Consider the following 55,235-nt stretch of genomic DNA (forward strand, 5'->3'; position numbering starts at 1 on the left):
CTTGATGGGATTTCCCCGAGGAGCTCGTAGAGACGAGTTTCTTCCGGGGATATCTCTAGGTGAGGAGAATTTCGAGACTTCACCAAAGCGTTGGGATAGTCTTCGAATGATTTTCCAATAAAAGATTACCGACTCCATCATTTAAAAAAAACAAGTCACGACATCATTCTACACTTGCATCATATGCATACGTAAGACCAAGTGAAAAACTCAGTCTGACAATTCAATAAAAATTTAATTAATAAAAATAGGGATTAAACTAAGAAAAGGCTATATTAAGATAACTTAAGATTAAATGGTACCGTTCGTAGAAAGGGCGTCACGGAGGTGCTAACCCTTTTCCGTGCGTAATCGCACTCCCGAACCCATCTCTAAAAAAACGTGGACCAGTTCTCGTTCTTTCGACGGACCTAAAATTAATTTAGGGCTTCGTCGATTAAGAATCGAGTTAATAGGGGACCAATCACACCTAGATAAAAAATATTGGTGCGACCCCCACACCTTGCGATTTTAATTTTCGCCCGCGTCTGGCGGACGGGTTCCCGGACCCGCACGTCACGACAACAACCATTAGTGAACTCAATGGATGTACTTTATCTATACGAAATTTTTTTCGTTGGAAATACAATGATTTTTTGTAGTGATTTTTTTATATTTTTTTGTTTTCGGCATCTATTGTGCTTTGCTTGTTTTACATAATTTTTATAGTTTAAGTTCTTGGTATGGTGATAAATGGTTCAAGAAGTTGAATTTTTTTGGTTGAGGATCGTATTGGAATTACTGCTTTTGGTATTTTCTATTTAGTTCTATGTTGGGTTGGTTTTATTTTTTTTTTAGTTAGATTTTTTTGGAGTTTGAATGTTGTTTATTATGGCTAAGATTGTTTTGTGTTTGGTGTTCAAGGTAAATGTGCTTAAAGGGCAATTATGTTTTAATGTATTGTGATATAGGATTGCTTTATTCTTAGTTTTTGGCTCGAAAATGGATCTGGGGTTGGTTCCTTCAACAACTTGATAGCTATTTCTATCATAGTTTCTTTTCTTTCTTTCTTTCTTTTTCTTTTTTTTTTTTTGGTTGGTATGGGTTGCTTTCTTAGAATTGTTAAGTATTTTCCTATTTTTTCTAATCTTCGTCTTGAATAAATGTAGTATCGAAGATCGGAGCATATTTAGAATTTCGTTTTCTTTTTATTTTTTTCTATCATCGGAGCATATGCTGCAATGGCCTATGGTTTGTGGTGGGGGTGGAAAAATTATTTATTAGCATTAGTCATTGGCTATATTCAAGTCTTAATTGCTTTGTTTTCTTAATTCATAGAGGCATATACTTGTGTCAATTTGGATAGTGATGATATAAGATTTATTGCTTTATACTCTTTGTTACAGTTTATAGATAGCCAAGAAATGCCTCCACCTAATTATGAAATTTCAAAAAAATCAAAACATAATGCAAGGTGGGATTTGGTTACAACTAAAATGTTACTTCAAGTTTGTATGGATGAGATTCGTAAGTGTGGAAAACCAAGAATTTCATTTAGAACTAAAAAATGGGAAGTTGTAGTAGAGGAATTTAATACTCGTGCTAATAAAAACTATACCCAAAAGCAATTGAAAAATAGATTGGGTAGTTTAAGAAATGAATGGACTTTATGGAAACAATTAAAAGGCAAAGAAACAAGTTTGGGTTGGAACCATAACACAAGAACCATCGAAGCTGATGCCACATGGTGGAAAGCCAAAATAAAAGTAGGTATTTTAAATTTTATATATTTCAGCTACTGTAAATTATTTTATATATGCAGATCGTTTAAAAGTTTCTTTGATGTTTGTGTAGGCCAATTCAAAATATGCCAAATTTCGGTATCATGGGTTAGAACATGCTGATGAATTAGAATTTATATTTGAGGATACAGTAGCCACCAGTCAAAATGCATGGACACCAACAATGGGTATACCAATTGAAGATATTGTCAAATCTGTAAATATAACTTTGCTATAAGACAATGTTGAATTTGATGCTGAAGAATTCACTTATGATGAAGATGACAGTGCTATGGTAAACACGTAAATCAAGAGCAAAAGAATGGTGCCAAAAAAAAATGGGAAAAAAATGGCAAAGGGTAAGTCAAAAACTAGGACTGGAGCAAGCTTGCAAAGAACATTGGAATGATTGTGTGAGGCAACAGAAAGTCATAACACAGCTTAAAGTGCTAAAATTTCAATTTCGTCACAAGCCATAGAACAATATAGTATTTCAGAGTGCGTTTGAGCAATAAAATCTCTACAAAGTAAGGGGAGATTGAGTGCAAATAAATTTAATTTTGCACTACAATTGATTAAAAAGGAAGAAAATAGACTTATTTTTATTTGTTTGCCAGATTTAAGTGATAAGCTAAATTGGATTCAATATGAGCATAATCTATCAAAAAACTCTCATGGTAGTAATTGATTAGTTTAGGATTTGATTATTTATTTTAGGTTGATATTGAACTTTAAACTACTTTTTCTTTGTATTTGTGTTTCTTGTTATATGTAATTGAATTGGTGTATGAAAGAATTTCCTATTTTTTATGTTATATTTGTTTGAACTATTATTTGTACTATTTGATTTATTTGAAATAATATTTGGTTTTAATTGATATATTTGGATTTCTACTTATGTATTTTGATATTTTCAAACAGATGTCTTCTAATGAAATCAAAACACCAATACAAGTTACAAAAAGAAGAAAATGTGTAAAGTTTTATCAAAACATGTATAGAGAAGCTGCTACTATAATTGTATATCACATAAAATACTTAATGAAATAAGGAAACAAATTCAATTATTCTTATAGATAGAATTGGGTACGTGAAACTTTCAAACTTCGAGTGAAAGTTTAGAATGTTTGGTATGGAACCACATGTCGTATCCCAACTTACAGATACATTGATGAGTCAGGGATGGTTACATCCATCTAAAGACATGACAGAATTGAAGGCGGTCGTTATGTTTCTTTGGACTTGTGCACATAGCAAAATAAATCGTAATGTCCAAAATAAATTTGAAAAATCGGGAGAAACTGTAAGTAGGAAGTTCAGTGAAGTGTTATAGATAGTTTATTAGCCAATGAAAGAGCCAAGGCTCTAGATTTTTAATTTGCAGAAGTTCCATCCAAAATTAGAAATGATCATAGATTTTAGCCTTATTTTCAAGGGTGCATTAGTGTTATAGATGGATTACATGTTCTTGTTATTCCTCCTGCAAATGATCAAATTTGTTTTATTGGTCGCAAGGGATATCAACACACAATGTCATGTTAGTGTGTAATTTTGACATGTTATTCGCTTTTGTGGTTGTTGGTTAGCCTAGCACTACACATGACACCTGTATCTTTTCAACTGTGCTTGAAAAAATGAAAAACGTGTTCCCTCACCCTCTGAAAGGTACAACTTATAATTTTTATGATATAAAGTTTATCATTCTATATATTTATCTCTTAATTTTTTTAATGAACTCGTATTGAAACTTTTTAACTTTTTTTTTAGGTAAATATTATGTAGTGGATGCTGGTTATCTTAATATGAAAGAGTATCTAGCTCTTTATAAAGGTGAAAGATATCACATTCCTGATTTTAGAGGTTTTAGTTAGCCAAGAGGTTTTAGTTAGCTAAGAGGTTTTAGTTAGCCAGAAGGTGTAGAACAAACATTCAACCATGGACATTCTTTATTAAGAAATGTCATTGAACGAACAATTAGAGTTTGAAAGAATATGTGGCATATTTTACGTGATATGAAGCCATTTCCGTTGATAAAATAGGGAAAGATTATTGTTGCAACAACAACATTTCATATATAACTACATTAGACAGTATGGTGTTATAGATGAGGAATTTGACAGATGTAATCGTAATTCCAATTATATTCTTGAGAGTCAAGAAGGAAGAAGTAATGATGAATAAATGAGTTTTTATATTTATAGAAGAGCATTCGATGATAGTTATATGAGTAGAGTTTGCATTCAAATAACTGTTGCATTGATGGAAAATATAAATTGTTGATTTATGAGTTATCTATAAATTATTTGTGAAACTATATTTTTATTATTTATTATTAATTATAAACTTTAGATTATATAAAAATACTTTTTATATTTCCAAAAACTTGTTTTAAATAAATAAAGAAATAAAGTTAACTTTTTTTATTTTGAACAAAAGAATTCGTGATTAATAGAAATTTATTTATTAATACTTTTTAGGGTAATTTTAATCAAAATTAGAGTTTATGTAAGTTGTTTTGCCAAACAACTTATATATAAAAAAGATATTATAAAAAGTAAATTTATAAAATAATTTTATTTTAATTTTATTATTTTTCATAAAAACTTCATAATAACTTTTAAGTTAAAAAAAAAAAACCAATAAGCCCATGGATGTTAATTCAATCAAATCTACATCCATATTTATAATCAAATATAAGAGTTCAAATCAAATTGTATTTTTATTTCTGATCTGTTGGGTTATTTGGTCTATTTTAATTATTTGATTTGATTTGAACTCTTAAATTATAACACAATAGACCTTCACATATGTATTCCTAATATAACATATATATATATATGTATAACCTAAAATATCTACAGGTACGTGGCCCTACATAATTTCTGCCATGGGCGTTCATTCAACGAATAATACATTCCGCTGGTCGGGTTTCTTTCTGTTGCTTCTATTGTAGTGGCTTGATGGCGGACTAATAATGTTATTCACAGTCGTAACTATCTGCCAAGTTCAGCTGGCATACTTCGTAATCAAAGCCAATACGGAAACAGGTCGGCGATGACAAAAACAAATGCAAAACAATGACGCGGAGTCCCCATTTTTTTTGCCAATATTTCCTCTCCCATTTCGGAACTCTTCCATTAAGACAACTCATGTTCCCACCGGTCAATATCCGACTAGTTTGGCATATTGAAAGCAAGCGATGTCTGCCTGTCTTATCTTGCTAATGCACGTAATGTTGGAAGCCCTGTCTCATCTTCATCTATAGTTCAGTGCACCCAATGCTGCACACCTGAAACCGTATACCTGAACCCTCAGCTAGTATACGGTTTCTCTTGCTATCCCATAGACAGTTCAGCCACGTTCTCTTACAGGCCGACAGTTTCCATTAGATTTAGGCTTTTAACTTGACAATTAAGTATTTTTAAGGGTCATTTCGGATTTTATCTAATACATTAAATATGTGAAATTTTTTTGACTTTGTAAACAAATTTGATTGGCTGGTATTCATTTGCATATTGAATTGAGAGTTATCGTACAAGTACAGGCCAGTCAAACCTTTATGTGGCTAAAAATATCAAATGGGGCCGAGACGATGATGACTTCCTCGACAAATCAAACCAACTCCCATTATAAACATTAAATACAGAATCTTGCACATTGGTTAGCACATATGGAGAAGGGCATGATGGTCTGGACACTAATTTTCATTACATTACTTTCCAAAGATAATTGGAAAACGGCTTGAGACAGGAAAGTTTGAACTTTGAATGTTAAGTAAGCCTTTGCTTTTACAACGAAGTGTCAAAACGAAGAGTAAGGGTGATAGCAACTGGCACCAGCCTTCTCAAAGGCAGCTACTCGACTCCATAACTAAAAATATAATCCATTCACTATATATTTCCTGCATTTGGGGTCTTTCGATTCCAACCCATCTTTTGCTCAGTTTTGTTTGCTAGCTATTCTAAGAGGGAAAGAGAAAGAGAGAGATGGGTACTTTGCCACCAAGGTCTGTAGCAGTGCATGAAGGAGAAGATCATGTCAAGGTTTCTCAAGAACAACAACAAAAGGAGCTTGATGCCGGTGCTCTCTTTGTCCTTAAATCCAAAGGTACAAATATAGTATACTATATACACTGTAACCCTTTTATAGCTCTGTTTCTTTCTTTATTAACTCCTTCGCAATGATTTTCTTCGTCCTCCTTTCATCTTAAACATGATCATTGCTGTGCAAGAAACTCTTAAGCATGATCATGTTGGTCTTTTTCTGGCCCTCTTCTCCTTCTCCCTTATCTTTTGCATAAATCAAGGAAATCCATAACAAGATCATCTTCTTCATTTAGCTTTCTCTTAAAACTCCAACGACTCTCTTCTTTTTGTCTTGTATATATGTCAGTGTATCTGACTTTTTTTTTGTTTTCCTTTTCAACATAAATGTGTGATTCAGAGTTTTATCTTGATATCTTATCACAGAGTCCAAGAATTCTCATTTCTTATTGGTAATACTTTTTCTTTGGGTGTAATAGATCCATTTATATTGGCTGATGTTGACCAAACATACACCATGAACATGAACTTAAATGCTTACAGCAAACTCTTGATTATTATAGGACATTTTATTTTTTATAAAGGTTTTTTTTTTGGCAAGTGGATAAAGAAAACACCATGTGAATTTTATAAAGCGATTTTAATAATACTCTCTCTTTGCACTACCTTGCACCTATATTGTACCCTTCACAATTCCACAGGATATGAGATAATGAAAATACTTTTTTTCTTTTTCTTTTTCTTTTGACTTGAGAAAATGGGAAATTAAATATGACACTTTGAATATAAAGAACTGTTGTTGTCTAGCATCAACTAGAGTACCATCCTGTCAATATTATCATTTTCCTCATCCCATATTAATTGCTAAAATTCAAATTTTCAAAACTTTCTTGTGTAAAATAAATTAAAAAAATGGCTTTCAATTTATTGTTTTTATGATAAAATTAAAAAAAAATAGCTCATAGTTTCATATTGTACTGTTATTACTTAACATAAAAACAATTCTATAGACATAGTATACTGATTTGTCAAAATGGATAGTAACATAACTTATTGATATAATATGATGAAGTGGTTACATGATAATTTTACCTTTCACTATGATAATCAGCATGTCATGTTACTACTAAGTGGAAGTAAAATGATAAATGTTATTTTAATTAACAATAATCAGTCAATCGTTAATTATAAAATAATTTATTTTATTTAAAATAAAAATATAAAAATTTAATTAGATATAATTTAAAAAATAAAATTTTATTTAATCACATTTTTCTTACGGGGTTTTATATCTTTGACCGAAGATTTGGCCTTACCCTTCGGGCAATGTCTTGAGCATTATTGGCACACTTCCATTAATCTTAATCTTTACGCATGCTTATCAGCTACGTGGTGAAATCACTGCCTCTATTTTCTATTTTGTTTTCTCTTTCATCTTTAACCAAACTTAGAACTGTGACAAATATGATTTTGTCAAAGAACAAAAAAGCAAAGGAAAGGTGGCGTATTGGCAATAGCCAACAAAACCGCAAAGTTTGAATTGTCTTACTGTTGTTTGGCGTGTTGGTAAATTGAACAGGATCATGGCTGCACTGTGGTTACCACTTGTCGACATCAATAGTTGCACCGCCGCTGCTCAGTCTCCCATTCGCTTTCACCTTCCTCGGATGGGCTGCCGGAATTTTCTGTCTGGTGATCGGAGCTCTGGTCACTTTCTATTCCTACAATCTGCTGTCTCTTGTCCTTGAACACCATGCTCAATTGGGTCGTCGACATCTTCGTTTCAGAGACATGGCCAATGACATCTTGGGTAAGCACTTGAAAATTAATAATCTAATCTATTCTTTGAATAATATTATTTATTAAATTATATGAAAAGAAAAAACAAGAAGCTATATACGAAAGAAATTGCTTCTTCATTTGCATTATTGAGACAATCGCCCTTCTCAATGTCAGTTGTACTAAGTAACTCAATAAACACACATAAATGCCTGTAACCAAGTCTGACCATAGACCCCTCCTCCCTTGCCATAATTTCATGTGTCATATATGTAGTACCCCATTAAATACCATTACACCTGCGAAATGGTGAATGGTGCAAATTTAAGGGGTACACTTTCCAATTTTTCTCAAAATTGACCGATTGATGAAAGTGGTGGACACCAGAAATCCACCAAATCCATGGAGCATGCCAATGCCAATAGGAGGCCTCTATCTTATCTAGGCAAACATGTATGATTGCGGTATACAATATTGTTGTATAGTTGTATAGTAATTAGAATTTTGATGCTTGCTGCTAGTAATTTTTTTATTTAAATGCTTTTTAATTTTAAAAATTATTTGTATTTTTTGTGTATTAATATATATGTTATTGTATAAAATAAGTAAACATTTCAAATGTATTATTTGACCTTATTTTATTTCATTTTAATACAGTACATTATATTTTGTTACAAATTTTCCACTTTCATTTCTTTCTTTTTGAAAATTATAAAAATAATAGTATGACATAAAATTTTTTTATAAAACATATAATCTATTTAAATAAATAATATAATTAATCATATTACACTTACCATATAAAAATAAAATAATTAGCTTTTAGAATAAAATAAAAAAATTGAAAATTCAATTTTAACATTTACTTTATAATTAGAATAATAAATTAAAATCAACTTTAATACTCTACATTATGATTAATTAGCATTAATTATATCTTTTTAATGTTTATTACCATAAAATTAATAGTCGATTGATATATTTTTTATCTAAAAATCCTATATGATTTTTCCAATATTATACAATAATATAGAACAACTTTAAAAAATTAGAAAAAGCTCTCTTTCTTCTTTAATCTTTTAAGTTTTTTTCTTTTTTTTTCTTTTTCTTCCCTCACCTTGTTCTTTTTTAATAAAAGAAAAAGAAATTGTGTTGGAATTGTAATTTCCTTGCTTGACAATTGTAAAGCAATTACAACCTCAGGGTAATTGATGACCGGTGTATCTTTGGTATGGTGGAGTTAGGTATCTCTCTTTGCAGCCTGGGGTCAACCTCTTGTTCACACATTGACTCATTCTACAGCCATTTTCCGTCTTTCAGTTTGTCTATTTGCTCAGCCTCCTTTCATAGCCAAGTAGGCCTTTAAAGTCCTCATTGCACGAGCAAAGAAATAGTTAGAATTAAACTTCGGCAGACGACCTTTTTGACTTTTTGTCCAATTTTATGAACAATCACGTACTTTATTTATTTATTAAAAATAAATACGCTTTATTGATTCGAACCATAAATGCACACATGACACTTCCATACAAGGAGATGAACATTATGCTATACTGACTGCTTGGTAATGATCTAACTAATGTGAAGGGCCAAGATGGGGTCGTTACTATGTTGGACCAATTCAATTCATGGTCTGCTTTGGTGCTGTTATTGCCTGCACTCTTCTAGGTGGACAATGTATGAAGGTCAGCTTCAAGTCTCATCCTTTTTCCTTTTTTAGAATTTCTAGTTCTTCAAGTTGGTGCTATTAACTATATAAATAAGTTGTTGAGTTTTCGAAATTCTTTTTTCCAATATCTGGCAGGCAATTTACTTGTTATCAGACCCAAATGGGAGTATGAAGCTTTACGAATTTGTGATTATATTTGGTGTCCTGATGCTGATATTAGCTCAAATCCCATCTTTTCACTCATTAAGGCATATTAACTTGATATCCTTGATTCTATGCCTAGCCTATAGCGCCTGTGCTACTGCTGGTTCCATATATATAGGTAATTCTGCAGACTACTAACTCATTGCATTATCAGTTTGATGAAATAATTATACGTAATAGTATGTTTTACTCTTTCCAGGGAATTCATCCAAGGGGCCAAAAAAAGATTATAGCCTGAAAGGTGACACAGAAAGCCGGATTTTCGGGATCTTCAATGCCATTGCCATTATTGCCACAACTTATGGCAATGGTATCATTCCAGAAATTCAGGTTCCCCATAATTTTTCCAAACAGTTTCGGTTTCAGATTGTTAAATGCTGCAATACTGTCTGTATAAACGTAATTGTAATGATTAAATGCTGTTATAAAGGTAACAAACTTTTGTGTATGAATTTGATTTCAGGCAACGATCGCACCACCAGTGAAAGGGAAGATGTTCAAAGGATTATGTGTTTGCTATACAGTGCTTACAGTGACTTTCTTCAGTGTTGCAATATCTGGTTATTGGGCGTTTGGCAGCGAATCTGAAGGCCTTCTACTCAGCAATTTCTTGGATGATGGGAGACCTTTGGTGCCGAAATGGTTCATCTTGATGACTAACATCTTCACCATTTTCCAACTATCAGCAGTTGGTGTGGTGAGAACCTACCTTCCCTTCGGCCCCTTCTTTTTCATTGTTCATATATTTGGTAAATTCGTTCAAAAATGCGGTTGTCTGTCACAGGTCTACTTGCAGCCAACAAACGAAGTGCTTGAAAGAACTCTTGCAGATCCAAGTAGCAAAGAATTCTCTGCCCGTAATGTTATCCCAAGGGTAGTTTCTAGATCATTGTCTGTTGTTATAGCAACAACAATTGCAGCAATGCTTCCATTTTTCGGAGACATCAATTCTGTCATTGGAGCTTTTGGTTTCATGCCTCTCGACTTCATCTTACCTGTTGTTTTCTTCAACTTGACATTTAAGCCATCGAAGCGGAGTCCCATTTTTTGGTTGAATATTACCATTGCAGTGGTGTTCTCTGCACTGGGAGTCATAGCAGCAGTTGCAGCAGTAAGACAAATTGCTCTTGATGCCAAAACTTATCGGTTATTTGCTAATGTGTGATGATCAAAGCCAAGTTTATCACTGGCTCGCCCTGTATCTAGTATAATGCCAGCTTCATTAAAGAAGGGAGAACCGGCTCTGCCATCACATATTATCATCAATGGTTATTGTTCTTTAACCAATGAACAAAAGCAATCTCCCAATGCCCCAAATCTAAAGAATGAATTCAATGAAGCTGCAGAAAGATTCAAATTGAAGTAATAAAGAATTGAAAACCACAGTTTGCTTGCCATTGAATTCTTCACAAGTTTAAAGCAGAAGATTATCGGTGAATCATCTGCTCCTTGCTCGTCAATATACAAACTGGTTAATCTAATTCTCATACAACATAATTGTAAAAAGTTCCTGTATCTCTTCATGTCAAGTTCCGAAACAACAGGATCTTATGAAATGGGCCTAAATTAGCCTGTGTGTTTTACACTAAATATTACAGAAACAACAACAATATATAAATCCCAAATTTAATATATTAAGAACCAGAGTCAATGGCAAAAGTCTTGCATTGCTGCTGTAGAACTACAATACGCTGCTCATTACTTCCTGAAGAAGCCTACGTCACTATGCAACACCTAAAAATAAACAAAAACAGAAAGAAAGATAAAGGCAGAATTTTACTTGACCTCGCTGTCCAACCCAAATTGATGCTGGATAAAATGCATAGACTATATTCACAAAGAGCGAAAGAGGGGGACGAGAGGTTGAGGAAAACAGAGATGATGTACCTTGGTCCTTTTATTGCATCTCAGGGACATTGAGATCAGTTTCTGGAGTTATCATCTCATCAGATTTGGGCTGTGAGGCTGGCAAGGTCTGCAAGTAGTCTGGACTAACACTTTGTGGAGAGGTAGGGTTGAAGTCCTGGTTTTCAGCAATCACAGTACCTGCTCTCACGGGATCGTCTTTCTGCGAGTTGTTTGGATCAACACGTTTTAGAGAAGCAGAGTTGAGGATGTGGTTTTCGGCAACAACCTTATCTGATTCCATGGGACGTGCTCTCACAGGAACCGGTGCTGGGTTACAGTTCTCATCATCATCATCTGCCATTCCAGTAACTTGAATGGGGAGATTCACCATTTTTGAACTGGCAGAATCGTTGAATGATGTCGAACGTCCTGCTGAATACTTCCTTTTGATTCCACGACAGATGGTTTGCTTGAAACTGCCAACAACAAGCTGATGAACCCAGGGGAACACAAAATGAGTGCAAAAGTTACTATGAATTGAATGAGTGTTAGATCTGCTTAAAATGATCAATCCAGGAAACAATTAATTTAAGTTAATAACACCGAGAGCTGCAATGATTAAAAGTAAGTAGCATCTGCACATTAACTACAAGTAAAGTTAATAAGTTATATCCAATGATCAAGTGAATGAACAGTATATTGCTCCAATCACAAACATGGAATCGGTCTTTTATGTCCACTTCTGTTGCTTCCAACAAAGGCATTTTGATTATCATTTGATTCCTGATATAGCAGATGGCACGCTATTCTTGGCTTATGTTAATATGTAGATTGGCAGGAAAGGTTTTACTTGGATAGCCCCAGGGCCAGCTGCTACCAGTGGACCTGCAACAGTTCCACCGAAAACTTGTCCATGATTATTAGCCAATGAAACACTCAGCAGACCATTTCTGCGACGAGTGCCCAGTTCACCAGACACAACGGAAGAACCAGCGAGAGTAAGAATTTCAAACCATCCCTGCAATAAGGGGTGCAAATTAGTGTTCAACCCTTGTTGAATGGTACTGGTTCTGAAACAGCAAATTTTCACACTGAAACCATAAGGCAGAAATCAATGTAATGTATTAAAACATTAAAATCAACAGATGCTACAAATTTCTACACAGGAATATTCTTTGTTGCAAACTTTTTGTTTCCAATTATATAACAATGATCTCTTTGCACATCAAACATTTCTAAAAAAAAAAACTCGGGATTTTAATGTGAAAGAAGCAATGTTTGGATGAATATAAATAGACATAATGAATAAAAGGTAGCCGAACTATGTTAAACAAAAAAAAAGGGCTATTCAAATGTTATAATCTTATTGAACTAAGCTCTCTATATTGCATAATCTAGTAGCCAATGCTCAATATAGAATATATTAAAAACATAATGAACCCAGACAATTAGCTGCATGCAGAAATAAGAGCCACCAAAGTTCTTTTACAGCATTGACAATGAAGGCACTCTATCTTTCTAACCTTTCTTTTATCAAATATATAACCTGAGAAACACTACACTAAAAACTTCCAAGTTCACAGTTACGAGATAATGAAAATAATTATACAACTTGTGAACACTACATATCTTTTCTGCTTAGGATGTACCCATGTATTGCAATTAGCTATGTCCATGATGAATTGTGCAGCCATACCTCATATGTCACACTTCCAACAGGTGTACCAGGCTTGTGCAGGGTAACACTGGAGACTGCACCACTAGCAGTAAGAACACAAACTGAACGAGGACCGGTTACACAAAATGATCCTATCTTACTAACAAGATCCTGTGAAGTAAAAACAAAACTCAGAACAAGTTCTTCCATGGTAGGTTAACTAAAAACTTTAAAGTTATGAGACAGAAATAGAATGTAGAAAGACTAAGCAATAACTTAATTTTCACTTCATATATATATATTTATATAACATTACCTCTCCTGGGAACACCGACAGTACATGAGGGGTAAAGCTTGCTCCAGCTGTGTCCATATATTCACCTTAACGAAAGAAGTTCAAGCGTGATAGTAAGACATTTGATTAATTGAAGTGCATCAAGCCCCAAAGGATCTAAATTCTAGATTGAAAATGTGTCTTAAATGAAGCAAGCTCATTTATACTTACACCATATACACAAGTAAAGGAATGGGTTAGTCAAGGGGTGCACTATATCCACATTTTGTCCTTGCTTTGTTTCATTAATTTACCTTAATTATGAACTTCAGAACGCAGTAGCTGCCCATAAAGGAGCAAAACTGAGGCCCTATTCACCTGATAATTAATTAGCAGAGACATAAAGCTATAGAGGTTGACTTCGTTGAGCCTCTCTGCTTGAATAAATTGCAGCATTACCACATGTGGAACCTGCTTGTAGCTAGCTATGGCAACCGATCGAGATTCAAAAAGTTTGTCGACTAATATTCCTAATCAACTTCTCACACATTCTAAAAGAATATTAGCCTTGCTACGATGATGCCCAAATCTTGCATTTCAAACTTGTTATATATTCAAAATGATATAACAGATGTATAGAATAAATAATTATTTTTAGTTCAATCAAACAAAACTGGAAAAGGTAAAACACAGAAGCTCTATAATATTGTGGGAAAAAAATGCCCCCACTAATAAAATGCTATGATTTACCTCAGCCATCCCATATATTATTCAGTATCATCCACAAGAAATAAAACAACCCACTATTTATATGTGTAATTTTGATAAGTTATAAGAAACTTCTCACTAGTAAATCTGAGTACATGCAGTACTATTATTTATAGGTATCATTTCAATTGAACTCAAGAAATATTTATATATATATATATACATAAGTAGCCAATTAGTCAGCAACCCTCTCAACTCCATATCCGCTGTGAAAAGTTTAAGATTTTGCCATTGTCAACAGATTTACGAAACTGTGTATGGGTTTTACAAATGATCAACTGAATTAAACCAATAAACTAACATAATAATCGATAAAATATTGTAATTATGACATGCCAAACATATATAAATCCAACGTTACAAAAGCAAAACCATAAAGCAAGATTAAAAGAAAAGATACGAAATCAAAGTGTAGACATTAAAACTTTTAAGTAATTCAAATTGTTGGCAACAATATCTCACCATGAGAAGCCAAAGTCTGAAGCTTCCCAGTACCCTTAGGCCTTCCCCGAGCCCGTTTTGACGAAGAACTCGGCATGGAAGAAGGCGGCGAAGACGCCGTTGGTGGTGGGAGAGGTTCCAAAGATCCAATGTTCGACACACCGTCAGTTGTCTCGGGCCTCCCCTTCCCTTTCTTCTTTTTGTTAATATTTTCTTTGCCAGTTGCACCACCACCTGACCCTTCTCCAGGCTCCGAAGCCCCTGTTTCATCAGCTGCAACTTGAAGCTCTCCTTGAACCTCCTGGCTCTCTGCGGAATTAACCTTTTCGGCGTTAACCTGAGACTCTTTCCCGTCATCAGAAGCAGAGTCATGGGATGGCGTTGTAGTTTTGTCCTCCATGAACACTTTTCAATGCAAAACCTGAAGAAACAAGGAGGAAAAAAAAGAACGTAAAAGATATGATATTGCAAAGGATTTTACTGCAAGAAAGAAGGCTAAAGAGGCTTGAAAAGCCAACGTTGGAATGAACAGTAAGCGCCAGAAAATAGATCTTAGTGAAGCCTGGACAATACAACAGAAAAGATGGGAGTGAATGTAATATTTTTGTTCATCTTTATATTTGGAGGAGCCCTTTTTCTTATATTCCAATAATACCCATTTAGAATTTTTTTTTTATTTATTAATTTGTAGGGTTTTATAAGAGAGAATGACAAAATTAAATTGTTAAAATAAAATTTATTTTTTTACTAATTAATGGAAAGGGGATCTTTCGATTTATGAAATTAAAAATAAATCTCATTTATTAAGCAACTTTTTATGATTATTATTGATTTTTTTATTATAATTATGAGATATCATTTCCAAATATATTAACTAAATATTGGAAATATATTTATTATTATTCGCGTTAGTTATATTTAGGAATTTGTTTTGAATTTTTAAGAAATAATTTGTTACAGTTGTAATGACCACAAAACTAAAACCACGTGGAAAATTTTCGCTGTCAATGATTAAAATTATGATATTGTACAACGAAGATACTAAACATTTGAATCAACTTTGTCAAGTTATGATTTTACATGAGCATACAATGAATAAGATAAGCTCAGAAAAAAAAAAAAAAATTTACCTGTAATGATAAATTCGACTACATTTTTTTTCAATTCAATTTTACTCTTTGAGATACATGAGTTTTTACCATTCAAGTTCTAATGCTTCACTGTCACGTAATTATCCTAAAATTACATATCACGGATGAGGTAAGATTTATCGAGTCGGAGAAAATTATCTTTCATTACATAACTCAATATCATATGTATCAAAAAAATATAATTATCTTAAAACCCCAGCTATAGAACCATATATAAAATATAGTCTATAAAAGCTGGTTTTAAAATTTTAATATGTAACTCTTTGTCTTGTACATGTAAATATTAAAAGAATTACAATTATGGGTGTGAGAGGTGGATGATTGTATTACGAATTTTACATTAGTAAAATATTGAATAAATCTTAAATTTATAAATAAATATCTTTTTTTTACTTAATAGACATTTTTTTAATTGAAAACATAAATTATAACAAGTAGTATTAAAACAAACTCAAATCTTTACTTATATGAAACTAGGGTAAGAATTCCTCTGCCCTGAAGACTTGGGGTAAAGAGAAGTGTAAGGATTCCTCTACCCATAGACCCGGAGACAAGGGTAAAGACGGAGATAAGGGTAAAGAGAAGTGTAAGGATCCCTATACCAGACCAAACCAGGGGTAAAAAGAAGTGTAAGGATTCCTCTACCCATAGTCTCAGAGACCAGGGGTAAAGAGAAGTGTAAGGATCCCTCTACCCATACCTAGGAAAACCCATAGACCCGTGTAAGGATTGCTTTACCCATAGACCCTTTGGAAGGATCCCTCTACCTATAGACGCGCTGAAGAATTCCTCTACCCATAAGCCTGGACCAAGGGTAAAAAGAGCTAGTGAACATCTCTAAGAGTTAAAGATGACCAGTGTAAGGATCCTTTTACCCATAAACCGACTAGTGAACATCTCTAAGAAAATATTGCCCTACCCATAAACCCAAACCAGCTAGTAAACACCTCTAAAAGTTAGGGTGAATCTTGAATTTATAAATAAAAATCTTTTTTTCATTAATAAACACATCTTTTGAATTAAAAACGTAAATCCGTGACATTTGATTGACTAAGAGCTAGCATTTGTTATTCTTGTTAGGCTATTTAATGTTGATCGTTCCTTTTGGGCTTCTGATTTTTTGTATGTCTACAAGGCCCTTTTCGAATTTTATTGAATAGCTGTAGCTGTAAAGCATTTATGTTAAGACTGGGCTGCACATTTGGACCTCTAGCGGGCTTTCGGGGAGAAGAGTTTGTGATCATTTTCAATTTAGTCAGTAAAAATACTAAAATTGGATAAAATTGTAGTATCCATAGCCTACATTCATATATTCCTCATTCTTGCCAAAAAAGAGTCATATATTCTTAACTCCGGTAACAATAGAAGCTTAAGGGAAAAAAAAAAAAAAGAACAACTCAGCTGCGAAGGGCAAGCTTAGTTTCAGTTTATTTCAGATCTGTCATACAAAATTGGAGATGGAGCAATGAAGATATAATACTGCTAACAGCATTCAAAAGAAAGCTGTAAAATATTCCACATTTGTCAATCCATATCATCTAAATGTCCAAATTGCTGCTTCCAGTGAGACTGTGCTTCTTCAGGTGTCCGAAATGTCCAGATGTGAGACTTGGCTCTCTCACGAGTTTCCAGAATTTCCTGTATTCAGTAGGGTCCAGTTTGTTACCTTTGAACAGAGCACAAGGAAAAATGCAAAGTGTAATTTGAAGTTTTCTCTAGGTGGAAAAACCAAATACTTGAGCAGGCACTACACCTGTGCACAGCACCTTGAGTCATCCGTTCCATTCACCCGGATGTTATCATATTAAGCATTCACAATAAAAACGCTAAATTTTCTTATTCCCCCAGGAGATAAATTCTTTAGTTTAAACTCTATCATATAGTATTAGATATAAACAGGTAAGCTTAGGCCTTAGGACTTCTTTTTGCCATCTCACAAACTTTCTTCACCGTCACATGTATCAAGGGGCTTCGGTTTTTCCACTTAACAAGGCACAATATTGGTGTCTTACCTCTCCATCTAGAAAATAATTGTACTCCCTCCGACCCATTTTCTTCACTCATCTTTCCTTTGTTGAATATCCCAAAATTATGTACTTTCCTTTTTTAAAAACTCAATTCTCTTACTTTTTTATATTATAAAATTATTCTTTTATGATACTCTTTTTTTTACATTTTGTAATTAAAAATTATGTTACATCAATTTTATAAACAAATATTTAAACTCTTAATATAAATTACACTAAAATCGAATTTTTTTATTATACTTCGTGAAGGTCAAATAGGGACAAGCAAAATGTGACGGGGAGTATTTATTTATTTTTACTCTTACCATTATTATCTATTCAAATGTCTCAAAAAACAAATACGCAATAGAATTTCCACACTCCTTACATCCTGTGTACCCAAATTATTTGAACCACTAGAGCATCTAAAAGAACACAATCACTTTTTTAACTAAGATGTCATGATGATCCTCTCCACTCTTACAACTTCCCCCGTCATACCAAGCTCAGCCATTAAATCATTATTCATCTTTCGTTTTCCACTTTATGCTTTAAACAGAAGGTTTTAATTGTCACTGAGGATAAGGTTAAATCCTTTTAACCTTGTTAAACATTTCAAAACTTTATTCATTATTAAAGAGATAAATTTGCAGCATATGAAGAGTAACTCTAAGTTATCAGTTGACACCTGACATATCTGTATCTTTTTCACTATGCATCTTTGTTCTACGGCATTATTTACAATTTCTAATTATCCAGGAGTTAGGATCTTACACCAAGTACTTTTACTTCTTATTCCTAATGTGAATTGATCGAATAAATTCTGATACATGTCTAATTACTTATAGTTTATTTTTCAAGGACCCTGTAATGAATTGTTTAGCTAATGCAGCACAATTCAAGCATAAAGCAACTAGTTTCCAGAATAAAATTCAAAGCATACAGAGCACCTTCAACCTTAATGAGCAAACTTCTAAGCGGCTGAGATTTCGAAAAAGTGCAATCAGAACTGAACTTCATAAGCATTTTTTGCATTCAAACATCAAATCAGCTGAAATGGCATTCATTAACAAATAACATGAAAATATGGATCGCTGACCAGATTAAGCCTTCATTTTTCTTTCTTAATATCTTTGCAATTTTGATTCTTGTAGAGGCATATTAGAACAATTGTTTCTTTAATCTTTTCCATCATTAAGTAATTAACTCCTATTTCCACCGCGTCTTTAAGCAAAGGAGAAAGGTTGCAAAGAAATTCAAATAAAAAGGAAATAATTATAAAAAAAATTAACAAGAGAGAGAAAAGGAAAGCTACCTGGAGTTGAGAAGAGGGCTTGGTTTTCAAAGACAAACAATCCCAAAGAGCATTCCATTTTCCAGAACAATTGTCAAGCACTCCCAGCCTATAATATTGCTGCATTTGATGAACCGGAGCTGCCCAATGGATTTTAATAAATCAGATTTTCCAAAAAGAAAAAGAAAAAAGGAGCATCTACAAATAAATAAATTGAATGGAAAATCGAAATTCAAGATTCCATAATTAAGGAAAGCAGAGGAGGGCGTACAATAGCAGAACCAAAGAGCGTCGAAGCATTTGGAGCAGGATAGACGACGATGCGAAGTGGAGGATTCCTTCTCTACACTCATCTCCACCAAGCTTACCCGCTACGCTGACCTGGGCACTCCTCGTACCTTTCTTTGTTCTTGTTTCCCTTTCCAAAAGTGAAGGGAATATTACGGAAAACAAAAAAGGTCCATTAAGGCGTCTATGGATGGGGCTTTTGGGCATTTTTGACAAATTGGGCTCCATCAAAGTCAAGTTTTGGACAGAGTTGGGCTTCGGATATCAAACCCGAGACCAACCTTGCTTGACTAAGAAACGATTTTTATGATGATGGCATAAGAAGTTCTCAAGGACCCAAGAAAGATGGTTGTGTTCATGGTAGGGTATCAAAGGACTCCCATGACCAGGAATTCTGATAAGCAACAGGTCAGTAGTGAATATTTGGTAGATAATGTTCCTTCTTGCCTTGATTTATGTAGAATCCCAAAGAGTTTACGTGCGCTTTCTGTTGAAATTGCCAGTTTAAGTTTCTGTTAAGAATTAAAACAGCTAAACAGCGCCTCAAATTGAGGATCCCAAATCCAAATATGTAAAAAGTCTGATTTTCTAGCTTGTGAATGAGACGTAAAGAAAAGCAAAGAAACATTGATGCAATCGATGATCAGAGAGTAATAATAATACACTAGTGGCTACATTGAATCAACATTATAATGAACCTGAACTTATAATGTACTCTTTTCATCTTTTACATGCCAGAGGTCGCCTTCTGCTATATACAAAGCACTTACTGGCCCATGATAGGCCACTAATCCCTAAATTTTAACGTCCAGATTATAAAGAAATTAGTAACCCTGACTAACACATGTTTCGCATCTTTATGGCTTAAGCTCTGATCAGCCCTCAATCTTGGCTAACAACTTTAATCACCTTGAACCATTATCCTCCAAGGTCCACCTGCTTCCCCAGTGCCATCCAAGATTGCGAGGTCCCAAAATACTTGATTTCAAGAATTACAAAAGCTACGGGAATATCCATGCAAGAGAAGTGCAACAAAGATCTGCATCTTCTTAAATGGTTTTAAGTGAAAAGCATTTTCAGTTCCTCAATACGGGCTGTTCGTACTTCTTGATCAGTTAAGGCACCAGATATCATCCTTTGCTTGCGTGCTTGCACTGCCTCCATTCTTTCCTCCACTGTTCCCTGCTATCACATCCGTCAAAGAAAAGCAGAATCGAAACAAAATAAAAAATGTGAGAACAATGCAAATGCTAGGTTCCAATGTTCAATGTTTGTGACATGGCATGATGATTTAAATTCAAAGTTTCAGCTGAATTCTAAGTTTAACCTGTCAAGTACCTAAGGCACAAAAAACAGGGCAGCACACAAATGGCAATTTCAATTCAGTTGAACAAGGTTCTAGCGTATTTATGGTTTCTTTCAAATGGACAAATATATACCTTGACAATGAACCTTTTGATCGCCACCCTTTTAGTCTGCCCAATGCGATGGATGCGCATCACAGCTTGTTCCTCTACAGCTGGATTCCACCATGGATCCTGCGTAAAGGCGAATCTTTACTAGTCAATCATCAACAAGCAAATTACCCAAGCACAACACAGAAAATAAGTCAGCTATATTATTTTTTATTACTATGCTTAAAATTTGCTGAATGATACCGAATCTAGATGTGACTCTTGATCAAATATCAAATAATAAAAAGCACCAAAAATGATTGCACGTATTTAATAAGAAGCAGAGTACAATACTTATGTGTTCTACATACCAAGACAAAGGCATTGGAAGCTGCAGTTAGGTTAATTCCAACCCCACCAGCCTTCAATGACATCAACAACACCTGATCCAACAATGAAGCTAAAGATAAAAGTCAAGCTATCTAAAGAACCAGTAAATCAAACTTCATCCAGGAAAGTTTTGTCACCGACCAGGATGTTGCTATCTTCTGAAAATTGTTTTATTACTTTTTCACGCTGCTGTTGATTCAAAGTCCCATCCAGTCGAAGAAAGGGAATGTTACTCCTGGACATTAATAAGAATTATACTAATATGAGCAACAAATGTGAAAGATGAGTAGATTAGTTACAAGAAAGACAACTACATCACTGTCTATTCATGATGAACAAGGTCAAAACACTTGCTAGGACATAACAACAGAAGTGGGGAGGCGAGGAAGAAAGGAGCTGAGAAAAGCATGCAATGCCAGTATGCCATCTTTAACTATATTTTGACCTAGTTAAACATTGTTTGCATCAAATCAACTTGAACAAGATTCAGACAATTCAAATTCTGTTATATGTGCCCTTACATCACTTGAATTAGTAATAAAACCAAGTTCAATGACATTTTGACTTCAGGTTTGTCAATTTTGATAAATGAATTGTTTATATGCTCCTCCAAATCATAAAAATATAGACAATGCATAGTTCTGCTTTTTATGAAAGAAATACTAATTTGAGACAATTGATGAGCTTCAACCAGATATTACCTACTAATGTTAAATTAGGTAGAAACAATTACCGAGTAAGAGGAACCTGCAAGAGGTCCAAAAATGCAGTCCACTGGCTGAAGAGGATGCTCTTAGAGCCTGACGAACGAAGATTTTCAAGTTCTTGCAACAGAACAACAACCTTAGTTGACTCCACCCAATTTTTCTCGATATCAATCTGGAACCGACTCTCAGTTGGGGCTGTAATAAGATCTTGCCTAGCAACAGTTTTCCTGTATGGTATAAAAAATAACACTCTAAGAATACAGATTTCATAGATTCATCTTAAACTTAACCAGAGGCCATAAAAAAAGTAAAAAAAAAAAAACTGACTTCAAGATACCTACAAACAGGACATAAACCAGAATTTGGATTTCGCCAACTTGCCAAGAGGCACTCACGGCATAAGCGGTGAGCACATGGAGTCAATACAGCATCTTCAAAAGCTTCGAGACATATTGGACACTCTGCTTGTTCCCCCTTGCGCAGCTCTTCAACCACCTCTTGAACAAATGCCCTCGAAGGCAAAACTTTGGCTTCCCCTTCCAGGGTATTCTGCCCACCTCTAAGGAATCGTTTAGCTAGCTTATTCAGATCTGAGTATTCTTGTGTATCTCCCCGGCTAGACACATCAAAATTACCCATTACCATTCAAAGACAATGTTTGCTTATTTTATAAAAGATGCAATTAATGTTACTCATAAGAATGAAGAAGCAGTTGCATTTTGCTCCTGTTTCAGCTATTGACTTTTACGCCAATATAGAAATTTGTAAAATAAATAATCCAAGAAACCACAATCCTCAAAGTATTGCCTAAATAATGACAAAAATATCAAAGACAATAACGATAATAAGGACGACCACAAAATCAAATCAACTCAGAAACAAAATCCATATAATAAGTTACAGCCGGATATCAGCAACGAAAAGGACTGTCAAACTCCTTAAAAATTCAGGAGACAAAATGTTTTGAGTATACATCTTCCAAACTAATTCTGTCAATAAACTTAATTTGAGCAATGGAGATTCTTTCTAAGCTATAGACCGGCTAGTTAGACTAATAGACAGCCATCCTGCCAGCCTCTCCAAACACCACAATGGCACCACCACACATCATCATCATCATCACAATCACACTAGTAAAGACCAGAATAGGAGGGAATAAAGGTAAGCAACAGACCTCATCACAAGGAATGGATGATCACAACATTGACGTAAACGTAGAAGTAACTCCAAAATAGAAGCATAATTATGAAGAACACGTCCTTGCTCAACAAATTGATCAAACTTCACCTGAACAGATACCCACCAACACATAACAGTTATAAAGTATATAGGCATCATGAAATGTAAATGAAACCAATAGATAAAAAAAATTATACCTTTGATCTTTTAAATAGGGCTTCATAAAAGTCTTTTTCAGCTTCAGTGAGCTCACAGTATATCACCTGAATATCAGCTGGAGGGAGGACTAGAATTGGCCTATAACAAACAAAAATTTAGGAGCATAATCCATAAAAAGCGCAAATGAGACAACTAAGTATCCTTAACCAGTTTACTCACTTGCCATCTCTATCTGTGCTACACTTTGTTCGCCTTAACATGATTGGCTTTAAGATTGATTGAACCACCTTTAGCCCTCTCTCATCACCCTCCTCAAATGGTTTTTGGATGAGTTTGTTCCACCTAAACCATAGCTAGTTAGCTACAAACTGTGAGATATAAAAAATGCAGAGAATCTTATTTGGTATGGTAAATTCAAAGAATCTGCTTTAACATAGCCTAAAAATGCATTTGCGATATTAACAGATATATAGAAGCATACTATAGAAACGTTCCATGTATTGCACAGATAATGTTAATGTTCAACATGAATACATACAGTTAAAAAGCTGCTCTGTCTTGGAACCGAAGAGAAATAAATGTGAATTATAAAGCTAATATAATTTGTAGGAACTGCAAGCAGAGATAAGCATTTAAAACTAAAATCTCATTGTGCTTTTTATAGTATGCAAAAAAAATGCAAGAAACAATCATATTCAATTTTACTGTTTCAGTCTTCCTATGAAGGAGATGCTTAAGATCATATCCTACATTTTGCAACAAACAACTTACGAAAAAAATTACCAGGGCCAGTTTCCCCAAGGTTCCACCCTCAAAAACCGGAGAAGACTGTATAAATCCTCCAGCTTGTTCTGTGACAATAAAATTTTCTAGTTAGAAAGCATATAAAATTAATTTAAATATCACAAAGCCTAAAGCTCTATGAATCTAAATATGTGTAATGAAAATATTTTGAGTAAGCATGAAGAAAAACATATACTGATGGGGACAAGCAATTAGTATTACCCTTCACATTTTCCAATATATAACAGAAATCTACTTCTCCAACAGCTTAGCTACAACAAATAGCTTGAGAAACAATTACCACAAAGCAAAGAAAGCTCTGCTTTAAGCACAAAACAATAAATGTGAAATTTAGCACTTAGCATATGATTATGCAGTTAAGACCAAAACTTCATCTCTAAATCTGAAAGAAATCAATTCTCTCTGATACAAGCACAAAACAATAAACGCATACAAATTTTAGAACTTAGCATATGATTATGTAGTTAAGGCTGAAATTCATCTCTAAATCTGAAAGAAATCAATAGACTGCATCAATTAAAGATTCCATAATCATTACAGAGAAATTCGTTCAAATTTTGATAAGTATAGATCCCTAACAACAATAAGGAAATGGAAACCACTCAATATTTGTACCAATAAGTATAGGTGTTTCATAAGTATTACATGTCACACATCACTCAATATTTGTACCAAAGGTATATTAAGCAACTGGAAACCACAAACTCACAATGAGGAAACAAGCCAAGGATCCTTAATTAGGATCATTATTTAGAGAATTAGAGCATCATCAGGATTTAACTTTACAATAAGGGTTATATTGGCAATTTCCTATTTATTATGGGCTCTAAGACACAAACACTTTAGTTTGTAATTTTCATTCAACTTTTGGAATATTGTACTCTCTTGTTTCCTTTTCTTCCTAGCTTTATTCTTTTTCTTTGCCCAGTTCTTCTCTTCCTTCTCTTTCCCTCTGAACTCTTCGTTTCTCTTCCTATCCCCTTCTTTCTCTCTCCATATTCCATTCCTCTCCAACATGTACTATTTACTAGAATGGGTGAGGCAGTTGCTCAGCCAATATAACAAGAGAAGAAAATGTAAGAAAAATCAATACATACTCAGAAATTTTCTCCTTTCACTTCCATACATGAACAAAAGCGGGATAAAAAGAAACCTAAATAACAAAAATTTGCTATACCCATTCAAGAAATATTTAAAACCAAAGGATGACTTTACATATTTTTCTAAAATGTTATCACCTGGATTGGAGTGCCTGTGAGACACCAGCGACGATCAGCAACTAAAGCAGTGGCAGCCATGGAAATTTGACTTTTAGAGGACTTTATGGTATGTGCTTCATCAAGAACAACCCTGAACCACCAAACTGAGTATAGTCCTCCATTATCTTCAGAATTCTAAAAAATAAACAACAAGTCACATTTTACTTATGTATAAAATATGCAGCAATTTCAATAATAATAAAAGTAAAATTCTTCAACCACCTCTGCTGAAAATTCTGAAGCTAGAACTCCATATGTAGTAATTACAACATCATTCTGAGCAAGAAGTTTTGCATCCTTTGGCCTACTTTGTCCATAATGAACATATAAAGACAAAGACCCTGGTTGCACATGAGTTTCAATCTCTGCCTGACAATACCCAAATGTTTAGAACCAAACTCAATAACAGAAAAGTGAAGAACTAAGCAGATACTCCATAAATATTAATAGAAGTGCTGAATTCAAAATATAAGATGTTACTATAAGCAAAAATCAAGATGTTACCATAAGGTAAAAAACATAAAGTGAATATACATCAAAACTGAAAAAGCAAACCTTCCATTGGCCAAGAAGAGTCATAGGACATATAATCAGATTGCCACCATTCACAAGTTTGTTCTTTTGCTTCAACAACTTATCAAAGTCACAGAATTTTGTTGCATTTTTCACGGAATTTGATGATTGGCCAAAAATATCACTGACTTCACCACCTTGATCAGAAAGCTGATCTGGGGATTGACTATCTGATAGACCACCTCTTTCTGAATAGGTTACTAGGAGGGCTATTGTCATGATTGTCTTCCCAAGACCCATAGCATCCGCCAGAATCTTCAAAAATAAAGGAAGTTAAGACGCAGTAAAAATGTAACAGGAGGGAACTAAATTATGTAGACAGCAGAAATGGTAAGGACATACTCCTCCTCTAGCCATTTGGTTTGTACTTGGGAATTCTATTGTAGCATCACCAGTAAACACATTCAAGTATACAACAGGCTCCCCCCTATAAAAAAGATACCCCATCAACATCCATTAACACGATAAGTGGAAGTAATCAGCTAAAATGATCATATGCCATACTTATCTGCTAAGCGATATGCTTCCCAGCAAGGGTGAAGGGTTGTAGCTGCCTCATCCAAGCAATGTCCCTTCTCCACCTGAATCAGCCAGTGGAGGGCCTGCTTTTGGTAAGGGCGAAGTTCACACTGGAGGGTGCCAGGGGGATCCATTTCCTAAAACACAAAAATTGTCATGTGATTTTGCCTATCATTAGTAATGGCATGCACCATGAACCCTTTCCAAAAATGACAATACCTCTAACTCAGAGTTATCTCCAACACCAACAATATGGTCAAGATCAGCATCAGAGATGGACTCCTCATTTTCAACCTCATTTCCACTTTGAGATTGATTCTTAAACCTGTTTGTAGGTAACAATGGGGTATGAAGACCAGAACCATCCTGTTTGCACAATATCATTCAGGAACTCGACTACTAAAAATCCACTATTATTGAAATAGTAAACATAACTATTATTTTCCTACCTTAGTTTCCAAGGGTCGCTTCTTTGTATACAAATCACCAGGAGCTAATTCTGCCTAATTATCATAAAACAACAATAAAGACATTGCTCATTGAAATATTTGAGAGAAAAGCATGGTACAATACACACATGGGCAATTTTTTGCTTATTTCATGATAATTATATCAACAGGGTAACCACAACCAAAACAATACATCAAAACTTAAGCAAACCATTACCTTCTTAAAGGGGGTTAAGCCAAGCAACCGGAACAAATTTGGGAGAGGGTGAAAAACAGATTCCTCAGTGGAATTGCTGGCTGCCTTGAGTGAAGTCTGCTGATACTTATGGAACATGGAACTATTAATGTACACACTGAATCGAACCAAAGATTCACAGTCATCAAAACCAGATTGAGTAACAAACTAACAAAGAGAAACTTTCAAACTAACCACACCTTAAAGATAAAACAATAGTATCCATAATTCCCAACACATCCGGAGCTGATTTGCACCGCCCCTCAACTTTAACCTTTTTATCCCTCACAAGCGGCAACAAACATCGTGCCCACTCATTGGGTATTCTACCAATCTGCCAAAACAATCAAATGCATTTTAAATTTTTAAATTTCAAAAATATTATTTCTTTTACATTCAAATGCCATTTTTTGCTTCCATAAATAAAAAGTAAGTAGAAAAAAATAAGTGAATGATTACTAAAATTTCAATTCAAATTTTTTACCTCCCCAGAGTTCTTGGTAGAGAACCTAACAATCTCTGAACAAGCCGCTGCCGCTGGCCTTCCTCTCCCAAAACCTTTCCCGACTGGCCCGGCCGGACTCGAGCTGCTACTCTTCAATGGAAACGTAAAACAAACTTCATCCCCGGCCTTCACTTTCCTCCCTTTACTCGTTGAAAGTCCGGGTACTTCGCTGGAGCCCACAAGCCACCAGTCATTTTCAACCGTAGCATCCTCTTCATCTTCCACAATACTTGCACCACAAGTAACATTTCCATTACTACTAAAACTAGAATTCTTATAATCTTTACCCGATTTCTTCGGGTTTACACTAACCGACGTCGTATGGGAGCTCGAATTTGGAGTCTCGGGTTCGGGTTGTTTCTCTCTGGGCTTTAAATTGGGAGGCGAGTCAAAAATTATGTTGATGGCAGCGGTGGCGTCGTTTTTGGCCAAGTGTAGGGCTCTGATTATGTCCATCTCGGAATGCTCTAATCCGACGATTGATCGGACGGTTGAAATGAGATCCTCCGTCACCTTGCTTCCTCCCATCGGGTTATCCCTTAAAACCCTAACCTCGAATTAATCCAACTTGGGCGATTTTGATTTTCCGTAGTTCGGAGGAGACAGTTCCGCCGTAGTCGAGCGAGAGAAGGGGATTTGAATTTTGAGGGCTAATGCTAAAATGCGCGGCGGTGCATGTTATCGAAAAGGCGGGTATGTTTTACATATGGCGGGAGAGTGTCAGTGAAAATTAAAGGGGACAACCAGATGATAAAGACGAAGTGTGTGATATTCAGCTGACGCGTCACCTTTTCCCGCCACTTTTATATTAGTGCAATGCAAGTCTGCCTCTACCCCCTCTTTTCTTTGTTTTCTTTTTCTTTTTTTCGACTTTAGAAAAGCTTCGATCTTGTGCTTTTAGTTGTTAAGAGTATTTGGGGATAGATATAGACTATACTTTGATTTACAATTAAATTACTTTATTTGAATCACAAATTACTCTATCATTTAGTAAAATTACGTGGTCCAATGATTGACTCTCCAACATTAAAGCATTAAGTTTTTTATTTGTATTACTATTTAAAGTAATAACGATTATTGTTATAATTGAAAAAAAAATTCAAATCTTATTTTTTAGATAAGAGGATCATAGTCAAATATTCGAATGCAATAACCATTATTGTTTTACTTTCATATTAAATTCAATATGAATGAAATTTAAATAATATGTATTATTAGTCTAATTAATTACTTTAGTTTTTTTAATTTTTTTGTGACATTTTTAATTAGTTAAAAGATTCAAGGCATAAGATAATGTTCGAAAAAGCCTTTAACTTTTTTTTTTATCTCTAATAATTATACTAATGAAAAAGCCTTTAACTTATTTAAATTATTTTTTATTTTTTTATTATGTTCAATTAAGTATTTATATTTTTATTTTTGATCAAATAAGTCTTTATGAATAATAGTTGACTAATTTTCATCAGTTTAAATATTATTTGTCATTTTATACTTACATGAAAATGTCACATAATCATATTATCATGCCATATTAATATACCACGTCATCATCAATTATAATATGTATACATGCTACATCATCATCAATTATAATATGTATACATGCTACATCATCATCAATTATAACAAATCAACATATTATGTCAACGTCACATGACATAAAATAACAAATTGCATTTTGACTAAATTAACAATTAATTATAAGACTTATTTGACTCGAAATAAAAATATAATGGTTTGATTGCACGTAATAAAATAATAAGAGCTTATTTAAATTTTTTTAAGTTTAACAACGTCTTTTTTAAGTGTTATGCATTATTATGATCATTTTATGTCTTTTAGCATGGCTCTTTAGGGCATTTTGACCACTTAGATTTCTTTTATGGCATCATCATAGACAATTGCTTTTTATCTAATGTCATTTTTTTTTTGTAAATTTCAAGAATAATTTGAGTCAAATCATTTTCAAATAATATGTCTGATTTTTAATTTTAAACTTTTTAGGTTTAATTTAATTAGGCCTTAATTGGATTGATTATGAGCTTAATGAAATAGAACAATTAGATCTTAAGCTAGATGATCCAAATTGCAATAAACCCAATATTGTGGAAAAATCCAAAAATACAAAAATCCTTAAAAAACGAAAATCAAAAAATGAAAAAAAAATACTAAAAATACTATTGAAAAAAAGAAAAAANTATTGTGGAAAAATCCAAAAATACAAAAATCCTTAAAAAACGAAAATCAAAAAATGAAAAAAAAATCTAAAAATCTATTGAAAAAAGAAAAAATGGAATTTGCCCTTATCCCATATCTTTGATTTTATTTTTCTCTAATATTTTAGATCTTTATGATCTTATCATTTATGATTTATCGAATTTCTTCAATTTTCTCACTTCCAAAGTTTTGAATCGATTTGATTTTCTTATCCTTGTTTTTTCAGCTTAGAGGGGATAAGACCCCATGTTTTAACAATAACAAACACACAAGAATCACACACAATAAATACAACCCTAGGAGAAGAAAAAAACTTGCAAGGCTAATGTTTTTGTGTTTGAGGCTTTGGGGGGAGTTTTTGAATATTTCAATCTCTGAAAAGGTGGCAAAAAGGTAAAAGAGGCAAAAATGGAGTTTTTTTGCAAAGATCAACGATCAATAATGGTAGATCTAGGTTTTTAACGACCTCATTTTTTTGGTTTGAAGAAACTTGAGTTAATTTTAGAAAGGGTACACCAATTAAAAGAAAAAAGTTATATAAGTATCAAGGATAGTGTTTTTTGTAGTTTTGATCAGTGACAGATGATGGTCAATATTTGAGATTGTAGAAGAACTAAAGAGAGAAAGTTGAAAGGTAGAGAGAAAGAATAGAAAAAATAATGGTTGATGTTACAAATCTCATAGAAGGTGGTTCTTGGACTTATAAATAAGAGTCTTTTGCCAATAGACATGTTTTTTGGATTGAAAATATGAATCTGTGACAAGTGATATCAAAACAGACTCAATTATTCTCATAAGAGATGCTGGGATTGAAATATACCTGGATTAAGATAAGGTCCCTCTTCTCTATGAGTAAAAAAGTGTTACACAATTAAATAGAATAAAATATCACGAATCTTATATCTCTAAAAGATAATATAGGTTTCAGGGTTATAAGTAAAAGCTTTTATCCACCTAATATGTATGTTTGCTGGGTTGAAAATGTAGATATGTTACAATTGATGGGTCATGTTAAGGAAAAGGAAAAGAAAGAAGAGAAAAGAACAAAAGTAGGGCGAAGTCGGCCTGAACCAAATCAAGATACCCACTAATAGCCCAATGTGTGTGGTAAGCTCATGAAGGTTTTAGCCTAATACATTTGGGCTTGTTTCTTTATTCAAGAATAACATTTGTGTCTACAATTTGATAATATAGTTTACATTTGGCAAGATTGAGAACAAAATTAATAAGAGACCAAGCCCATATGTTTTTAGAATTAACAATCAATGGGTGCCTTAAAATTTTTTAAGATAATGTGTGAATACCTTTTTCTATAAGTCATACTCATTCATAATCAATTAAAAAGTGTCTTAAGTTAAACCCCAAGTACATATAAGAATCTAACAAAATCAATATCGATAAAATGCACTCATTATTTGAACCGTGACTCATATAAAATTTTAAGAAAAAAGTAAAAAAAAACAAAATCGATACTATTCCCTTAAAAAATCCTTCCTCCTTAATATAAGAAAATATAAGAGGTTTATGATTGAAATGGGTTTGGAAAATAGATGCTTAAGTGAAGAGACAAAAGGCAAAAGACAATGTTGTTTTGACTTTTCCAAACACATTAACACAAAAAAGGTACTCCTTTTTGTTATAGAAATAATAATTAATTACCAATAAACTAGTCGAAGTATTTTTTTTTTCAATCATGAAAGACACATCAACACAGATTTGTTACACATAATGGCTCAAGTATGAAAAAGGAGATCTGCACCTTATCCACCCTAATTCATAAGAAAAATACATCATTAAAGATTAGGAAGAAAACGAAAAAAATCACTACCATGCAAGATACATATTCTTCCTATCAACACCAAGTTTTACTAAGGAATCTGCCAAGGCGTTTTCTTCCCTTTAAGTATGAATAAATTTGAACTATCCCCCCCATTTCCTTAAGGAAGCTGTCAATTTCGTTGAAGGTCTACCACCATTTCCATGGATGCCAGCCCATCTTAATTAGCCAATTAATCACAACTTTCGAGTCTGATTCACAATTAATTTGCATTTTCCAATGAAAGATGAGGAGACAAAAACCTTGAGTGCATATTTCATAGCCATCAACTTAGCATAATTGGATTCATGCACACTTAAAAGGTCAAAGAATAGCCCTCTAATCACCCTTATCGCGTCCTTCAATAACATAGTGTTGATAACACAGTGATCAGATAGCTAGTGATGAAATCTTCAAGTTGCATTTATCTATTAATGGTGTTTATCCTTAATAACACTGTCACACCCCAAAAGGCCAAGCTTTCCCTTAAACGACCCATCAACATTAAATTTCATGTTATGTCTGTCCGATGAAGACTAAAAAGCCAATACTTCTCTTCTCTACCAATTTAAAAGAGGTCCCACACTTCCATGGCTCAATCCACCAACTGATATCATCAAAGTCTACATCCCCTTCAATTGCTTTTACCTAAGACAGTGATCTCATTTTAATGAGAAAGAGGATTTCTCTCCTGTCCCATGATTTACCATTAAAGATGATCTCATTCCTTGCCAAACCAATATAACCACATTGTTGCCTTACAAATCATCAATCATATTGTCGTGACGTGCGGGTCCGGTAACCCGTCCGCCAGACGCGGGCGAAAATTAAATATGTGTGGGAGTCGCCACCAATCTTTTTTATCTAGGTGTGATTGGTCACCTATTAACTCGATTCTTAATCGACGAAGCCCTAAATTAATTTTAGGTCCGTCGAAAGAACGAGAACTGATCCACGTTTTTTAGAGATGGGTTCGGGAGTGCGATTACGCACAGAGAAGGGTTAGCACCTCCGTGACGCCCGTTCTACGAACGGTATCATTTAATCTTAAGTTATCTTAATATAACATTCTCTTAATTTAATCCCTACTTTATTAATTAAATTTTTATTGAATTGTCAGACTGAGTTTTTCACTTGGTCTCACGTATGCATATGATGCAAGCGTAAAATGATGTCGTGACTTGTTTTTTTTAAATGATGGAGTCGGTAATCTTTTATTGGAAAATTATTCGAAGACTATCCCAACGCTTTGGTGAAGTCTCGAAATTCTCCTCACCTAGAGATATCCCCGGAAGAACTCGTCTCTACGAGCTCCTCGGAGAAATCCCATCATCGGGATTCCCGCACCATATGCAAAATAAGAGTGGCGTGCAATGACAGAATAAAATGATGGTATCTATATGCACGCGTTTATTGATTATTTAAAAATTTTGATTATTTGTTATTTTTTATTTATTTATTTGTACTTTACTTTTAGTTGTCTATTTAAATCCATATTTGTTGTTGGCCAATTTTTACTTGATTACAAAGCTTGTCTAATAAATAATTAATTAATCTTTAAACGATTGGATTGTTTAGTAATATTTATTTAAATTAACAAAATTTTCCATATATATTGTTTTCTAACAATGATTATTAGGCTTAATAGGTTTTGGAGTTTAGAGTTCGGATTTATCCCGACGCTTCGGTGAAAATCCGTCTCTGACTTCGTACCCGAAAATATCCACCGGAAAGAGGCAACTCTTTGCCCCCTTTTTGGTGGTAATACTCAAATATTTTCTTCCAATTATATTATTTATTATTATTATTTATTTATTTTTCATTTTATTATTATCATTATTTTTTTTATTATTATTTTATATATTTTTTTATTTTTTTATCTAAAAATATAATATAGTATATATATGTATATTTGCATCATGAATTACTATATTTATTATTTATTTTTATTTTTAGATTTTTAATATTAAATATAAGTGCCCATATTATATAAATATTTATTCCCTAAAAAAAAATAAATGCATTTAAATTAAAATGGGCTAGACCCAACACTAACAAACCCAAGCAAAAAAGAAAAGGGTTATACCTTGTTGGGCTGCGATTGGCCCAACTCGGCGACCCGTGGGAGCCCAAATTTAGCACCCCGGCCTGTTTCAGGAAGCCCGCACGGTGAAGTCCAAAACGCACCGTTTTGATGCCTGCGAAGCCGCTCAAAACGACGCCGTTTTGCCTGGTCCTTTCAGCTTCTGCTTGCCTCTCTGAAACGACGTCGTTTTGCCCACGAACCCTAGGTATTTAATTCCCTTTTCTCTTTTCTCTCTCTTCACTTTCCTCTCTCACTTTCTCTCTCTAACCGCGGCGCCCTCTCCCTTCTCTCTAAAAATCTTCTTCTTCTCTCTTCGCCGGCAGTCTCACTCCTCTCAAATCTCTCCCTTCCGTCGGTCTCTCTCCTCTCAGATCTCACCGGCTTCCTTGCCCCTCTTCCCTTCCGATCGACCTCTCTCCTCTCTGATCTCACCCCCCTCTCCTTGTTTTTCTTTTTTGTTTCTTTTTGTGCTTTTCCTTGTCTGCGGCTAACTGTTGATGATTTTTTTGGTTTTTTCGTGTTCTCCTTTTCTTTGCAGGTTGCAGGTGGATTTAAAGAGCCGGGTTGTCCAATTTTTTGGACAATCCCGGCGAGGGGGTTCTGGCACCCCTGGAGTTGGTGGCCAGAACCCCATCACGCGTGGTGGTTGGGGAAGGGATGGCTGGGCGTACGCCCAACCATACCTCTCTTCTTCTTTTTTTTTTTAATTTTTTTAATATACTTTTTTATTATTTTAGTTTATTTTATTATTTATTATATATATATATATATATTTTTTATAGGTGTCTACACATATTTTCTTCAAGGTTCCCAGAAAATGGTAGCCTTCCAAGCTTTAACAAAGAATTCCACAGTGTTTGATAAGACCCATTATATCCCCCACCATTGAAGAACTTGACACCATACAATCTAAGAAAAATAGCAAAGAAACAACACATGGGTACAGTCATCATCATCAAACCAACCACACCAAGCACATAAACACGTATCCTTATCAAAATTCACCCCCACAATTACATGAGAAACACTTAGTTGGAACCCTGTTAAGAATAACAAGTCAAATAAAACATTGAACATTTGGAAGGATTGGAAGCTTTCAAATAAAAAAAAACCATACCTTGCACTCCTTAATGCCTGGCGGTGCCTCCAATGTTGCTACAAACTTTTGTACTGAAAAGACTCCATGTGTATCTCCTTTCCACACTAAATGATCTTTTTACAATAATAACCTCCTTAAGCTTGTCAAAAAGGTTAGAGAAAGCATTTTTCTCCCACACAAAGACGTCAAAAAGTTAATTCTCCATTATCCCTTACACCCAACATTCGCCACCTTAGCTTCAGTGCCAACGGGGTGGGTGAAGCCACAAAAGCAAAGGCTTTGGGCACCAAATTTGAGAATGCATCATAATTTTATAATAATTATATTAAAAATATATAAAAATTAAGATGATTAATAAAATATCTATCTATTCTCTCATGCCTAATAAATATTTATTTTCTCTCACCTCCACATCCTTCTTAATTCTCAACTATTTATCTCATTTCTTATTAAAAATATGTAAAAATCAAAGATAATTAATAAAGTGACATATTCTTTCACTTTTCTAATTATGTGCTTACTAAATCTCAATTTTTTATTACTCCCAAATTCGTACAATGCCATTAATTCTCAACTATTTCTCCTATTTCCAATCAATTAACGTTAATATGTATTTAATCTCTAATAGCTATTTTTTCTCATCTATTCATTTTACTTTCAATCAAATAATAGTCAAATGTATTAATGATCTCCAACTGTTATTCTTTTCCTATATATAAAATAAATTATTTTTTATTTTTAGAGTTAAAAATTTTAAAACAAATTATATAAATTGAAGATAATAGTCCAATTGATATACTTAATCATAGAAGAAGACTTGATTCTATTCTAAATGCATATATTACTTTTAAAATAATGTTAACAATTCCAATAAGTGTTGCTTGAGTAAAAAGAAGTTTTTCAAAACTAAAATAGAGAACAACTTGATTATAAAAATTTAATTAGAGATTTTTCATATCAAAAAATTAAAAAAATTAAATTTTAATAAATTTATTTTCTTAACTTTAATTAAAAACCTCATTTAAGTATTTAACTTTAAGTTTTCAAGCTTATTGAGCCCTCTTTGCTTACCTTCCTTATCCATGACAACCAAGAAGAGTCAAGGATAGAGAGAATTCAATGTATTATCATCCAACCACTTATCAAGCAAAAAAAAAAAAAATTCCCTACCCCTTCCCATGACCCACTAACGGCTCTCAAAACCCATTAGTTTTTCTCAACATTATTGAAAATAAAAAAATCCATCATTCAAGGACAGATTAATTATACTTTGCCACACACTAGACATTTTCTCTTTATAGAGGGTTGCTGGTAGCCATGATAATTAACCCTATCCATACTTCTCCATAAAACCTTCTCATTTCCCCCGAACCTCTACCACCATTTTGCAAGCAAGGCAAAGGTTTTTATGGGAAATATTTATGATGCTGAGACCACACCGAGCCTTCGGTTTGCACGCCACCACCCACTTTACATTTGTCATTTTTCTTTATATCTTCATTTCCACCTGTCGTAACGTGCGGGTTCGGGAACCCGTCCGCCAGACGCGGGCAAAAAAAAAATTAAAAATCTCAAGGTGTGAGAGTCGCCACCAATCATGTTTATCTAAGGTGTGATTGGCCACCTATTAAATTTATTCTATTCGACGGAGTCCTAAATTAATTTTAGGTCCGTCGAAAGAACGAGAAGTGGTCCACNGACGCCGTCAGGTCATTCACGCAAAACCACAACGATCCAAAATTCGCAACTAAAAAAGAAAAGAAAAATTTATTAAAAACCCGAAACCAACCCTTCATTAAACGAGTCAAAAATCAGCCTTACCCTTTAATTCCATGGGGAAAATCGTCTTTTTACGCGCTGTCGAATCACATTGGCCATAATTAGGAGGAACAAAATTTTCACACTCGCCATTGTTATCAACAAAAAATGATTAAAATATTTATCCGGCGGGGGAGATAAGTTTTAAAAATTAAAAAATAAAATAAGAAATATTATCTTGTTAGGAATTCTCAATAGGTCAAAATGTCGTCATACTACCGGGTGATTTTGAGCCGTCTGATGTGAATACTGAGAGACGTATTTGAGATAACAAAAGAAAAAGAAAAAAAAATAAAAACAAAAGTCGGTGTGGGTCCACTTAAAACCAACCTTGACGGTTTAGAACCACATCCACCAAAGGAGCTGACTCAGAAACAATTACAGCTAGATTTTGCTTTTCCCATTTCTTTTTTAGATAACATTTGTTTCTTTGCCTTTTATTTGTTTTAATATAATTTAAAAAACTTTATTCCATTCTTTTTGAAAAAAATTGTGTGCAAGGTTCGACATTTATAAATTTTTTAAAATCTTTTTACATGTTCAATATGTGATCAAAATATATTTTTTAAATATACTATTTTCTTACATTTAATCTGAAAACGATTTTATCCTCGTTGGCCACCTTACTTGTATCCTATTTTGAGGTGTTTGACATAAAGACCGAGTATATTTTAATATCATTTTGAAAAGATTAACATTATGAGATACACAACATTTACTTTTATAAATTTTTTATTATTCTCTATCTATACAATATAAAATTAAAACATCATATTTATATTTTGAGATGTTTGACGTGACATTTCAATTTATATTTAATACATATAATTGTTAATATATAAATTTTATATACTATCAATGAATCAAATGTAATCGTTACACATATATGAAATGACAAATTATGATCTATTAAATGAGCGTCAAATATAAATATTTATTAAATTATTTTTTCTCGTTTGATAATTGGCCTTGGAGGAGATGGCACGAGGGTAGTGGTCACTTTCATTATCTGATTTTTGACACACCCAAACATCCTATTCATCAAAGGGAAAAAGAGGGTCACTAAAATCTTCTGTAGCCAAAGAAGATAAATTAAATTAATGGGATTAATCAAAAACGGGATTAACATTGACCTGGTCGCATTACCCCAGCTGGGCCGACTTCCAAAACGCGGCGGTCGACAATTCCAAATTACTTTATTGCCCCTATAAGAAATGTCGGGTCGCTATGATTTGACAAGGGTTGTTTTGGGTAGGCGAAAGTGCGTTTCTTTTTTGAATAAGCATTCATTAATCAGAACATGGAAAACAGCGTTTTAGGACCAAACGGGGGTCAAATGATGATATTATCGTATACGACCAAAACCAAAGGTGGTGGTTGTTTTTGCCTTTTTTATCTAACTGACTGCTGCTTTGGTATGTTTTTTGTTTTAGGGTTTGACCACAATTCTATTTCATATTTTCATATAAAAAAATTGTGATATACTTTTTTTTAAAATTATTTCATACATCACCGACAAAATTCATCAACGAATCTAATAAAACGACACTTAAAATGAATATTTATTTCTGAAATTATAACACTATTGAAACATTTCAAATAAAGAAAGTTTTACTTATTGTTTGCTCTACTTTCTTTTGAAATCTTTCCGTCAGCATCTACCGACGCTCGTCATCAATTTTTTTTTTATTATTTTATTTATTTATTTATTTTTTTAATTTATGTGTCTACACCACCCCGTAGGAAATGTTTACGGATCATTTCAAGTTCTTTGTCACCTTTTTTGAGCTCTAAAAATCGAAAGATAGTAAACTGGAAGTGAGTTAAGGACTAAGTTGATTAAGGCAATCTTCCCATTGAATGATAGAAATCTCCTTTGCCAAGATGCCAACCGATTCTTGAAATTAGAGATATCAATTCCCATGTTTGTTCATTCTTTCGAATTAAAGCCTAAAAGGATACCTCCAAGTATTTAAAAGGGACGGATCCTATTGGCATCGTCATTCAGTCCTAACGAGTCCAAGTAATTAATGAAAGTGTTAAAACACCAAATGAAGATACTCATTCCACCAAATAATATAGCATAACATGTATTTGGGAAAGGTCAATGGTTTGAAGGTCAGGATCAAATGTCTAAGTAGTGAGATGTAGAGCCAAGGAAAGACAGACTGAGCCAACAAGGGCAACAAGCGATTGCTGGATAGCTTGTTCTCAGTTTTCACAGATAATCTTAGTAAAAAGCTAACAAGGTTGGCAATTAAAGGAGCTTTTAAAGAATATGAGAGAGTCATGGATGTGTACATCCTTAGAAGGGCTCTTTTAGGTAAAAATAGAGGCGCTAACTTTACTTTCATCCGTTACAAGGAGAAAGAGGAAATGGAGAATGCTTTGAAGTGGGCGAACCATCAATGGATGGACAGCAAACAGATAATTGTTAGGACAACAGATCTGATACATAAGCAAAATATTGTTGAAAGCAAAAGGAAAAACAAGGGTCAGGAAAACAAGGTCGAACCTAAAAACTTGGACAAGCGCTCATACAAAGACGTGGTGGCAGGAAACAATAGGCAATTAAAGGAGGGTCTGTTTAGAATAAAGGAGCTGCGTGTTGGTAGCAATCAAGGGGAGTGGTAGAATAAGATTAACGAACCGAGAGTTCCAAGCTTAAAAGATGCACCTCCGATGGTGAAGAAAGCGGAGGGGGAAACCAAATGATAGACCGTGGAAATGAGAAAAGATAGATTGATTACGATTAAGACATAATAGCTAATGAAGATCAGACATGGGTTAACTATAGTGTAGTAGGTAGGTTGAACTCAAGAATTCCATGCAGTATTATTCAGAAAATATTAACCCAGGAAGGGATTTATGTGCAAGTCAAAACCCTTGAAGGCTTTTCTGTGGTGGTCACTTTTAGCGATCGGGAGGAGATGATTACTCTGTTAGAGAACTATTGGGAAATGTTTGAGGATTGTTTTGACATGCTAATCCCCTATGACATTGCTGGAAATTCAAGAGATATTAAGCTTTGGGTTAAAATCTTAGAAATCCCTTTTCATTTGTGGCACCTTAACACCTTCAAGGCTGTTAGCAATTGCTATGGCAATTTTTTTAAGGATGGATAGAAGTACCACATTAATGGAAAGATTTGATTAGGCTCATATTTTTGTCAAAGTTAGGAGCAAGTTGGACATCCTAACTTGTGTGGAAATTGAAGCTAGTGAGAAAACCTTCAAGGTTTACATTAGTATTGCTAGGAACAAAGATCATGGATTACTGGAGTTATATTCGAAAGACAAAGAAATTTGCTTGAAAAACAGTCCCACAACTCAAGCAAGAGGGAATAATGGTGATTCCCATTAGCTACAAGACAGTCTCCATAAGCCTCATGCATAGTGGAAGAGTGTCAACGGAGACACAATCGACAATGATGGAGATTAACATTGACAAGCAGAGGGTCCAAAGCACGAATTAATCTGATGGGTCAAAAAATTTCAAAATAAAAAAAGGTTATAACAAAATGGGAGTGGCTCGGCTCCAAAGGTAAAAGGTGTAAAGATGGGACTTTTTGATAAAGGGTGTTAAGATTTAAAGACAAAAGGTAAGCAAGATCTCATTGACAAAGGGGTTAAAGGCATGTGGTCGAAAAAAAGGAATATCATTTCAAGGTATAGTAAAATTGCAGGGAATGTGAGAAGTAGGGGGTCAACAGATCCGAAACAGAGAAAGAAGTCTTGGGCAGGTGAAAAGGTATGATGGAGCATCACACATCACTGAGTCAACTCAAGTATGATTATGGGTTGGCGTTGGGACAAGGAGAGAAGAAATGCCTTGCAGAGTTTAAGCTTATGGAGGCCCAAAGTATAGGCAAAGGCCCGACTGATGAAATAAATAAGAGACCATCTGAGGTTGGCCTATCGATTAACTCCTATAGCGAGCCACTATTGAATATTGGGGCAGAGGATAAGTTATGGGCTACTCCTGATAACAATAACATGAACTGGTTTAAAGGGGAATACAACCTAAAAGATGATGGGCTGGAGGTGGAAAAAATATTTGGGTCATTAGAGAGACCTTTAAATGGAAAAAAAATCTCCAAGAGTAACGTTGATGGTAAAATATAGGGTCAGATAAGCTTGATGGTAAAGAATGTTCGGAAGTGTGATAAACCACCATCACATGATGAGATGAAAGAACAAGAGTGGCAATAAACTAAAATGGATGAGCTGACATTCATGAAAGGTGACAAAATCAATACCAATGCTTTTGATGCTAGTCACAAGAAAGGTGAAAGCCTTGAAAAGATTCATTAAAAGAGGAAGATGACACACTAGCTTTAATTCAGTGAAGTAAAAAGGGAAAAAATAGCCTCAAGAAATATTCACCAAAACAAAGGTCCATGCAAGAGAGCTTCAAAAGGAGGAAAGGTGGTTGGAAAGTAGGCAAATGACTAATGAAAATGAAGGTGGCAACCCTAGAGGGAGAAAATCTAGCAAGAAAAAGAGAAGTTTGAAGGATCAGATGGAGGAAGAAAGAGATTTGTTGGACTTCGATTTTGAACTGCAAGATGTGGATGTGCTTTCGGATTTTGATATGAGATTATGTGACTCGACACTCAAAAACAAGGCAAAATAAATTTTTGAATTGACCAAAAGCTTAAGGTTAGCGTTTAATGAAGAAGACAAAGTTGTTATTCAAAAATTGATGGAATTGGAAAAAACGGATAGAGAGGTATGGATGAATAGTGCAACCGAGCAGCAACATTGACCACTTGCTTTGGACAGTTTTTAGAACTGGATTTGCGAGATTCTCTTGAGAATGCACTTTCAACTCTTTCTCTGGTTGTTGTCTTGTAGGGGTGCTTTAGTAGTGGAAGAAGGGTTTGAAGGATTGTGATAAGAAGAATTAATTCGATTTCTTATTGCTGAGGATGAGCAAGTAAGTGAAGCATGACCAGCTTTAAGGGCAATTTTCTTTCTGATTGTGGCACCGGGCTTTTACATTTAAGATACAGGAATGTCTTTTAGTGTTTTGCTGCTGGTTCTTTCTTGCAGGACTCCTGTTTCTAACTGTTTTGTTCATGAAGTAGCAAATTTTGTTTGAATTTTGAGTCTGGTGCTTTAATTGTTCATTGATTCGATGGTCTTTCTAAAGGTTAATATGGATGTTGCTTTTGTGGTCAATGAGGTCGCAAGATAACAAGTGGTTTTTTGTGCTTTTGGTCTATTGTTGATGTCTTTTGAAGTCTTTTTTTGTAGGTTTTTGCGAGTGTGAGCTCTATGTCGATAGCCAAAGGAACTAATAGCTGTTGAGGTAGTTTTGTTTTTGTGTTTGCATTGCCAAATGCTTTGGAGCAAGTGCAAATGCTACAAGGAATCAAACTACCAAAGCTAGAGTTTATATGCCATTGAAAGTCTTTGACTAACTTTGTTTAAGACTTTTTGGATGACATACTAGCTAGTGGATAATAATAAAACAACTACCTTAAAAAAATGAGAGTTTTAGCTATATGGTATTTCATTCAAAAATATTATACATATGCATCAAGTACATTTGATTTTGCATCAAATCAATTGTGAAAAATTTAAAAATATTTTATCTTTGATTATGTATCATCAAATCTTATTCTTATGCATGATAACATGAAAAAAAAGAAGAAGAGAATTATACCAAAAAATTACCCTCTTATATAACCTTTGATTTCTATGAATAATATAATTGAATTTGGTCATAAAAAAAGTTCAATATTCCACAATTATCCCAATTTAGTAAACTTACCAAAGGGTGATCATAGAAGATTAAACGTTAATCCACCTGACCGTTGCCAATAACGGACTAATTAAACTTCCAATTTCAAAGATTTAAAAAATATATATTTGGCGGGTAATGCCACTAAAAGGAAAATTTCCCGCCATCTTTGCTATAATAATTTTGTGTCCCCATTTTTGTTTTCCCATACTCGCTGCCTGTGAATAATAAAGAACAAAAGCGTGCGCAATCCACAATTTTCTAACCTTCCTCGTCATTAAGAATATCCACGAATCGGCACAACTCTGAGTCGCCTCGTTATGCGCTTGAGTCAATTCGCTCATTGCCAACTCGTGTTTAATTTAATTTTTTTATTGAACAATTTTAGTTAGTAAAGGATGCGGAAGTCATGTGCTAAGGGTGGAATGGATCGTATACGGACGTTAGTATCTGGCTTTTTCGTGCAATTGGGTTGACTTTTGTTATTGTACTTGAAAACAATTGGGTTGACTTTATGTCCAATGCCTGTATGGCACCATAGTCAATTGTTATTGTTAAAATCACGATGATCATGCAATATGATTGTTTCTTTACATCCTCAAAATTTTAAAGCCATCAAAAGTTTTATTTTATTTCGTTTTAAAAAAATAAATAACAAAATTAACATTTTTTTCATATTAAAATTTTTTATTTTAGAAGTAAAAAGTAAAATTTTGCATCATCAAAGAATTTAAAAATTTTTATTTTCAATAATTAGATTTGGAATTAATCTTGGACAAATTATGAGATAAGTCACTGTTGTTATTTTTTTATGAGTAATAATAGATACTTTAAATATAAAAATGATGAAATGTTTACAATATCATTTTAAGTTTTGACAACACCATATAATTTTAAAAAATGAATACGGTCAAATTTATTTTTATATCATGATTTAAAATTTAATTATGTCATTTTATTTCAATTTTATTACTATAATTTAAATTTCGTTGATTTTTTTTAAAACATATAGAATGGTAGTAACATTCTATTAATGTAAATGGAAATTTTTTATTAATTTTATTATTTATGTAAAAATATCATTGAATAAAAAACATAGTGACAATTTAATATTAATCTATTATATAATAATAGTCAATTTGACTTTAATCCATTTAAAAGATGCTTTATTTTATACTTTTACTTCATCAAATTTATACCAAAGTGTAAATAGAAGAAAAAATTCCTAATATGTTTGATTAGACTAAGAAATATTTAATATGATTTGGTATAAAAGCATAGTACATTTTAATTTTTTTTTGAAAAAGTTAAATATTTTAATTTCTACCTTAAAAAATAACAATTGAAACTGTATGTAAAAAATTCCATTAAGGCATTAGACATTCTTCGTAAATCATTACTGTGAGGGTGTCCGCAGAATATCGCACCTATTTTGTACAAAAAGAAAAATCCCGTACAGGAAAATTCCAAGTTTCACACTCCAACTCGGACGAGTTCAAATCGCTGTCTGACAAACCGACTACTGAGTCAGTACCACTGTCTCACGCGAGATAAAAGAGGCCGTTGTTCACTCCTATTAGGGCTCTCTATCTCTCTCTCAAACCTCAAAAATCTCAGAAGAAATTTTCAATGGCGGTTATGAAACCCTAACCAGGTATCTCTCTCTAAGGTTCTTCCTCATAATTAATTTTTATTCTCAAAAAATTAAACTCTTAACTCCTTATTCCAAAATTAAATTTTCATTCAATAATTTTTTTAAAAATCGTCGATTTATTTAATCTTTATTTATAACTTCTTTGAAAGGATCTGCACGAGCCCTAGATTATTCAAAACTCAAAAAACGAAGCCAAATTGGTTTCTTGTTACGGGAAAAAATAGGTTTTCTGGAAACCCTAGGGAGCTGTTCGGAAACAAGGTTAATCAAATCCAGGTCTCGATTCGATCTGTAATTGGGTCGATCGATCAATGGAGCCTAAGGTACCGAGGCCTAGAGGTAGGCCGAGGAAACGTAGGAGACCGGAAGAAGAAAATGAAAGTGTCGCTGGTGATTCGAAATCTAATAATTCCAAAACTAAAAAGCGGGCGTTGGTGACAAGATCCATGGCCCTCGTAGGTCGATACGTGTTCAAAGAATTTGGGGAAAATGTTTTTTTAGGGAAGATTGTTTCCTATGATACAGGTTTGTATAGAGTAGATTATGAGGATGGCGACTTTGAGGATCTGGAAAGTGGGGAGCTTCGCGAATTGATTCTAGAAGAGTCATATTTTGATGATGATTTGAGTAGAAGAAAAGTTAGATTAGATGAATTAGTGTTAAGCAGGATTCTAAAGAAGCAGAGTGAGTTGGAGGAGGAAAAGAAGAAAGTGGAAGTTTTAAAAAATGAGGTTGATGGTGTGGAAACTTCAGCTTTAAGTGAGTTGAGTGGTGGAATGACAGTCGAGAATGATGATGGGGAACAGCTTGAAGATGATGCGGATTCTTCAAGTGATTCCTGTGAGCATGCATGCGATAGAGATTTGTCCTTGGAGGCTGAGGTGCCGGTTATTCCACCCCCAATGCTGCCTCCTTCTTCAGGAACAATTGGTGTGCCAGAGGAATGTGTTTCACATCTGTTTTCTGTTTATGGTTTTTTAAGGTCGTTTAGCATCATTTTGTTCTTGAGCCCGTTTGGGTTGGATGATTTTGTGGGGTCATTGAATTTCTCTGGTCCTAACCCGTTATTGGATGCCATTCATGTTTCTTTGATGCGGGCATTGAGTTGTCATCTTGAAACAGTCTCTTTAGAAGGCTCAGAGCTCGCATCAAAATGCTTGAGGTATGTGTATACGTTTTCACACATCATTAGGTAATTAGGTTTTAGTATAATTGGGATTTTTTATGGCAAAATGTTTTTCTCCATGATCTACCATACTGTTATTTTTCTTGTTAATCTGAGGTGGACCTTTAGCCCTTAAAAATTGAAAGAAAATCAGCATTTGTTTCCAATCCTCATGCTTTTGGGTGATGAAAACTGCCAGATTCTTATAATAATATAATTGTTACACTTTTTCCTCCCATTTTTAAAGCAACCAAGTGTGGTTTTGATCTCTCCTTAAAACAGAACAGATGTTTCGACTTCAAGGCATCATAATACCCAGCCCCAATCCCAACGCCCTCCCTCCCCCAACCCCCCTTCCAAAAAAAAAAAAAAACCAAAAGAAGTAACATGCTTGCTTAATTCATCAATAGAAATTTAAAAAATAATTGTTACATTCTTTATCTGCAGGTGCCTTGATTGGAGCTTGCTCGATACACTGACTTGGCCTGTTTATTTGGTCCAGTATTTTATGGTAATGGGATTTGCTAGAGGACCTGAGTGGAAAGGATTTTATGAAGATGTCTCTGAGAGAGAGTACTATTCCTTGCCTGTGACCAGAAAGTTGATGATTCTACAACTCTTATGTGATGACATATTGGCATATGCAGAGCTGAGAGCTGAAATTGACATGCGTGAGGCAACAGAAGTGGGAACAGATCCTGATGCAGTTGTGATTGATCCTCCTGAAAATGGGCCTAGAAGGGTTCATCCTAGATATTCTAAAACTTCAGCATGCAAGGAGAGAGAGGCAATGGAGATCATTGCAGAAAGCCATGAGGTCAAGTCATCTTCTAGAACATATTCTTTGGGTTTCAGAAGTGCGGAAGGGAATGCTGGTGTTGATGCTGATGTGGATGGAAATAGTGATGATTGCCGTCTGTGTGGCATGGATGGGACATTGCTTTGTTGTGATGGGTGTCCATCGGCATATCATTCGAGATGTATAGGGGTCATGAAAATGTACATACCTGAAGGGGCCTGGTATTGTCCAGAATGTGCAATTGATAAAATGGGACCAGCAATTACAGTAAACACATCACTTAGAGGAGCAGAACTTTTTGGTGTTGATTTATATGGGCAAGTCTTCTTGGGTACTTGTAATCACTTGCTGGTGTAAGCTTTTAAACCTACTATTTCTTATTCCACTTTTCTACACTAGTAATATTTCCTGTTTGTCAAGCTCAGGTCAACACATTCTTGTCTGTGACTTGAAATTGTTCTCTGATGATTTTATGTTCTATTATTTAACTGTCAGCATATTTGAAGAGTGTTTCATCATGTTAAGTTGCTTGTTCATGTTCTTTCATCCTTTGACTTAAGTTGCTCTCTGATGCCTCCTTTTCTGATTTGGATTAGTTATTCACTGTTTCTAAATTTTTATTCACAATTTCAAATTGATAATTGCAGGCTCAAGGCTTCCCCTGACAGTGAGTCATATCTCAGATACTACAATCTGAATGACATTCCAAAAGTCCTCCGGGTGCTTTTTTCATCCATTCAACATAAAACATTATACTTTGATATATGCAAAGCCATTATACACTATTGGAATATCCCAGAAAATCTATTCTCTCCACTTGAAATGGGTGGCAATGTAGCAAATAGAAAGGAACATGCAAAGATTTCTACTAGATCACCTCTGCCTTCTGGAAAGGAAAGTCACAAATTTTTGGATTCAGTTGATGCTGAGAATACAATTAGTTTCAGTGGAAGCAATGTGGGAGTTTCCTGTCCAGATTCTTCTGTGGATGCAATGAAACAAGCTGACCTTCCTGGCTTTTTGAGCAATAGTGGGACAATGGGAGGGAAGGATTATCCTCCAATGAATAAGAAGCTATCTGAGCAAATTTATATTGAGTCTGCCATGTCTGCTGCTTCGGCTAGCCAGCAAGCTGCATCTGATGTTACCCACCAAAGCTTAGTTGACAGATCAGGTGTGATAGATCATAATTCATGTGCCTCGGGGGGAAACAGTAGTGACAGTTATGGTGGACCAGTAAATAGTATCTATTTTCAAGCAAATATGTTCTGCCAGAGCATAGCAGGAAATCATGTTGGTATTGCAAGCGATGCAAGAAATTCAACAGTTGATTATACATACATGGGGATTTCTTTTAAACCACATGTTTATGTAAATCACTATATTCATGGGCATTTTGCTGCTATTGCATCTGCTAAGCTGGCTGTTCTTTCATCAGAGGAAAGTCAGGTTTCTGAGCTAAACAAATCAGGCAGTGCCAGAAAAGTCACATCTACAAGTAACATTTTCTTGCAAATAAAAGCTTTCTCATTGGCAGCGTCACGATTTTTCTGGCCAAGTGCTGAAAAGAAGTTGTTGGATGTTCCAAGGGAAAGGTGTGGCTGGTGTTATTCTTGCAAGGCCCCTGCATCAAGCAGGAGAGGATGCATGTTAAACTCTGCTGTCTCCACTGCCACTAGAAGTGCCAATAAGATCCTTATTGGCCTTCCTATTTTAAAGAATGGAGAGGGTAGTCTTCCTAGTATTGCGACATATATTTTATACATGGAGGAGGGTTTACGTGGTTTTGTAACTGGCCCATTCTTAAGCCCAAGTTATCGGAAACAATGGCGTTCAAAAATGGAAGAAGCTTCAACATGTAGTGCAATAAAAGCCCTCTTGCTTGAAGTGAGTTGTACAAATATTTTTCACTAATTTCCTTCTTATTTATCTGCTGTAGCACTTTATCTTGATTTCCCCCGATTTTTTGTGGTCAAGATTTTCTGGCATACTGTCAGCCTGATCTTTTGTCACCTTTACATAAAAGTTTTTTTTCCCAATTGTTTCTTTAGGTTTTACTTTAAATTTGGATTATTTTAGGACTTTAACCGATGTGGTAGGTGTGAGCTTATTTACCTGTAGATTATTAGTTTTATCATGTTCTTTAACCAATTTTGGTTTCTTACTAATTTAAACTTTGGATTAATAGGTTATGAGAACCATAATAGTTTCTACAATTGTTATCATTCATTTCTTCTTTGCAGAACATGCTTGGTTTGCAGTTAGCCTGTCTGTCCTCACTTTTATCCACTTCTCAATGACTTATAGTTTAGGAAGGCCATAGACATATTAATTGTTTTGCTCCCTCTTCCTTTCCTGCTATATCACTTTGTCTCTATTTGTCTTTGGTTGTTAAAATATTTATATAGCATCCTTTGGTTTCCATCTCTCAATTACTAATTTAGACTTTTTTGCAACCCTTGTGTCCTTGTAACTTATTTGAAGTAGTAAGCTAATGCGTGTAATTTGATGAGATGCCATTTGCTGTATTCGGTACTCGTTCCAGATGTACTAGATATATTGGTTACCATTATGGATTTATCATTGAGAATACATTCTCTATATTTTGGTTGATGTGGTTTATGGTTTCCATTTTCAGCTTGAGGAAAACATCTCCGTTATTGCTCTTTTGGTGGACTGGATCAAGCTAATGGATGATTGGTTAGTAGACTCTTCTGTGATTCAAAGCACTTCATCCACTGTGGGATTGCCACAGAAACGTGGACCAGGTGGAAGGCGGCGTAGGAAACAGTCTGTTGCATCTGAAGTTACAGCTGACGACTGTGATGATAAAAGTTTTGATTGGTGGCGTGGCGGGAAGTTATCAACCCATATATTCCAGAAAGCCATTTTGCCTGGCTCAATGGTTAGAAAAGCAGCACAACAAGGTATCTTTGGTGTCTATGAGAGACACAAAGTTCAGTTTTCAACTTTATAATAGTAAAATTGGTGAAAGTGAAGAAAATAACAGAGTTATTATTTCATGACTTATTAGGTGGCGTGAGAAAGATTTCTGGTATTAATTATGTTGATGATTCCGAGATTCCTAAAAGAAGTAGACAATTAATTTGGAGAGCTGCAGTTGAAAGGAGTAAGAATGCTGCACAGCTTGCACTTCAGGTTTGTCATTAAATTACTACGTTTGAATGAACCATTCCTTGCAATATTCTGTGTGTACATCATACTTGATTATCAGGAAGTCTAACAAAATTGAACTGGACTTTGGATCAGGTTAGATACCTAGACCTTCATGTGCGATGGAATGATCTTGTACGTCCTGAGCATAACATTCCGGATGGAAAAGGTACAGAGACAGAAGCATCTGTTTTTAGAAATGCAATTATCTGTGATAAGAAATCCGTGGAAAACAAGATCCAATATGGAGTTGCTTTTGGAAATCAAAAGCATCTTCCTTCACGTGTCATGAAGAACATAATTGACATCGAGCAAACTGAAGACAGAAAGGAGAAATATTGGTTTCTTATAACACACATCCCTTTATATTTGATCAAAGAATATGAAGAAAAAATGAGTAATGTGGGTTTGCCATCGGTTAAGAAGGCATCCAGTGAGTTATCTGAGTTACAAAGAAGGCAGTTGAAAGCTTCCCGTAGGAATATATTTGCTTATCTGACATCCAAGAGAGATAAGTTGGAGAAGTGTTATTGTGCTTCATGTCAAATGGATGTTTTACTGAGGTAATTATCTTATACTTTGTTCATGTTATTTTTGTTAATATTCAAATTTCTGTTTTCTCCACCTGCTTGCTTTAGGCTTATTTATCATTTTTCTTATTCGATCAAGCAGGAATGCAGTCAAGTGTGGGACTTGCCAAGGTATGCTAATCATTCATTAGAATATCTTCGAAATTATCTTTTCTACCGAAAGTCAATATTCCTCAGTTTTATCTTGGGGTTCCTAAAATTATCTTTTCTAATATTTTTCAGCATCTATCTATGAGAATTAAGTTCATAAATTCATGTAGCTTGCTAGGCTCTCTGCCTAATTTTTTTTCTGCATAATCCAGTTGTACTTATTATTTTTGCAATTAACTTATAAACTGAAAAATACAAGCAATCCTTTTATAAGTAATCTAGGAGAAAGGTAGCCCGGGTAGGGTCCCCATTATTTATAGGTCTTTATTTGTTTGTATATGTGTAATTGACTTTTGATATTTTCATTGTATGTACATTTTCTATGCAACATTACAGGAAGTTTGCACTTTGCATGTTTGAGGGATGTGCTGCCTGCAATTTTGGGTTTAGGTTTACATTTTTCGGTGAAGGAAGTGATTTTATTGTGAAATAGTCTCGTCAGATAAATAGTACCATTGTGAGAATTTCATGCTAACGTTGCATTATATAAGTGATCATCCTATCCTGTTTAATAGTATTGGTGGGCTTTAGATATAAAAATTTATCAAGAGCTGCATGATAAATGAATCTAAACAGCAATTAGTTAGTAGCTTCATGAGTGGAAATAGAAAAACCTGAAATCTGAAACTGTCTTATAACTTTCTTGTGACTCTTCTAGCAATTGACTAATTTATGAGCAGTCTTGGGCCATGGGAAACTTGTCCCTATGGTTTATTCTGACAGTGAATTTGTTTCTTTCTTGGAAAATTTGAAGTCAGGGGAAAAGGATATTAATTGATGATCACCTACAGGCAGTTGCTTCTGAAAATTCATAGTTTACTTGGGCTGAAAGTGATAAGCATATATCTGGTCCTTATTGGGTCAACCAGATAGCCACCCAAACCCATTTATTTCCAGTGTGTGAAAAATGAAAATGTGAGAGATAAAGGCAACTGAGTAAAATATCTACATTTTTGCAACAAAATTAGCAACCTTCCAATAGTGAATGCAGTTTGTTTTTTCTATGTGGGGGCCTTTATGTTTATTGTTGCAGAGTATGATTTGTGTTTGAATGTTCTGTCTGGATAATTTTGTTTTGTCATTTTGTGATCAGGTTATTGTCATCAGGACTGTACTTTAAGCTCAATGCATATGAATGGGAAAGTTGAGTGTTTGATCATTTGCAAGCAGTGTTACCATGCCAAAGTTCTTGGTCAAAATGAAATCAGTACCAAGTCTCCTATTATTCCCTTGCCCCTGCAAGGGCGAGACTGTCTCAGTGCACCAGCAGTCACCAAGGGCATGCAGGTTAAAAGTTCTGCTCAACCCATCAAACCACTGGCCTCTGTCAGAAGTAAGGAGAATTCAGTCAGAATTCAGGAAAGAAGTTCTGATACTAAGCAATCTGCTTCTCTTTCTGGCTTAGCAACCAAGCGGAGTAAGTTGTGTAATTGGGGGGTCATATGGAGGAAAAAGAACAGTGATGAAACTGGAATTGACTTCAGACGTGCAAACATTCTTGCAAGGGGTGGTTCAGATAACCACTTTTTGAAGCCTGTTTGTGAGCTGTGTGAACAACCCTATAATTCTGATCTAATGTATATTCACTGTGAAACTTGCAGGAGTAAGTAAATTGTAGATCGTTAGTGTCAATTTTTTTTTAAAGTTTTTGCTCTTAGAAATGTTCTTTTGGTTTTTTGTTTATGATGAATCTCTGTGATCATTGCAGAGTGGTACCATGCTGAAGCTGTTGAACTTGAGGAGTCAAGGATTTCTGATTTGGTTGGATTCAAATGTTGCAAGTGTCGAAGGATAAGAGGACCTGAGTGTCCTTACATGGATCCTGAGCCTAGAGAGCAAAAGCGCAAGAAACGACTTGGAAAGCCTCAGAAACAGGGTCAAGGAAGTGTAGTATTAGACTCTGATTTTGGAACTATTTCCAACTTTAAAGAGTGTAAACCCATCACTCGTAACGTTTCTACAGAGCATGAGCTTGTACCAGCTAATGATCCTCTTCTTTTCTCCCTTTCAAAAGTTGAGCAAATAACAGAGAACAATTCAGAAGTGGATGTTGAGTGGAATACTGCTTCTGGCCCTGGGCTGCAGAAATTACCTGTCAGAAGGCATGTGAAGCGGGAAGAAGTGGATGGTCATGCTGGGGGTGATCTTGGACATGTTGAATTATCGTCATGGCCTGAACCTAGTAATTATACGGAGCCCAAGGAGGATACGTCTCTTACTTTTGCAGAATGGGATGTTTCTGGCAATGGCCTTGAAAGTGAGTTGCTATTTGATTATGAAAGTCTTAACTATGAGGATATGGAGTTTGAACCACAGACCTATTTCTCTTTCACTGAGCTGCTAGCATCTGATGATGGTGGTCAAGTCGATGGACATGATGCAACAGGGGATGGGTCAAGAAATTTGGAGAATGCATCTGGTTCAATTTCACAGGATGGAGTCCCTGAACATCGTGGAACCGATACCTTCAGTAGTCAAGTGGAACCCATGATGTCTGAGAACTCTGATGTTAATGCACCGCATTGTCATGTGTGCCTTCAGAACAACCCAGCCCCTGAGCTTTATTGTGACATTTGTGGGTTTTTGATGCACAGTCATTGTTCTCCTTGGGATGAGTTGTCATCTTCAGAAGGCGGCAGCTGGAGGTGTGGCCGATGCCGAGAATGGCGCTAGTTTTCAGATTGTCTGCTGTATCTGTTGGTTTAAATCTTTGGAGGCGAAGTGAGCCCCTGGTTACATTTTGTTATTATCAGACCGGTCATTGAGATTGTACATTGATGGAGGAAACAAAGTCCCAATGTCCCATAGCTGTGGTTTCTCGAGGCCAAGAAGCTTCTGCCGATTTTGCAGTGGCTTTCCTCTGATTGGATCAGTGTGGCTCTTTTAGACATCAAAAAGTAGACCATTCCAATCCTTTGGCCCGGATGGTTGGTTTGGTGAGAGATGCATTGAAGAGCAAGTTTTGGATGGATTGTTTTCTACATCAATTCTAGGGAAAAAGAGGGGTTTTTTTTTTTTTATAAGGTCTCTGATATCTACGTAGATCTTGACAGATAAGCAAAAGCTTTTTTTCTTTGTTGTGCTTATCTGATGGGCATTATTTTTGTATAAAATCAAAGTCAAAGTATTGTCTCAAAAATTTAAAGATAAACAAGGATTTAAGATGTTAGACTTCAATGGAGCCTTCTTGTCCCTTTCTTTCTTTACAAGAGCCTTACAAAAGAAGCCCTCGCCTAACTTGATGTTAGTGTTAACATACACCTGTATGTACGCTATGGGCAATGGTACCGTCCATTACTTTCTCTCCATGGCTTAGACTACGCTCCTGAGCTTGGAGCAAAGACCACATAACGGAGTTACAGCATCGAGGCCTCTTTGCTTCAGCATCTTTCTCTTTCTCTCTATCTGCCCTCCACGTGGTTAACTCTGACCTCTTTGCACCCCTCTTTCTCTCTCTTTGCTGCAAATCTTTTTTCTTTCACTCTCTCTGCCCTTCACGTGATTAACTCTGAAAGCCCCACTGAGACAACCTTTTTTACTTATGTTATAGATATCAATTGTTGGAGATCCGTTCTTCTAACTCAAAAACATATCATAATAAAAAATTTATGTTTTACATATTTAAAATCTACTTCATCTCTTGCATAAAATTCGTGATATTAAAAGTGAACCAAAATCCTTTTAATCGAATGAGCAATTTCTTTGGGACCAAGCCCTTAGATTTCGTTGCTTGGTGATTTTTTTTCGAATGTATCCTTCGAACTTCCCGTGGCGGAAGAATCAAAACTGAAAATGATACTTGGTTCACATTAAAAACAAAGTTACATCTGATCAAAATCCAAATGTTCTTTTCTCCTCACTATACTTTTTATCTTATTAAAAAAATATATTGGATTGACAAACGAATACACCGTTACAACCGATCCTAACTTCATGCCATATCTTACATGCTACGACATCGTACTAGAGAAACCAATCCGGTAAATCTGGGAAGAAAAAAATATGAAGAAAAAGAAAACCCTCACCCCCCCATAAAGACACTGAAAAAGGGAAAAAGAAAAGGCTTTAAAATTCTTTTTTTAAAAAAAAAAAAGAAACTCACCAAGGCACAATATCATTGCGCAGAAAGAATTACAAAATCCCGACCAACCCTTCTTCACTAAGCCGACAACATATTTAGCTCATCTGTGATCCCGCCAGCCCTTGCATCATGATTGATTTCCATATACACCTCCTAATGTGAGGGCAAATGGGTGGGCCGGCTGTATCAATCAAGGTTCATTGTACATTGAACAAATCTTCACATTCAGTCATCTTCAGTTTCATCCCAGCAAACCGGCTAGTAGAGCAGCAGGATCGTTCGCCGGTATTTGTGGGGTTGGTTGAGCTGCAGGAGGTGCTGGTGGTGCTGCTGCTATTGGTGCCTGAGGAGCTGCTGGAATGCTAACCAATTGTTCCTTGATGAACTCCTTCAACCTGCAGATCAAATATAAGAAAAATCTGCCAATCCAAAGAATTTAAAGTAAACTTGCTTGGTGTGAAGTTTAGCTACATACTCAAATGTTAACGTAGGATCGCCAGAAGCAAGTGTCATTCGCAACTGGGTTCTGTCTGCTGGATCTGTTTCAATTCTGACCTGAATATTACAGAAGGATAGGCTGTAAGCGACTGTTACCAGACTTTAATGCAGTTCAAGCTCAGGATAATCTCCAAGAGTGCAACTTATAATACTAGATTTCTCTACACATGGAATTTAATTAGGGTGGCCGACTAAGATAAAGGCATGGAAAGGGGCCAAAGCAAAAAAAGAACAAAAAAAAAGAGGAAAAAAAATTCAGAACAAATTGAGCATCTATTCAAATCAGAACATATGTGTAATGCGAAACCAAACAGATCAAATGACTACCAGACGAGGAACAATAGCATAAGATTAGTTCCTTAGGTGTCATCATGTCATTCAAATTTATCACCAAGCTACATCATTACAATAAGATAGTCATATAGCTTTGACAGTATATTTCTTACCAAACAAAGCATGGCACGTGTACTCTCCGAGTAGAAGGTGGTGCTTGCAACTAGATTATTAGGATTTGGATCCTGAAACAGAAAATTGAACGGTGAAAAATGCCTACATAAATGGCAGAAGGGTGTATTCAAATGAAAACACTTACAAGCCCTGGAGAAATCATTAGCCGGAAACTGTTGAGTAGATTTGCCATTTCTGGAAGAGGCATTGGTCTTACACCTCTAACCTGCACAATTTATAGCAAATGGTCACATGGAGTCAGGGAGTGGTAAAAACAAGCCAGAATGCACAGAACAAGACTCATTATAAAATGCGTGTTCAAACTCCAACACACATCTGCAGGTGATGGTGTGTCTACACTGTATATGAAACATGGTATTGCACTCTCCAATTATAAAAATAGGATAAACATGGGGACTACTAACCCACAATAGCAAAGTATAATTAAGCTAAAGAATGCAACTGTTCATATTAATGTAACCCCCCCCCCCCCCCCCCCCCCCCCCCACAAGAACAAAAAAAAGAAAAAAAAACAGGA

General features: G+C 34.7%; 6 protein-coding genes across 8 annotated transcripts in view; 2 read left to right on the forward strand and 4 right to left on the reverse strand.

Moving 5' to 3' along the window:
* Positions 5,544-10,738, forward strand: LOC18590408 (GABA transporter 1). Its single transcript, XM_018128352.1, has 7 exons — positions 5,544-5,867; positions 7,383-7,613; positions 9,170-9,267; positions 9,387-9,573; positions 9,655-9,785; positions 9,919-10,152; positions 10,240-10,738. Exons 1-7 carry the CDS (start codon positions 5,747-5,749, stop codon positions 10,618-10,620), a joined length of 1,383 nt encoding a protein of 460 aa, XP_017983841.1. The 5' UTR covers positions 5,544-5,746; the 3' UTR covers positions 10,621-10,738.
* LOC18590409 (AT-hook motif nuclear-localized protein 11) lies at positions 10,832-14,843 on the reverse strand. The gene is made up of 6 exons (XM_018126927.1): positions 14,465-14,843; positions 13,277-13,341; positions 13,000-13,131; positions 12,154-12,321; positions 11,343-11,793; positions 10,832-11,189 (listed from the first exon to the last, which is right to left on the reverse strand). The coding sequence occupies exons 1-5, from the start codon at positions 14,841-14,843 to the stop codon at positions 11,353-11,355; spliced, it is 1,185 nt and encodes a 394-aa protein (XP_017982416.1). The 3' UTR covers positions 10,832-11,189; positions 11,343-11,352.
* On the reverse strand, positions 16,868-19,334 carry LOC18590410 (uncharacterized protein C227.17c). The gene is made up of 3 exons (XM_007015905.2): positions 19,166-19,334; positions 18,916-19,034; positions 16,868-17,232 (listed from the first exon to the last, which is right to left on the reverse strand). Exons 1-3 carry the CDS (start codon positions 19,245-19,247, stop codon positions 17,119-17,121), a joined length of 315 nt encoding a protein of 104 aa, XP_007015967.1. The 5' UTR covers positions 19,248-19,334; the 3' UTR covers positions 16,868-17,118.
* LOC18590411 (putative SWI/SNF-related matrix-associated actin-dependent regulator of chromatin subfamily A member 3-like 2) lies at positions 19,791-28,267 on the reverse strand. Of its 2 annotated transcripts, XM_007015906.2 has the most exons (20): positions 27,335-28,254; positions 27,051-27,184; positions 26,833-26,968; positions 26,616-26,669; positions 26,386-26,532; positions 26,152-26,303; positions 25,990-26,074; positions 25,630-25,902; positions 25,297-25,443; positions 25,054-25,209; positions 23,795-23,862; positions 23,231-23,353; positions 23,050-23,149; positions 22,848-22,960; positions 22,011-22,289; positions 21,700-21,900; positions 21,108-21,201; positions 20,948-21,019; positions 20,622-20,720; positions 19,791-20,364 (listed from the first exon to the last, which is right to left on the reverse strand). In XM_007015906.2, exons 1-20 carry the CDS (start codon positions 27,881-27,883, stop codon positions 20,242-20,244), a joined length of 3,105 nt encoding a protein of 1,034 aa, XP_007015968.2. In that variant the 5' UTR covers positions 27,884-28,254; the 3' UTR covers positions 19,791-20,241. The 2 variants fall into 2 exon arrangements, with proteins under 2 accessions (XP_007015968.2, XP_007015969.2); XM_007015907.2 differs by lacking the exons at positions 19,791-20,364; positions 20,622-20,720; positions 20,948-21,019; positions 21,108-21,201 and having other exon boundaries at positions 21,809-21,900; positions 22,015-22,289; positions 27,335-28,267.
* LOC18590413 (DDT domain-containing protein PTM) lies at positions 43,636-52,877 on the forward strand. Of its 2 annotated transcripts, XM_018127730.1 has the most exons (10): positions 43,636-43,793; positions 43,943-44,955; positions 45,406-46,110; positions 46,405-47,644; positions 48,396-48,684; positions 48,792-48,916; positions 49,028-49,494; positions 49,604-49,632; positions 50,765-51,274; positions 51,380-52,344. In XM_018127730.1, exons 2-10 carry the CDS (start codon positions 44,105-44,107, stop codon positions 52,342-52,344), a joined length of 5,181 nt encoding a protein of 1,726 aa, XP_017983219.1. In that variant the 5' UTR covers positions 43,636-43,793; positions 43,943-44,104. The 2 variants fall into 2 exon arrangements, with proteins under 2 accessions (XP_017983219.1, XP_007015971.2); XM_007015909.2 differs by lacking the exon at positions 43,636-43,793 and having other exon boundaries at positions 44,105-44,955; positions 51,380-52,877.
* The window catches only part of LOC18590414 (AP-2 complex subunit alpha-1), a 13,181-nt gene continuing 11,443 nt past the window's right edge, over positions 53,498-55,235 (reverse strand). The window contains exons 24-27 of the mRNA XM_007015913.2: positions 54,843-54,923; positions 54,697-54,768; positions 54,228-54,307; positions 53,498-54,147 (exon numbers count right to left, since the gene is read on the reverse strand). Of these exons, the coding sequence (XP_007015975.2) occupies positions 53,994-54,147; positions 54,228-54,307; positions 54,697-54,768; positions 54,843-54,923 (387 nt within the window). The 3' untranslated portion in view covers positions 53,498-53,993. The remainder of the gene's footprint in view (positions 54,148-54,227; positions 54,308-54,696; positions 54,769-54,842; positions 54,924-55,235) is intronic.

The sequence above is a fragment of the Theobroma cacao genome, chromosome 9, assembly GCF_000208745.1.
Source record: "Theobroma cacao cultivar B97-61/B2 chromosome 9, Criollo_cocoa_genome_V2, whole genome shotgun sequence".
Taxonomy (NCBI): domain Eukaryota; kingdom Viridiplantae; phylum Streptophyta; class Magnoliopsida; order Malvales; family Malvaceae; genus Theobroma; species Theobroma cacao.

Excerpts from the sequence above, each read along its gene's own strand:
- LOC18590413 (XM_018127730.1), top strand. The coding sequence starts at position 44,105 with ATGGAGCCTAAGGTACCGAGGCCTAGAGGTAGGCCGAGGAAACGTAGG. Across the intron at positions 47,645-48,395 it reads TAAAAGCCCTCTTGCTTGAA|CTTGAGGAAAACATCTCCGT; the intron begins GTGAGTTGTACA and ends TTCCATTTTCAG. Across the intron at positions 48,917-49,027 it reads CTGCACAGCTTGCACTTCAG|GTTAGATACCTAGACCTTCA; the intron begins GTTTGTCATTAA and ends ACTTTGGATCAG.
- LOC18590409 (XM_018126927.1), bottom strand. The coding sequence starts at position 14,843 with ATGGAGGACAAAACTACAACGCCATCCCATGACTCTGCTTCTGATGAC. Across the intron at positions 13,132-13,276 it reads TGTCGGTGTTCCCAGGAGAG|GATCTTGTTAGTAAGATAGG; the intron begins GTAATGTTATAT and ends TTTACTTCACAG. Across the intron at positions 11,794-12,153 it reads CTGGCCCTGGGGCTATCCAA|CTTGTTGTTGGCAGTTTCAA; the intron begins GTAAAACCTTTC and ends TGGGTTCATCAG.
- LOC18590411 (XM_007015906.2), bottom strand. The coding sequence starts at position 27,883 with ATGGGAGGAAGCAAGGTGACGGAGGATCTCATTTCAACCGTCCGATCA. Across the intron at positions 25,210-25,296 it reads CTTCAGAATTTTCAGCAGAG|AATTCTGAAGATAATGGAGG; the intron begins GTGGTTGAAGAA and ends TTTATTTTTTAG. Across the intron at positions 20,721-20,947 it reads CTTCCAATGCCTTTGTCTTG|GATCCATGGTGGAATCCAGC; the intron begins GTATGTAGAACA and ends GCCTTTACGCAG.
- LOC18590410 (XM_007015905.2), bottom strand. The coding sequence starts at position 19,247 with ATGAGTGTAGAGAAGGAATCCTCCACTTCGCATCGTCGTCTATCCTGC. Across the intron at positions 19,035-19,165 it reads CGCTCTTTGGTTCTGCTATT|CTCCGGTTCATCAAATGCAG; the intron begins GTACGCCCTCCT and ends TCCATTGGGCAG. Across the intron at positions 17,233-18,915 it reads AGCCCTCTTCTCAACTCCAG|GAAATTCTGGAAACTCGTGA; the intron begins GTAGCTTTCCTT and ends TACTGAATACAG.
- LOC18590408 (XM_018128352.1), top strand. The coding sequence starts at position 5,747 with ATGGGTACTTTGCCACCAAGGTCTGTAGCAGTGCATGAAGGAGAAGAT. Across the intron at positions 5,868-7,382 it reads CTTTGTCCTTAAATCCAAAG|GATCATGGCTGCACTGTGGT; the intron begins GTACAAATATAG and ends TAAATTGAACAG. Across the intron at positions 9,786-9,918 it reads GTATCATTCCAGAAATTCAG|GCAACGATCGCACCACCAGT; the intron begins GTTCCCCATAAT and ends ATTTGATTTCAG.